At 34.2% G+C, this 72089-nt stretch overlaps 1 protein-coding gene, 1 non-coding gene and 1 pseudogene across 3 annotated transcripts; 2 read left to right on the plus strand and 1 right to left on the minus strand.

Moving 5' to 3' along the window:
- The first annotated feature begins 39927 nt into the window (after positions 1 to 39927).
- LOC112697033 (ubiquitin carboxyl-terminal hydrolase 3-like) lies at positions 39928 to 43942 on the plus strand (annotated as a pseudogene).
- Positions 43943 to 47777: 3835 nt separating this feature from the next.
- On the minus strand, positions 47778 to 53207 carry LOC112697034 (acyltransferase GLAUCE). 2 transcript variants are annotated; one of them, XM_072197357.1, is made up of 3 exons: positions 52425 to 53080; positions 49840 to 49877; positions 47778 to 48774 (listed from the first exon to the last, which is right to left on the minus strand). In XM_072197357.1, exons 1-3 carry the CDS (start codon positions 52435 to 52437, stop codon positions 47884 to 47886), a joined length of 942 nt encoding a protein of 313 aa, XP_072053458.1. In that variant the 5' UTR covers positions 52438 to 53080; the 3' UTR covers positions 47778 to 47883. The 2 variants fall into 2 exon arrangements, with proteins under 2 accessions (XP_072053458.1, XP_025605799.1); XM_025750014.3 differs by lacking the exon at positions 49840 to 49877 and having other exon boundaries at positions 52425 to 53207.
- Positions 53208 to 68182: 14975 nt separating this feature from the next.
- LOC112699902 (small nucleolar RNA R71) lies at positions 68183 to 68286 on the plus strand. The gene has a single exon (XR_003152834.1). It is a non-coding gene; the product is annotated as a small nucleolar RNA R71 (small nucleolar RNA).
- Positions 68287 to 72089: the final 3803 nt, after the last annotated feature.

Here is a 72089-nt window from a genome sequence, read left to right on the forward strand (position 1 = left end):
TTTATATTTTTTGAAAACATATTTTTGGAAAAAGGAAGTAATGAATCCAAAGTCCTCAATCAGAATTCCAGGAATCATATAATGTTAGTCTAAAGCTCCGGTCCAGGAATTAGACATGGCTTTACCGCCAACCAGGCTTCAACATGTTACATGAAACTCTAGAATTAATTAAAAACTCTGAAAATTTTCGAAAATAGGTGATAAATTTTTGAAAGATTTTTGAAAAATTTTTGAAAATAAAAAAAAAAGAAAATTACCTAATCTGAGCAACAAGATAAACCGTCAGTTGTCCAAACTCGAACAATCCCCGGCAACGGCGCCAAAAACTTGATAGGCAAAATTGTGATTTCTGATAATGGCATTCATGTTCGTTCTCTCCCTGGTAATGGTGCCAAAAACTTGGTGCATGATACCATGGTCCAAACATAACTTCACAACTTCGCACAACTAACCAGCAAGTGCACTGGGTCGTCCAAGTAATAAACCTTACGTGAGTAAGGGTCGATCCCACGGAGATTGTTGCTATGAAGCAAGCTATGGTCATCTTGTAAATCTCAGTTAGGCGGATAAAAAATGGTTATATTGGTTTTCGAAAATAAAAATAAATAAAACATAAAATAAAGATAAAGATACTTATGTAGATCATCGGAGGGAATTTCAGATAGGCGTATGAAGATATTGTGCTCCTTCTGAATCTCTGCTTTCCTACTGCCTTTATCCAATCCTTCGTACTCCTTTCCATGGCAAGCTATATGTAGGGCATCACCGTTGTCAATGGCTACATCCCATCCTCTCAGTGAAAATGGTCCAAATGCTCTGTCACAGCACGGCTAATCATTTGTCGGTTCTCGATCATGTCGGAATAGAATCCATTGATTCTTTTGCGTTTGTCATCACGCCCAACAATCGCGAGTTTGAAGCTCGTCACAGTCATTCAATCCCTGAATCCTACTCAGAATACCACAGACAAGGTTTAGACTTTCCGGATTCTCATGAATGCTGCCATCAATTCTAGCTTATACCACGAAGATTCTGATTAAGGAATCGAAGAGATATGCGCTCGGTCTAAGGTAGAACGGAGGTGGTTGTCAGTCACGCGTTCATAGGTGAGAATGATGATGAGTGTCCCAGATCATCACATTCATCATGGTGAAGTGCAACAAATATCTTAGAAAAGGAATAAACTGAATTGAATAGAGAATAGTAGTAATTGCATTGAAACTCGAGGTACAGCAGAGCTCCACACCCTTAATCTATGGTGTGTAAAAACTCCACCGTTGAAAATACATAAGTGATGAAGGTTCAGGTATGGCCAAATGGCCAGCCCCCAAAACGTGATCACAGGATCAAAAATACAATCCAGGATGTCTAATACAATAATAAAATGTCCTATTTATACTAGACTAGCAACTAGGGTTTACAGAAATAGGTAATTAATGCATAAATCCACTTCCGAGTCCCACTTGGTGTGTGCTTGGGCTGAGATTGAGCTTTACACGTGCGGAGGCTTCTTTTGGAGTTGAACGCCAAGTTGTAACGTGTTTTTGGCGTTTGACTCCAGAATGCATCATGGAACTGGCGTTGAGCGCCAGTTTACGTCGTCTAATCTCGAATAAACTATGGACTATTATATAGTTCTGGAAAGCTCTGAATGTCTACTTTTCAACACCGTTGAGAGCGCGGCATTTGGAGTTATGTAGCTCTAGAAAATCCATTTCGAGTGCAAGGATGTCAGAATCCAACAGCATCAACAGTCCTTTGTCAGCCTTTTATCAGTGTTTTGCTCAGGTCCCTCAATTTCAGCCAGAAATTACCTGAAATCACAGAAAAACACACAAACTCATAGTAAAGTCCAAAAATGTGAATTTAGCATAAAAACTAATGAAAACATCCCTAAAAGTAGCTAGATCCTACAAAAAACTACCTAAAAACAATGCCAAAAAGCGTATAAATTATCCGCTCATCAACCTTGATTCCATTAGATGCCTTGATATGTTTGTTAAGTGATTTCAGATTTAGAAGGCAAGGATTGGATCAAGGGAATGAAGGAAAAGAATGTAAAAATGGAGAACTCATGAAGAAATGAAGGAATCGCAAAAGCTGTCAAGCCGACCTCTTCGCGCTTAATCGACCATAACTTGAGCTACAAATGTCCAAATGATGCAGTTATAGTTGCGTTGGAAAGCTAACATTTGGGGCTTCGAAATGAAATAAGCTTTGCCATAGTTGCATCGCATATAAAGGCACGCACGCGCACGGTACACGGATGCGCCGATGGTGGCACATGATCCACTTAATGCAACTCATGGCTAGCAATTTTAGAAGCCTTGTGGGCCAAATCCAACTCATTTCTGATGCTATTTAAGCCAAGGATTGAAAAGGAATGAGGCACCTAGTTACCATTAGTTTAGTTTAGTTTAGTTTTGGAGGAAAAGTTAGTTTTAGAGAGAGAAGCTCTCACTTCTCTCTAGGATTAGGATTAGGTTTTAGATCTAGATCTACTTCTTCTCCTTCTCTCTTAATTTTCCTTTTCCTTCCTTAATTGTTCTCTTGTAGTTGTAGCATTCTAATTCTCTTGTAATTCCTTTGTATTGTTAGTTGTAATTTATGAACTTTCTTTTGTAGATCTACATTTCTTCTTCAATGCAATTGGTAAGTTCTTTGTTGTTTCACAATTGTTTTGCTTTTCTATTATTGATCTCTTGCCATTGTAGTTAGATCTCTCTTTAATTCTTGCAATTCATGTTGTTTACTTTTATTGCCTTTTATGTGTTTGATGAAATGTCTCTTCTAGCTATTAGTTAGATTTTGTTCCTCTTGGCTTTGGTTGAGTAATTAGTGACACTTGAGTTATCTAATTCCTTTGTTGATTGATAATTAGAAGTTGCTAATTGATTTGGATGCCACTAAAGCTAGTCTTTCCTTGGGAGTTGGCTAGGACTTGTGGAACCAAGTTAATTCATCCACTTGACTTTCCTCCATGGTTAGAGGTTAACTAAGCGGGAGCAATACACAATTCTCATCACAATTGATAAGGATAACTAGGATAGGATTTCTAGTTCTCATACTTTGCCAAGAGCTTTGTTAGTTGTTAGTTTATTTCTTTTGCAATTTACATTTCTTGTCTATTATCTCAAAATCCCCAAAATACATCTCATAACTAATAACAAGAACACTTTATTGTAATTCCTAGGGAGAACGACCCGAGGTTCAATACTTCAGTTTATAAATTTAGGGGTTTGTACTAGTGACAAACAAATTTTTGGATGAAAGTATTATTGTTGGTTTAGAAACTATACTTTACAACGAGACTTCATTTGAGGAATTCTAAACCGTCAAATTTTCACTCATCAAAATGGCGCCGTTGCCGGGGAATTGCAATGGTGTTATGTTATTGGTTATTGTACATATGTGAATAGTGTGAATATCTTGCTTTTTGCTTTATTTGCTCGTTGTAGAATTTTGTTTCTCTCTTTTTCTATTATCTTTTGATTTTTGTTTTCTCTTTCCATTATGAATTCTCACTTTGGCTATGAGTGTGATTACAACTATATTGTAGGTAATGAGAACTTCAATGAAAATGTGTATCAAGGATGGGATGACCAAAGGTGGGAGGAGCCATGTGCATATATATGATCAATCCTCATGGCAACAACCTCCACCAATGCACTATGAAGAAGAGTCATTCTATGATGAATACCAATCCAATGGCTATGGTGAATCTCCTTTTGACTTTCAAGAACCACCACCATATGCCTATGAATCATATCCTCAACATGAACCTCAACCACACTCACAAGCCTCTTTTCACCAAACACCTCCATATGACCTTGACCCATATCCACCTAACCAACCACCTTTTGAGCCATGTGAGCCATACATAGAACCACCACCATTCCAACTTCAATACTCTCAAGAACCACCACGGCCACACCCTTACCAAGAAGAACCACCTTCCTATTATGAACCCTCTCTCCAAGACAATGAACCCTCTTATCCACCCAACCCTCAATGGATGAAATCCTTAGTCTTATACTTCAAGGGCAAGGGGAAATGCAAAGGGAGACACTAGAATTTTTGGCTAACTTGACCGAGGTAGTGAGCATTTTAGCCTCCCAACGCTTGAGCACTCAAAGCACTCCCATGGTCGCATGTGGAGAATTAATTGAAAAGCATAGCATGAAGGAGAGATTGGAAACTCCGGTGGAGAAGGAGGAGTATTATTTTGTATTAGAGCAATTGGAGGAGCCTATGATCATTGAAGAAGAGGAAGAAGTGGTGGAAGACATAGGAGATGCGAAACTGCCATTGGAACCTAGAATTGAAGAGAGCCCTCCCAAGAAGATTGAATTTGATGTTGAGGAGGAATGTGCGCAACCTCTAAAACAAATTTTGAATGAATACTTAGAGGGAATGAAGCAAGAGTTGAGTTCCCTTGGTGATGAAGATCATGCATCCAACCTTCTTGGTGGTGAATCCATTGAGTTTGAAGAACCTTCTCCTAATGAGATAGGAAGCAATGTGGAGGTAGATTTCTCTCAACCTCCCATATATGATTTGAGTGATGGAGAAGAGTTAGATGAAATTATTGAACAAAGGATTGAAGGCGAAATAGTTTATGAAGAGGTGGAGATTGATAAGGAAAAACACAAGGGAGTAGAACTTGCAAGGACATTGGAGAAACCTCTCCCCAAGCCATCACCATTCATCCTTTCATTCAAGTGGGTAAATTCCTTATACTTGAGCTTTATTATTCCCCTTAAATATGGTTTGCTTGAAATGGATGGTCAACTTAGATATATTTGTGGCTTTAAGAGCAAAAAGGAGATTGTTAGTGGTTGGCAATATAAATCAAAGATCATGATGGTTGCATGCCCAAGGCTTAATGGCAAGAGTTTGTGTAGAGCTAGATTGCATAGGTCTAGAAGGATGTTTGGTCACTCTATTGAGAATTCATCTTGCTTACCACCCGGATGGACTAATAATGAGAATCAACTTCAAGACGGGTGTGAAAATAGAGTGTGGGATCCCGGATTACAAGAAGAGGATCAACTTTGGGAGCCCCAAGCTTGTGGAGAACTCCATCAAGGCTTGAAGATATTAAATTTGAAGAATGGAGCTTATTGGAGAACCAAGCCTTGGTGGATGTTCAAAGATAGCTTCAAGCACAAGCCACCTTGATGAGGAGCTCCCCATAAATCCAACTTAAGGACAATAAACAAAAGTGCTAGGTGGGAGACAACCCACCATAGTAAACTCTTTTCATTTTCTCTTTTGTAAATATTGGTAGAAATTAGCTTGATTTCATATTTTGTTTAGTTTAATTAGTAGTATAGTATGTTAAATAAGGTTTTAGAGTGTTTTGGTAGCAGTTTGGAGGTTTGGAAGGCTTGGTCTGGTGCAAGAACTTGGAAAAAATTTTGAAAAACAGAGCACCATCCACGCGTACGCGTAAAGTGCGCGTACGCGTAAAGTGCGCGTACGTGTGCCTAAACATTTTTGACCGTCCACGCACACGCGTACATGACATGTACGCATGGATGCAAAAATTTCACCCCCATCCAAAAAACCCGAGAGTTAGGCCTGCACTGTGCGAACATTGGGCCTAAGGCACAAACCAACGCACATGTGCGCGCACCTGGTGCGTATGCGTCCATAAAGCTAAATTCGCAATGCACGCGCGTGCATGCTGTGCGCGCGCGCGTCGATTGCACGATCTACACTCCTGGTACTTTTACCCGAGATTTGTGCTACTTTTGGGCCAACACTATGCCTCCGCCTGACTCAATGCACACGTGCACGCACCTGGCGCGTACGCGTCCTTCGGCCGATATGCACATCGGCGCGCACGCGTACATGACGCGTCTGCGCCAGTAAAAAAATAGTTTTTTTTCTCCGCTTCCATTTTCTTTTGTTTATCACATTCGCATACTTCTACTCTTTCCATTTTAATTTTGTTTTTATAGCTAGCTTTCATTTTTTTTTCTAAGTCTCATTTTAATAATGGTGTTGAATTCTTATACTTGATTGTTGAGAATCTCTTGCATTATCTTGGTGCTTTGAGACTTGTTTCACATTAAGTGTAATATTTGTTCTACACCCAAGATTAGTGCTTTAGTCCTTCCTAACTCATTATCCTTTGTTTTGTGTTTCATCATCATTGAGTTAAGATGGGACCAACTGCTATCATGCTTATCACTAATCTTGCTTGTGTCAATTCTTATTTGATCCTGATGCTCAATATACTCTTCATGCTTTGACTTCCCTTTTGCATCAAGTATTAGTTGATATGTCATTCAGCTTACATTGTTTTCTCACTCACATGTTGTAGCTACCATGTAGTAGAGAACCATACCCTTATTTGTCATTAGCCCCCGCCTACGTTCTATTTGCTTTGATATCTTTGTTGTAGGCTTAATTTTCTTTCTTTTTCTTTCTCTCCCTTTAGGTTGGCCACCAAAAAAGGGGAAGAAAAAGTTTCTAAATGGGGCAACAAGCAAGTCATCCGCACAACCTTTTGAAGAAGCTCATCAATTGTAGCAACCCGTCCACCTTGCTCTTCTTTGCATGCACCGAGGACGGTGCAATCGTCAAGTGTGGGGAGGTTGTCTGACCGATATCCATGGGTAACAATTTCCTTTTTCAACGCCAATTCTTAGTTTTCTTTGTTAGATTAGTTATTGCATTGCATGATAGGTTGCATGTTAGTTAGAATTTGTACATATTTTTACCACTTCTTTCTTATTAGGACTACTTGGTTATGGTGATAATTTCTTTTCCAAGAAACTGTTTTTTAGGGCACCCTACCAATTTGAAAAAAAAAATTGTTGAACTTGCTTGAAAGAATTTATTTTGGAACATGGTTTTTGAGCTAAGAACACAAGCTTGTGAGATTTGAGCCTAATGGTGTGGTTACATCTTATAACCACTTATTTTTCCTTCTTGTGTGCATTATTCTCTTTCTATGATTGTAATCTTTGATTTGTTTGATTCTTTATGTCCATTATTTTGTGTATACATGCATTTATATGATTGAGACCATCATTTCATTTATCTCACTTACCCAAATGGCCTTACCCTTTTATCTTCTATTGTTAGCAAATTTGAGCCTATGCTTAACCCACTTGTTCTTATTTTAGCACATTACAAGCCTTAAAGTGAAAAACAATAATTATCCTCTATTTGGATCTTTGATTAGCTTAGGCTAGTGTGTGTGAGTATCATTCAAGTGTGGGAACCTTGGGACATTGGGGGAGTAAAAGGGTGGTTTTATATTTTTATTGGAAATATTAGGAATTGGGTACATACTCATGTATTAATTAAAATGTACAGATCTTATGCATTGATATTCTTGTATGTAGCTTGAAAGAAAGAAAAATTAAAAAATGAGAAAAAAATAAAAGAAAAAGAAAAAATATAATAAATGTGAAAAAGAAAAGAAAAGAAAAAATAGAAAAAGAAAGAAAAAGAAGAAAAACAATAAAAAGGGGACAAAATTCCCCAAAGTGAAGCTCAATAAAATCAATGCATATGTGTTGTGATCAAGAAAAAAAATGCATGAGTATGAGAAGAAAAAGTGAAGAATGGGTAGTTAGGTTAGCACTTAATTGTATAGGTTATTATATAGGTTAGGTGGGAAAGTCTAGGTTAATCAATGATTCAAATTCTAGTCCACTTAACTATATATGATCCTTCCTTGACCCTAGCCCCATTACAACCTATGAAAAAGACTTCATGATAAATGTATGCATGCATGAAATAAATGTTGATTGTTAGAAGAAAAACAAATCTTAGAAAGCATGATTAGGAGAGAATTGAGTGAATCGACCCTATACACTTGAGCAACTAGAGTGCAAATACTTCCGGTGAGGGTTCGATGCTCAATTCCTTAATTCCCGACTTTCATGAGCTTTCATCTTGCAAGTCTACTTGAACTTCATTTTAATATTTGAATTGGTGGGATTCATGAATCGTTATATGATCTTGACCCTACGTGTGCATGTATGACTTGGAGGATTGATTTATTTTTAACCAAGTAGGTAAAACCATTTTGCATTTAGTTGCATTCATATAGATAGATGCATTTAGGTTATTTGCATTTGACTAAATGTCATACCCCTTGTTTCATTCTTGGTTTAAGCATGAGGACATGCTTGGTTTAAGTGTGGGGAGGTTGAAAAACCCCATTTGTAGGGTTTATCTTGTATTAATTTTTGGAAATTTTATCACCTTTTACCCACATTTATTCAATGAAATAGCATGGTTTTGTAAATTCTCCTTTAATTGTGCTTAAGAGTGAATACATGCTTTTAAGACTCAAAATAGCTAAATTTAATTCACCTTAATTCCATTAGATGCCTTGATATGTTTGTTAAGTGATTTCAGATTTAGGAGGCAAGGATTGGATCAAGGGAATGAAGAAAAAGCATGTAGAAATGGAGAACTCATGAAGAAATGAAGGAATCGCAAAAGCTGTCAAGCCGACCTCTTCGCGCTTAATCGACCATAACTTGAGCTACAAAAGTCCAAATGATGCGGTTTTAGTTGCGTTGGAAAGCTAACATTCGGGGCTTCAAAATGATATAAGATTTGCCATAGTTGCATTGTGTATAGGGGCACGCACGTGCATGGTACGCAGACGCGCTGATGGTGGCACATGATCCACTTAATGCAACTCGTGACCAGCAATTTTAGAAGCCTTGTGGGCCCAATCCAACTCATTTCTGATGCTATTTAAGCCAAGGATTGAAGAGGAATGAGGCACCTAGTTACCATTAGTTTAGTTTAGTTTAGTTTTGGAGGAAAAGTTAGTTTTAGAGAGAGAAGCTCTCACTTCTCTCTAGGATTAGGATTAGGTTTTAGATCTAGATCTACTTCTTCTTCTTCTCTCTTAATTTTCCTTTTCCTTCCTTAATTGTTCTCTTGTAGTTGTAGCATTCTATTTCTCTTGTAATTCCTTTGTATTGTTAGTTGTAGTTTATGAACTTTCTTTTGTAGATCTACATTTCTTCTTCAATGCAATTGGTAAGTTCTTTGTTGTTTCACAATTGTTTTGCTTTTCTATTATTGATCTCTTGCCATTGTAGTTAGATCTCTCTTTAATTCTTGTAATTCATGTTGTTTACTTTTATTGCCTTTTATGTGTTTGATGAAATGTCTCTTCTAGCTATTAGTTAGATTTTGTTCCTCTTGGCTTTGGTTGAGTAATTAGTCACACTTGAGTTATCTAATTCCTTTGTTGATTGATAATTAGAAGTTGCTAATTGATTTGGATGCCACTAAAGCTAGTCTTTCCTTGGGAGTTGGCTAGGACTTGTGGAACCAAGTTAATTCATCCACTTGACTTTCCTCCATGGTTAGAGGTTAACTAAGTGGGAGCAATACACAATTCTCATCACAATTGATAAGGATAACTAGGATAGGATTTCTAGTTCTCATACCTTGCCAAGAGCTTTGTTAGTTATTAGTTTATTTCTTTTGCAATTTACATTTCTTGTCTATTATCTCAAAAACTCCAAAATACATCTCATAACCAATAACAAGAACACTTTATTGTAATTCCTAGGGAGAACGACCCGAGGTTCAATACTTCGGTTTATAAATTTAGGGGTTTGTACTAGTGATAAACAAATTTTTGCATAAAAGGATTATTGTTGGTTTAGAAACAATACTTTACAACGAGACTTCATTTGAGAAATTCTAAACCATCAAAATTCCACTCATCAAGCTCATAGATATGGAATGAAGTTTAGAAAAGTATTATGGAGGTTCTCAAATATCTATATATCCAAAAAGCAGCAACAAAAGAAACAAGAAAAAAAGAAATTGCAAAAAGAAATCAAAAGAAAAAGAAAAACAAAGAATAAGGCCCAAGGCTCTGAGCATCAATTACCAGGATGAAAAAGAAAGAAACAAGAACTCAAAGAGTTAATGTCCTAGTTAAATAATGCTTGTGGTGGACTTGTGTCAAAGAGAGGGGCTTGAGCAAGTAAATCCTAAGGGGTGCTTCAACACCTAATACCTTAGACCAACTAGTTTGGGAGTATTGATTGAAAGCTTATCTTAAAAAGCCACATTGAGACATGACATCTAGAGTCGAGGCCAAAGTGTAAAAAGAAAGTATTAAGAAAAGAAAACAATGATGCAAGAAAATAAATGCTGCTTCAAAGTGACAATCTATAAAGAGGCTTCCATAATATAATCCGAATGAAATTTCTAAGTTCTAAGACTTCCAAATGTAGGGACTAATAAGCACTGGAATCCTTGCATAAGCATACAATTTGGAGTTCATCCACTGTCACTTAGTTACTTCACCCACTAAGGCATCATAAGAAATTCTTCAATCCATTCTAATTGAGAAAATCCTTTATGCATAGTTTTTTTTTTTTTTTTGCTTGGGGACAAGCAAGATCTTAAGTTTGGTGTTATGATGCATGTGAATCTTTGGTGATTTTTAGTTGTTATTTCTTTAAATAATGGTAGTGATTTAATGTTTTTATTCGGAACTTCATGCTTTTAATTTGTGTTATTAATATTTCTTTAAGTTCAAGATAAAAGATGTTTTCTTTGCTTTAATTAAACTTTTTGGTGCTTTGATCAATGTTCTTTGGAGTTATTTTATGCTTTGATGAGTGTAGGAAATGAAACAAAAATCAAAAGAACAAAAGAAGTTTTGAACACACTTTAAAATTTGAGCACGCTTTGAAACCTTAGGCCACGCTTTTGAAAGCGTAGCCCATGAAGCAAGGTCGTTGTTAACACTACAACTCAAAGCGCCCTTCTCAAGCGGGAGCTGGCAATGTGACCAATGAAGAGTAATGAAGCAATCCTTGCTAGGCGTTGTCAACGCCAATAAAAGAAAGGAAGGCATGCATATATTAGTATGAATTATATAATACGAATGAAAGGAATGAAAGAGCGTGCTGCCAGCATTAATTAATGAACCAAGAAATCAACGAATGCATGCATGTGGCGTTAGCAAGGAAGCAAATAATCAATGAAGCGATGAAGTAAGCGTGCATGAAGCAATTAAGATATATGAAGCATGCAATTTGTGTTATTAGCCATTGGCGTTATTAACGGCCACAGAATGAAGCAAGGCATGCATGGGAATTGTTAACGCCCAACAATGAAGCGCTTCCAAGAAATGGCGCAACCGCGCCAGTGTGAACAAAGGAAGCATGGCTCATGGGCGTTACTAACGCCCATATACAAAGGCGCCCCTTCCAAATAATGTCTGCGACCACTGGAAACTCTTGCCATAATAGACACTTCTGGAGTTGGATGGACACTTGGGCGTTGGCAATGCCCAACATTAAGGCACCCATTTTAAATAACGCCGCCCAAATAAAAAGTGGAAGCTCTTACTATACTAGACCCTCTTGAAGTTGAGCATTTGGGCATTGGTAACGTCCAAAACAAAGGGCGCCCAAGTGCAACAACGCCTATGTCACAAGAGTGGCTCCTACAGGTATGAAAGTTGGCGTTAGCAATGCCAAGAGTAGAAGGCGCCATTTCAAAACAACGCCTGCGATGCATTTTGGAGGAAGGAAACTTGTGTAATCACGCGTACGCACAACTGAGCAGAAATAGAATTCATGCGTATGAATGAGGCATGCATACGCGCGACGGTAACTTTTCATCCTCAATTTGTAAAGCGTTGTTAACGACAGAGAAGGAAGCGTTATTGTAAATAACGCCAGCAACACACTCTTTCACCCCTGGGAGAACAAATAGTGGCATTAATAACACCTAATTCAAGAAGCGTTATTTTCAACTAACGCCCAATCTCGTAATCAATCCTTGGAGCCTCAAATTGATCCACTTTTCACTCAAGGTTCATCTAAAACTCATGCGAGTAAGCCCACAATTGCCAACAAATCAAGGCCACAAGAATCATTTAGAAGTAGTTAGGAAATTTACTTTTGATTGTAATTTGAATTTCATTTGAATTTGCAATTTAGGTACCTTATAAATATAAATAGGGCCATGGAACACTCTCTTCACACACAATCAGGGGGGAGTCTTCGAACCCTCTCTTCTCACCCTCACTCTCTTCTTCTCTTTCATTTTCTTTCTTACATTGTAAATATTTAGTTATGAGCTTCTAATTCTCTACATTAGGAAAAAGAGCTCTGTTGTAATTTACTGGATTAATTTTTGTTTGATTCTTCATCTTCAATTCTTCTTTTATTGTTTTTTTAAAAAGATCTTCTATCTTCATTTAATGAATCAAATTCCATCGGAAGAGGAATTGAATCTATTTGAATTTTATGTGAGCCTTGGAAAAGGGATCATAGAATTATGCTTGAAGTTCTTTCTCACATTGGTTATAAAATTGGGTTTGGGATTGATACCTGACATGTAATCATCCCAAAACTTGATTCATGAAATTGTATGGCTCTAAATTAAAGAACACTCTTCATCTCTTCTCATGAATAATTAGATCAAAGAATTGACAATTACTCAAGTTAAGAGAAATTGAATTGCCAATGAATTGGAATTCAATCACTTATGATTTGCCAAGAGATCAATAATTATATAATTGAAGAGGAGATGAAAATTATTAATCCTGAGAATGCAACATCTCTTGATCTCAATGTCCTTTTCATTCTTAATTATAGTTATTTACTTTCTAGTTATTTACTTTCCTGCACTTTACATGCACTTTTCTTTCTTGCATTTTACTTTTCGGTACTTTACTTTTCTTGCAATTTAAATTCTCATTACTTTACATTTATGTTATTTACTTTCTTGTTCTTTATTGTTTTCATTTAATTTCAAGTCATTTACATTTTTTGTTTGCTCAGCACTCAAAATTGAACCGTCTAACTAGAATAATCAATCAATTATTACTTGCTTAATCCGTTAATTCTCGTGGGATTGACCTCACTCACCGTGAGTTTTATTACTTGATATGACCCGGTGTACTTGCTGGTAAAAGTCATCTACTACTCCTCTACATGATTATACGCCGTTATGGGAAACTTACTGGTGTTTTCCCAAGTAGCCACAAAACAAGGACCTCGTACGAAGGATCTAGGTTAGAGTCCATAAATAGATAGGGTGTATACGTTGATTGATCTTGCGGTATATACATATAAATAGAGAACGAAGTTTACCCTAGACTCAAAAAACTACCTAGAACAGAACCCTTTAGAGGAACATTCACCGGTAGCGCATGGAAGGGTGCTCCTGCCTCCTACTGAAGAGGAGAAAGGAAGGGGTAAGAACTGGGAAGTTCTTAGTATGGTCGGGGTTATTAGTTAAATTCATTAATTCTATGTTGTTTAATAGACAATAGCAGAATACAAAAAGACAATAAACAAACAAAGAATGCAGAAAAATATTATATAGAAAGAGAATACAAAGAACACACATAAACACAAAATACACAATAGAGTAATATGCGCAAACAAAGATGATGCATCTCTAGTCCTAAGCAGGCCACGAGCTCATGTGTCAGTTGACTACCCACAACCTGACATTATCTAGGAACAAGTCCCAGATATGGTTTTCTGTTGCATCAGTTGCATACTAGTCTTGTAACACTACCACACAAAGCCTTACGCTTAAGTTGTAAAACAGAGGTGGTGAGGTACTACGACCTATAAAAGGAGAAGATGTATATATATGTAGTTGAAAGAAAATCATAACTATGAGCCTTGAAGAAGAAGCTAAATAAAAATGAAATCAGAAAGAATAGCACCACACTTATATGGATAGGCGTAAAACGGATAAACAAGATTGTAGAGAAGGCTAAAAACATAAATATATAGATCAGAGTTCTAAAATACAGATATCAAGCTCTAGACTCGACCTATGAAGCTAAAGCCAGCCAAAGTATACATATATACATACATATATATATATATATATATATATATATATATATATATATATATATATATATATATATATATAACCCAAAATACAACACAAACCACAGAATAAATACATGTTTCTCTAAGACAACCTTTAGGAGGGACAAAATACAAAATACACAGAGTGGAGAATTTATATACATATCTATCCATAGGCAAAATACAAAACACCAAGTCCCAAAAGAGTTCTTCACTTCCAAGAGTCTCCAGAGTGCTCAGTGAGGTGTCTCTCGACCTACATGTGAAAAATAACAATATATGTATGGAATGAGAACCAAGAGTTTTCAGCATGGTAAAAAGTGTCTGCATAGTTAATATATAAGGTCTCAAAAAAGTCAAAGGCATTCCGAGAACTCCAACACTCAGAATCAAACTTAAAGTTAATACTAAACCAGAAAATTTGGTAGTCTAACTAAGGGATCCTAGCTTTAATCGAATTCATCACCTTTGTCTCCCTCAAACCTCGAAAACACCAGTGGAACAACCCCCTCTCACACCTCCACCAAAAGAAGGTCTCTCAGATACATACATACACAAACAAGCTAAGCAAAGAAAGCACAGATAGAATTCAGATACAGCAAGTAGACAAGTAGCAGATAAGCATGGCTAAGCAGTTAGGTAAACCAAAACAAATGCACACTCAAACAAAATATTCAAATGCATAAGATGTATGCCTATCCTATGGCTGATGATATCATCTATCGGTTATATAGCCAACCCGATATGTCCTGGTAGCTAACTGTGGACAGTCCCTCTGTGTGCGCATCCCCAAGCTCAACAATATCTATGGAAAAATTCCAAGCTCAAATTTATTCATGGGTGAGATAACTCAAGCTCAAATTCATATATATATATATATATATATATATATATATATATATATATATATATATATATATATATATATATATATATGCATGCCCATGGAAAATTCAGGAAGTTAAAGTGTCTAGTCAAATCTTGCGAAAGAGGCTTAACAATTTGTCTCAATATATACAAGCCGCATATAGATTTTTAATTGATTATTTCTCAATGTCATCATCCTTATTCATTAATTCATATCTTATTCCATCTCAAATTCATCATTATTATCATCATCATTATCAATCACATATCATATCATGTATCATTCGTCACTTCATTTCCTTAAGAATTCAATCATTCACTCTTCAATCTCCTCAATTTTCGACCTAACTTGTTCAACACGTTCACCTTTGTTCTAAAGCTTAAAACTCGTTAGCGGACACTAAACATGTGTTAAAGAGGTTTGGAGAACTTGAAGAATGGTTGAAAACTTGAAACAATATTAAAGTAAAAATATTTAAAACACGAATTAAAACGCTAATTTTAAATATTTTGCCTTAAAAGCTGGCCAACAAACCGAAACAGTTGAGTCGGACCCGTATTGAGTCTAAGGCCCAACATATATAACACAACACCCAACCTTCTTCCCTTCCCTAATTCACTTCCATGCTGAGGAAGAAGGGGAAAAATAAAACCTAACAAACCCTATCACTTAAAATCTTTATTTGATCATATCTCTCAATCCGAACTCTGTCGTCGTACCAAAAAAGTGTGCTTTTAATTTTATTTATTTAAGAAATAAAGAATTTTTTATTATTATTAAGTTAAAAATTAGAGATTTTGTTGTACTTTAAAAGAACATTGTCATTAATCCAAACTAAATATGAAAGTAAATATCTCTTTTAAATATAACAATTTGAACGTGCCTTAAAATCACAATAAATTTTTTATTATTTTAATTTTTTTTCCAACAATACATAATTAAATATCATATTAGTTTACTAAATGATATTGTTGATGTGCATTTGTCAGCTAATAAGCACAAATATACTCAAGAGGAAAAAAATTAAATATAAAGAACAAATATAAATTTTTGCTCAAAAACAACATATTCCTTTTTTTTTGTCTTTATAAGGAATTTCAAACCTTTAAACCATATAACTAATATTTTTTGTACTACTCAAATTATATAACTTGAATGAAAGAGTACATGATTACGTACTAATACTTTTTCAACCACTTGCGAGCGAACCCCAAACATTTACGAAGAACTATATTTTTCACATTACTACTTTAAGTCATAAACAACAATAAAATGTAAAGAGTTTAGGAAAGAGAGATTACAGATTTTATTCAAATTTGGTATAACTTTTTCTAACCTACATTTAGTCCTTTCTACCAACGTATCACAGATTTTTCACTATACACCAAGATTCTAGGGTGCCTGATAAACCATTCCAAACAAAAACTTTTTAATACACCTCACGAAATACCTCACCATTAATACATTAATAAGTCTCACTTCACTTAGAGACGCTAATTCTTCTAAAAACGAAATAATCCCAACTTCAAGTTTTTTTATTTTTTTTTATGAGCAATTAACATACCTCATGGTATCTTTCACCGTTTGTATATTAAGGCACACTCCGTTTATAGACACCGGCTCAAAAAACTTGAACTAATTCCAACTTCATATATTTTTCCTTAAGCACTTCATGTATAAAAAGTCTCGCTATTTAGAGAATGACACTTTAAGCAAAACTTGAAACAATTTCAACTTCAACATTCAAGAAAGAGCAACACAAATCTCTCTTTCATAATGAGATAAGAGAAGGAAATATAATATGAATGAAAACTCTCTAACAAAAGTGAATGATTACAATTTAAGCTCTGGTAAAGTTATATTTATCTCTTAAATTGTTTTCAAGAATAGAATCAATTTGATATAAAAATAAGTTTTGTGCTTCTGAAGCAAATCATAAAAATATCTATTTCTAGATATCTAAGCTCACATGAACTTTAGGAACGGGTTGGAGGAACTTGCTAGTCAAGAACACATGCTCTTGTGACATCTTTGTGTTACTAAACTACTGACGATTGTTCCTTGATGGCAGTATAGAGATTGATCCTTTCATGAGGATCAATTCTCTGCGTTAACATAAGGATCAATCATCTGACAACAAAGTACCATAAATTCAATTTTTCAAATGATTTGAATGGATTAATTCAAGCTTACCAACTCTGATCTTTGAAAAAAAATATGTTTTAAAACGTTATTTAAGAGTACAAAAAGATTTTTGTCAAACCAATTTGAGAAATATAATTTTAAAAATATTTTTAACTTACTTTATAATATTTTTAACTTAAGATAAAATTGAGTTTACTTTTTGGCATAATTCTAAAGTCCTACAACTCATATTAAATCTCGAATCTTGTTCTTGTCACTTTTTTTGTATTTTAAAATTCATGATGAGTGAAAGTCATGAATCTGTAACATAAATTTTTTCATTAAAATCAACTTTATGTTTGATGTAATTTGATGTCAAAGATATTTTTGCATTAACAAAACTTGAATTTTATTTTTGTGGCTCATCAAGTAAATTGTTATTCACCAAAAATATGTTATAACATGCATCAAATATACTTATGATATGTTAAATATGTTTATCATAAAATATTTTTTCATTCATATAAAGATAATAGAATAAATTCCAAAGAAATAAATTCAAATCAAGTAGAATTATAACATTCTGTTTGATGGATTTTCATTTTGTTGAATTTAAAATCCTAAATAAGAATGAATAACTATTTACTTCTCAATGCTATCACAATATTTGTGGATTGGAAACTTATTTGGATAATATAATAAAAAAATGAATAATTGATGTTAAATATTGAAAAAGTCTTTTAATCCCAAATATAGGATTGTAAATTCATATGCATATTTTGTAAGATTTCTGCAATTTTAATTTACCAAACATTGTATATTGAAAAAGTTTTTTAAAAGTAGCATTTACTTAAGCTACCAAAGACGGCAAATACAACGCCCCAAATGATAGATTTTTGTTGATTTATTTAAAGGGATTGTAGAGAAAAAAAGAACCGGGAGTAAGATTTTCGGCTTAGCCGTTTAAGTAGTTCTCTGAAATTGTTAAGTATGTGGTTTTATAGAAGTGTCCAACGGTCAAGTGATCCAATAAATTGGAAATATAAAATTTCGTAAGTTAAAAAATAATTAATTAATTAAATTATTATGAGACAAAAAAATTAAAAAATTAAATTTTATAATTGAAATAAGTAAAAATATTTAAAATATAAATTTTAATATTAATTTAAAAAAAATTGACTCAAAGTTAGGCCAACGGGCCAGACCGATTAAATTGGACCTGTTTTGGGCCCAATACCCAACATATAAATGAAGCACTCAGCCACTCTCCCCTCCCATTCAACCAAATTCACGCTGGAAAGGAGAAGGGCGAGAAGAACCATAACTTCCATTTCAATTCAATATTCAAATCCTTATAACTTTCAATCCGTAATTCTGATTGACAAAGCGTTTGGGGCCACATGTTTATCTCGAAATTCTCTTCAAATACATAAGAACAAAGTGATAAGAAATTTAAATTTCTCACCCAGTTCTCACCCTCTTCAATTTTGTGATTTTGAGTATTGAATGTTGACAAGTTTTGGTGTTTCTGATGATTTAGGTACGATCTATCGTGGAATTATCTTTAGTGTAACACCCTAATATTCAAATCCTTATACTCGAGTCATAAGAATGATACTACGATGGTACGACTCTCAGGTGGATTTTTAATATATAAATATAGGTAATTTCGGAAAGAGTATTAATCGAGAAGCCTAAAAAGAGTATAAATAAAATCGCGAAGACATATCACTCACATTTTGACAACAAAAAGATAAACCGTGAAGCCGAAAGCGATATACGGACAAGGCATAAAGGAGATTAAGAGATAGATAACAGATAGATATATATATAACAGAAGTAAATAGCCACTAGTCGCGACCCGCGAAGTTTAGGCCGGCTAGGGTACAGTATGAAAGTAGTTGACAACAGTATATTCTAATCTCTCCCAAAGGAAACATGAGAGCCTCTATAGGGAAGTTCAAAAGAGTTCAATACATAATATAATCTTTTCAAAACAAAGGTGGAGAGATTCTAAGCAAAACACAAAGTAGAGAAAATAAGGATCTTCGCCGTCTCTCAGACGACCCACATCTCACTTCTGAGCATCTGGACCTGTATCTGAAAAACAAGAGATATATACGGAATGAGAATCTCGGGCCCATGGATTCCCAGTACGGTAAAAGTGCCAAATAAATACAATGCACTACAATAAAAACTCACTAAGCATCCTAAACTTCTTCACCAATTATCCATCCTAGGTTCTTGCTAATCCATGAATAAGCAATTGTCATAAGGGAGTGCTAAATCTAATTCATGTTTCACATGTTTCCTAACTCGCTTACTCTTCCACGAATCAGACTCAGAATCATAAGCAAGACCATCACCCATTGTTCTACCTCAGCAATTATATATTAATACATCATACCTTCACCTGGAGCTAGTGAAACCACATCACTGCGTCTACCCAGGGAGCTTAAATTATCTCATTCAATGATCATCATCATCATCATGCAATCGCATCATCAATTTATCTCATCAAGAACAGCCCTCAACAACCACCGACACCAGCATGAGGGGCCTCTCAGTTGTACAAACACAAGCAATACAGGCAAGTAATACACAAATAAGGTACAAGTAGAATAAGTAGCACATAATCAGGTAACATAGCATATATGATGTAGAAATCCAAAACAAATAGGCAAACCCAAACAATTCAAACATATGCAAATGATGTATGCCTGCCCTATGGCTGATGATATCATCTGTCGGTTATATAGCTAACCCGACATATCCTGGTAGCTAACCATTGGACAGAAACACCCCTTGCGGAGCAAGTAGGTTTGAGCGACAACCCCCTTGCTACTACATGCTCAACCCAGAGCCAGTGAAATAACCACTACTGCGGCTACTACCCAGGCGGATGTTTAAAAGCTCAACTAACTTGGAGCGAGTAGATTCACCACTACTGCCGCTACTACCCAGGTGTCACAATCTCTGACCTGGAGCAAGTTGGACGAACCACAGCCCTTGCTACTGCCCAGGATCTCAAAACATACATTCGTTCAGTTTAAAAGCATTCATCATTGTTATCAAATCCCAAACATTAACCTGGAGCAAGCGGGATGAACTACCACCCTTACTACTACCCAGGTATCACAAATACATTCATTCAAAACTACATAATTAAACTCATTTATCATAAACATCCTTTCGCGTCTAAAACCCGGAGCAAGTGGACAACGCCACTGCCTACTACCTGGGGTCACACATCACATTTCAATATTTTCCATTATTATCCATTTAACACATTCATTCATTAATCATATATGCATTTATACTCAGCCATAATCAATAATGGCTTTGTCGTAACCCGGTAATAACTCAGCCATCCGACTCATGGTTCAATCAAGAACCAGCCATTTATCAATAAATATAGCCCTTCGGCTCATGGCATACACGGTACTTCCACCGTCATCCTCCATATCTCATATAATCATCTTTGATTATCATTGATCATAACTTTTCCCCTTGCTTCATTCGCAAGTTACCACATCCCCTAGCTCCTTTCTCATTGCTATGTATATCATAATGATTTAATACATAAGGGGTGAGATTGGAGGCATAAAAGTATGAGATTTGGCTTTTAAAACTAAAAAATCAACTTTGGCATGAAAATAGGGCCATGCGTACGCGTCCTCCATGCGCACGCATGGATGGCCACAATGTTCATCGACGCGTATGCGTCGCCCATGCGTACGTGTGGGTGGAAAAACAGCAAAGGGACGCGCCCACGTAAGCCACGCGTACGCGTGGGTGCATTTGTGGCCCACGCACAAAACTGGCACAACTCCGGCACAACTCTCGGGAGAAATGACTCGGCATTGGGTGCAGCGCATCGACGTGCACGCGCACACCACGCGCTCGCATGGATGGTGCCTTCTTGAAAAGTGACGCGTACGGGTCAAGCACGCCTACGCGTGGGGGGCATTTTGCTAAAAATATTTCTAAGTTAAAAGCTGCAAAATTCACAGATTAAACCCCCAATCTTTCAACAGACATAACTTCCTCGTTTTAAATAATCTTTCGCCTGTTCTTTGAACGGCATGGACACCCCGGATCCAATTTTATTTCTAAACGAGTTTGGCACAAAACGGGGGTCCGGAGTCCGAGTTATGTTCTATTAAAGTATGCCCAAAAATCATATTTTCATACAACACCACAAAGTGCCATTTTCAAAACAAACCATTTCAACCCTTTTCAAAATCAAGCAAAGCATGCCAATTTCGACCCTTTTTGAAATCAATCAAAATATACCAAAATCAACATCAAGCCTCATCAACTCATGCATTACACCTTACCCAAATTCACAAAACCACCATATAACCATTTTTACCCATTTCAAACAAATGGCTAAATTACAAACACATTAACATGTCATACATCCTTCCTCATCCCAATTTTCAATAATACTATTTCCAATCAATCATCATTATACATAATCAATATCATACTCAGTATCACATGGTTTCACCCACAAATCAACCTTAATCATTCCTCAAGCATATATCACAACATACATATCTCTCATACATCATCATACCATCAACGCATCAATAATCACAATCACATATATGACCACATAATATATCTCAACAAAAACCAAACATACCTCATCTATATAATTTCACCCAAAATTACCAAATTCCACACTTCAACTCCTCAAACCTTATTATTCAATAACCAATCCAATCATTCACATATTCATTATCTGAAATTCATCCAATCACTTGTGTCATCATACAATGCACACATCAACTTACCTTTCTTACCTCTTTTCGACCTCCGGCCCAAGATTCACGGCCTCCGGCCCAATTTTACAATTTAAATGCATAAACCACAAATCAATACTCATTACCCAATACATCAAATTCTCAATACACCAAGCATACAAGGCCACACAACTCTCAACCCAATCATTAATTCACATTACATACCAACTATACATATTAGCACCAACCATTTACACAATCCAAACTTAATCCTAGGGACATCTAGCCTAGGAATTCTCATCATACCACACGGTACTTAAATAAAACTTAAACCGTACCTCTTGTAGCCAAACTAATTGAGCCTCTTCTATGGAAGTCTCCACCAAATCTTAGCTCTAAGCCTCACCAAAGCTCCACAAGCAACACCAACCTCCCAATTGTGCATCAAAATCACCAAATACACTAACATAACCAATTTCACATACATACATCAACCTAGGGTTCATAAAAATGACAAATCACAAGGGTTTGAGTACTTCTTACCTCAGCCCTATGAAGTAGGGATAGAACCCGCTTAGAATCCATGTTGGAGTATCCCTAAACACCCAAAATCATAAGATTTCAACACTAACTACCCAAAAACGTGTAACAGTGGGGAATTTCGAAAACTGGGCAGAGATGAATGGAATACTCACCACAAAACTTAGATAGAATTGTGGAGGATGAGAAGAGCGACGCGTGGCCGCAAACAGCTCATCAATCGGAGCTCCGTAGCTCAAGTTATGGTGGTTTGAAGATCAAAGAGAGTTAGGTTTTCTCTCTTCTCTCCTCTCTTCTCAATTCAGCTCCCCTCTTCTTATTTTTAGGGTAAAATAAGCTGAAATGCTCATAACTAATGATTATATATATTGGGTCTTAGGCCCACTTAGACCCGGTTCACTTATTTTGTCCGTTGCCCCAATTTTTAGGCCAAAACCCTTTAAGATTAGTGCTCTAAATCGCACTTCAAATATTTCTACCTCCCCTAATTATAATTTCTCATTTCTTAATCTTATTTACTCATAATCAATTTTCTCAGCTGTAGTACCAGACAGGTCTCAGCCGGTACTGCCGGTCAAAATTCCACTACGCACTTTTACACAGAAAACTAAGTTTTCCGACTCAGAAAAATTCACTGAATCCAAATATCATATTTAAATCATCAAATTCTAATTGTCAAATCTTCTAACCATATTCACTCCTATTTAACTTATTATTTAATTAATTTCGATTAGACCGGGTATTACAATTAGGTTTTGTTCCAAACATTTGTGGGTAAGGTAAGACATCGCTAATCCTTGTGAATTAGTAAACTAGTGAGCCTTTGTGTTGACTATAGTGATATTGCATGAAATCAGATTGAATTGTGTGAATTGGAGTCATATTGGTAGATGTTGGATGCTTGAATTTGAGCCTTGGAAGCTGAAAATTCATTTGGTGAGGATTTGGAGATTTGAAAACTTGAGGAAAAAAGAGTTTTGAGGTGTTCCGAGCTTGGGAAAAATTGGCCAAGGTATGGTTTTGGTTTCTCGTAGTTAATGTATAATATTACGTGAAAACTTAGGCTAATTGTCCGTATGGTAAGTTGAATTATGTGAATTGTTAATGTTTAATGATTAGTTGTGACATATGTTGAGTTTGGTAAAAACACTATGCATGGAATTATTGCATAATTAAAGGGTTTGGATGTTGATATGTTTATGGAATGATTTAGAGATATGAAAAAGTGGTTAGAAGTCATTAGTATTGAAAATTGTGGTGGTTTGATTGAGTATGAATTGAGAACTTTGGTAAAACTAGAAGTTTTGGGTTTTGGGTAAAAACTGAATTTTTTACTAACTTTGGCGGACACTATATCCCAAGAGTGTGGCAGGCACTATATCCCAAGAGTGTGGATGCATGTCAAAGAGACGATATCCGGATTAGCTACCGGGTGTGTCAGGTTCTGGCAAAGTAACCGACACGTGATCTCATGGCTAGTAGACAGGTATGCATCATGTGCATTTGTATGTTTTGTTTGAGTTTGCATTTGTTTTGTCTTGCCTAATTGCTTATCTGTGATTAATTGTTATCTAAACGTGTAGTTTTCTTGTCTGTTTGGCCTGTGTTTGTTTTTTGAGAGATCCCTCATGCCGATGGAGGTGACGCTGAGGGTTGTTCCACCTGGAGTTGGGAGGTTTGTAAGAGACAAAAAGTGAAGAGATGGATTAGGACTAGAATCCCTTAGATAGATCATCGAAACTTCTGGTTAAGTATAATCTTTAAGTTTGATCTGGGATTGTCGAAGTTCTAGAAATGCCTCTGGCTTTCTCAGGACCTTACATATCATCTATGCGGGTACCTTACCATACTGAGAACTCTCGGTTCTCATTCCATACATGTATTGTTATTTCCAGATGCAAGATGTGAGACACCACACTAAGCTTGCTGGAGACTCTAGGGACGCAAAGATCTACCTTTGGAATATTATGTATTTAGAGCTTTGTATATGTATATAAATAGTATTTTCCACCTTGTATATATTTGTATTTTGTCCCTCCTAGAGGTTGACTTGGAGAAACAGAATTTATATTTTGTATCTTGGTAAACACTTTTAGGGTATATATATATATATATATATATATATATATATATATATATATATATATATATATATAGGAAAAGATATTATTTAGTTTTAAAAAATATATTTTTACATTAATTAGGAGTAGATATAAAAGGGAAAAGAATCAGCCCTTCGAGCTCTCTTCTCTTCTCTCTTACCTCATTCCGCACTTTACAGTTTTACAGAATCCTTGTTTTCTCTCTAAACCATGAGCAACTAAACCTCCACTATTAAGGTTAGGAGCTCTGTTTATTCTATGGATTAATACTATTACTTTTCTATTTTAATTCATATTTTGATTTCAATTTCAAGAATTATTTTTGTTCTTTATCTTATGAATCTGGGTGGAACGGAAGTATGACCCTTATTCTATTTGAGTTCTTGTAAAACTTGGAAAAGCTCTTTACCTGAACAACAGTTTGAAAACATATTCTCCTAAATCACTAATTATCTGGACTTAACGGGATACGTGATATATAATCCTCTTATATTTGGGTAATTAGAATTTCTGTGGCATATAAACTAGAATTGAATTTAACCCTCTAATTGGAATCAAGTGATCAAGGAATTGGCGTTTGGTGAAGGTTAGAGGAGACTAAAAAGGTCTAAGGAATTAGGGTTTAGTCACATATAGTTTACCATGAATTGAATCTTGTATGATTAAAATAGTTGATAAGAAAAGTTAATCCAGAAAATAAATATCTCTAAAACCTTAACTATTTTCTCCCATATTATTCATACCAATTTACTGCTTGCTTTCTGATATTCTGAATTTACTGTTAATGCTTTTGAGCTCACAAAAAAATCATTTTCTGTTTGTCTAACTAAGCAAATCACTTAACCATTGTTGTTTAATCCATCAATCCTCATGGGATCAACCCTCATTCACTTCAGGTACTACTTGGTATGACCCGGTGCACTTGCCGATTAGTTTGTGGGTTATAAATTTCGCACCAAGCTTTTGCAGATAATACCACGACATTTAAGTAAATAAGACTATCCTTTAATATAAACTCAATTTCTCATGCAATACATCACTTCTTTTCTTTTTCTTTTTACATTTAAGCTCAATGAGCGGTATATGAGACATCTCTTCAATTACAAGATAAATAACTGAAATTTCAAAATAACAGAATTAAATTAGAACCTAGGACTTAGAATTACTAAAAGATCATGCAGACATTCAAGTAAAATATCAGAAAACATGAATATAACACAATAAGAATGGAAGAAAAAATAGAATGAAAGAAACTCAACCACCTCAGTTATCTTAGTGGTCGTCTCATTCTTCAGGCTATGTTACTCCGTGAAGATGATTCGCCTTCTTTTGGTGCCATTAAAATAAACAGAAAAGGCACAAGCAAAGTAACAACACCAAACTTAAAACCTTGTTCGTTCTCGAGCCAAATAGAAAATAACAAAGAAGAATATAGAAGAAAAAGGAATCTAAAATAATAAAGGAAAATTAAATTTAAAATTTTTCTCTTTTTTTGTTTTATATATATATATATATATATATATATATATTAATGGGGGGTGGGGGTTACGTTGGTATGGGGAAGGTGGTGGATGGAAATAGAAAGATATGATAGTGGGTGGGGGCGTAGTTGAAGCATGAATGATTGATGGGGGTTAATGTATGTATAAAGAATGGGGGATGGGGCCACGAATCATGAAGGATTGGATTTGATTTTTGGTTTGATGCAGGATTTAGTTTGGAAATCACATGATTGGATTTTGGTTTAATACACATGGCGCCAAACTTGAAGGTTGAGAAGTTAGTCTTCAGACCACTCGAAGGAAAAGCCTTCTGTCCTAGGAAGCACCGATACGACACGTGATACGGACACAATACGACACGGATACGCCGACACATTTTTTTTATAAAACATTGGATACGATACATTTAAGATACATTGTAAATTAAAATTTAAATAATATATTAAATTAATAAAATATTATATTATAAATATAAGAGTAAATATAATTGCATAAAAAAGTCTTAAAATTATGCAATTATTAAAAAAATAAAAAATTTTAATCTATTCTTTCCATCTTGTTAACAAAATATTTTAAAATTAAAAAGAAAAAATTGGTTAATCATGCCATAAAATCACAAAATCAATTGAAGAATTGCAGTCCAGCAGAAAGATCCGTCTCATGAACATCTGAATCGGGTCGGACTCATTCAGATTCGTGACCGCTCCACCAAAATTCTGCACCGCAAGAAGACACGCCACCGGTATGCTCGTTTGAAGTATCCACCGCGTGTCGGCGTCGGATTTGCGTCCAACACGGATACGCCGGCACCACGAGAGAATCCATGCTTCACAGCTCCTGCCACGCCTAACTCCATGAGATGTGCGCCTAACTTCATGAAACTCAAGTTAGGCGCCACCCTCCCAGTAGCCAATGCCAAATTCAATGCATAGTGTGGCGCCTAACTTCAGAAAGTCAAGTTAGGCGCCACCCAATCTGACTCCAATTCCTCCAGGATGTCCAAAATTCTGTCTTAATGCACCTGTATCTTTTTCTAATCACTCTGCATGATCCAAATACACATAAAACACAAGAAAAATAGAAGAAACTCAAACGAAACTAATAAAATTAAAAATAAAATAAAATAATTTGAAATAAAAATTAAACTTAAGGATACGAAAACATCGGGTTGCCTCCCGACAAGCGCTTCTTTACCGTCACTAGCTTGACAGTCAGCTCCTCTAAGGAGGAAGATCATAGGGGCTCAACTCTTCACTCCTCACTGTGAACTTCTTTCCTGTGCACTCATGGATCAACTCTATATGCTCAAGAAATAGGATCATGTTCACTGTATAAGACAGGATTGGGCATGCAGTGAATACCACCTTCATTCCTTGGGAGAAGTCTTCAGCGGGAATCTTTTTATTTTTCTATCCCCTGGGTACTTTTTTTTTTTTTTGAGAACCTCCTTCTTGGTGGATGATGCATTCCCAACACCAAACTTAGGTTTGATGTCAGGGGAAATTTTGTTGATGGTCACTAAAGGAGGTTTGAGCTGTAGATTCTGTTATGCATCATCAGGGGGTTCTTGAAGGTTTGGATCAATAGGCTCTGTCTGCATGCACCTCTCTTCTTCACCTGCTGAATGTATATCTTTGAAGATATGAAAGACCAGTTGCTCATTATGCACTTTAAGCACTAATTCACCTTCTTCCACATCAATCAGAACTCTCCCAGTGGCTAGGAATGGTCTTCCTTGGATTATAGAGGCATTCTCATCCTCCCCCATGTCAAGAATCACAAAATTTGCTGGGAAAAAGAACTTAACCACTTTGACCAAGATATTCTCCAATAATCCATATGCAGGCTTTAAGAATTTGTCTTCCATTTGTAATGCTATCCTTGTGGGTTGTGCCTCTTGGATTTACAACTTCTTCATCACAGACAAGGGCATTAGATTTATGCTTGCACCTAGATCACATAGGGCTTTCTCAAAAGTGGTGCTCCCAAAGGTACATGGAATTTGAAAGCTCCTTGGATCTGGCATCTTCTTTGGCAAGTTGTTCTGAATTATGGCACTACATTCCTTAGTCAAGACCACTCTCTCATCTCCCTTTAAAGGCTTCTTCTTTGACAACAACTCCTTCATGAATTTAACATAGAGAGACATTTGCTCTAAAACCTCAACAAAAAGAATATTGATTTGTAACTTTCTGAAAACTTCCAAGAACTTTGAAAATTGCTTGTCCTTGATCTCCTTTTGAAGTCTCTAAGGATATGGCATCTTAGGCTTGTACTCAAGAGCCTTAGGCATTGTCGGATGTGTGTCAAGAGTAACTAGAAAAGGGTTGTCTTCACGCCTAGGAGGGGCGTGTACTACTGTGTCTTCAGTCTGCTCTGGAGCTTCTTTTTTAATTGGCTCCTCAGTAACTTGTGCTTTAGCTACTTGTCCACTTATCAAGGTGATAGCCTTGCACTCCTCTCTTGGATTTGGAACTGTGTTACCAGGAAGGCTATTAGTGGTCATCTGATCAATTTCATTAACTTTTGTGGCTAATTGACCCATCTAAATCTCCAAGTTCTTGATTGATGCTCTGGTTTCCTGTATAAAACTCGACATTAGTGCTTCCAAATCAGTAGTATTCTGAGACTGAGGAGTTGTTTGGTGAGATGACTGAAATTGGTGGTTATTAAAATTATTCTGTTGAAAACTGCCTTGAGAATTATTATTAAAATTTTGTGGCCTCTGAGGTTGCTCGTTCCACCCTAGATTTAGGTGATTTATCTACCCTTGATTGAAGGTCTTGGAATATGGATCATTATTGGGGTTTCTAGGAGCATTCCTCATGTAGTTGACCTGTTCAAAAGGAAATTGAGCATAGTCATAATTCTCACCTTGAATGAAGCCACCATTCATGTCATATGGAGTCTCTTGAGGGGAAATATGAGCATTAATAGTGAAACCTGCATTCCACTCAAGTGTTGAGTAAGTATATTAATTTGCTGAGACATGACTTTGTTCTGAGCAAGAATAGCATCCAAGGTCTCTACTTCCAAAACGCCTTTCTTCTGAGGAGTTCCAGAGTTCACAAGATTCCTATTCAAAGAGTAAGATATTGGTTGTTAGCAACCAACTAAATAAGCTCAGTAATCTCTTCAAGCATCTTCTTCTTGTGCAATAAACCACCTGCAGAATTATCTAAACACATTTTGGACATTTCACAAAGGCCTTGATAAAAGATCTCTAGTTGGGTCCATTTAGAAAACATGTCAGGAGGGCATTGCCTGGTCAGTAGCTTGTACCTTTCCCAGGCTTTATAGGTGGTCTTACCATCTCTCTGCCTGAATGTCTGAACTTCCACCCTTAACTTAGTCAGTTTATGTAGTGGGAAGAATTTAGACAAAAATTCAGTGACTACCTTATACCAAGTTTCTAGGCTCTCCTTGAGTTGAGAATCTAACCACAGCTTTGCTATATCCCTCACAGCAAATGAAAAGATCATGAGCTTGTAAACCTCAGGATTTACTTCATTCATTTTCATAGTATCACAAATTTGCAAGAAATTAGAAATAAATTGATTTGAATATTCCTACAGGAGTCCGAGATACTGACAATTTTGTTACACAAGAGTGATTAACTGAGACTTCAGTTCAAAATTGTTTGCAGCTATAGGAGGCACCACAATATTTTTTCCATAGAGATCTGGATTGGGAGCAGTGTATCAGCCAAGCACTCTTCTATTTTGGTCATTCTCATTCGGAATTGCCACATTGGCCTTAACAGCACGATTATGATCCATAGTAGACTCTGTAGCTTCCTTTTCAGAAGTCTCACTCAGATTTTCACTAACCTTTCAAAGTCTAGCTTGTTGCAAGCGCCGCCTCAAAGTCCTTTCAGGTTCAGGATCAAAATCTGTAAGAGGGTCCTTGTCTTTATTCCTACTCATAAACAAACAGAAAACGAGAAAAGTGTGATTCTCTACGTTAGAGTATAGAAAATTCCCAGTGAGGTAACTTGTGTAAAGAAATAAAATAAAACACTAAACAATTAACACAATGAAGTTTCGAAAATTATAGATAAACTTAAGCTAGAAATTTGAAATTTATAAAGAAAAATGAACAAGAAAATTAAAATATAATTAACTAGGTAACATCAAGCTTAATTGCAGAAATTAAGGAAAAATTAACAGCAGTAAATTTCAAAAATTAACAAGCAAAAATAAATAAAATTAAAACTAAAATGCCTAATCTAAGCAATCAAACAACTAATAGTTGTCTACTAGAGTCAATCCCCGGCAACGGCACAAAAAACTTGGTACGAAATTTATAACACGCAAACTAACCGGTAAGTGTACCGGTTCGTATCAAGTAGTACCTCAAGTGAATGAGGATCGATCCCTCGAGGATTGATAGATTAAGCAACAATAGTTAAGTGATTTGCTTAGTTAGACAAACAAAAAATGGTGTTTTGAGAGCTCAAAAGCATTAACAGTAAATTCAGAATATCAGAAAGCAAGCAGTAAATTGGTGTGAATAATATGGGAGAAAATAGTTAAGGTTTTAGAGATATTTATTTTCCAAATTAACTTTTCTTACCATCTATTTTAATCATGAAAGATTCAATCCATGGAAAACTATATGTGACTAGACCCTAATTCCTTAGACCTTTTTAGTCTCCTCTAACTTTCATCAACAGCCAATTCCTTGATCACTTGATTCTAATTAGAGGATTAAGTTCAATTCTAGTTTATATGCCACAGAAATCCTAATTACCCAAATATAAGAGGATTATATGTCACGTATCCTGTTAAGTCCAGATAACTAGTGATTTAGGCAATGTTCTAAAAACCGGACCGGACCGGCCGGTCAAACCGGTTCAACTGGGAACCGACAAAGAAAACGGTCCGATCTAGCGTGCAAAACCACAAAATTAAAAACCGCTCAAGAACCGTTGAATCGGCCGGTTACCGGCAGGTCGGACCGGACCGGAACCCGGCCGATTCACAGAAAACGACCTCGTTTCCTTCCTTGAAAGGGAAAAAGTTGCGCGTTATCCCCCATTCCCCCCTTTTCCAACTACTTCCTTTATCAAACCCTAGCCTCCACCAAAGAAAGCAAACCCTAGCCTCCACCAATAGTTGTCCCCGTCTGTCGGAGTGAGAGACTGCTGCCGCCGTCCATCGCACTCAAGAACTTCTGTCTTCGAGCTCTCGGGCCTCTCGCCGGATCCTCCACATCGGGTGCTCACATCTCGCCGTTCTCCTCTGTGCTCAGCTGCTTGCGCCTCCCTCCGCCAGTGAGTGCTCGAGCTGTGCGTGTTGGTTGCTGCTCGTCGTCCGTGGTTGTCTCTGCTCGATTCTGCCTCCCAGCCTCACTCGAGTCTCATCTCAGACACTGGCATCTCGTGGTTCGTCTGTCTCGTTACCAGCGGCAGAAGCAACTCGTGGGGTGGTCGCTGAGTCGCCGTTGATCGTTGGTGAGTCCCTGCACCATCACTTCCCTGTTCTCTCTTTTCAGATTTCCCTTCTCCCTATATTTTTGCATGTTGCTGAATTGCTAATCAAATTTGCCTTGTTGCTAATCTAAATGTTGCTGTAAATCGGGATTTTACTTGGATTTGTTGAATTTGTTGAATTTGTTGTTGTAACTTGAATTTGTTGCTTCCCAGTCACAGAATCAGAACAGAATACTCAGTCAGTGCTTTGTTGATTGGTTTTGCTTACTGCTTCTAGGCTTTAAAATCAGTTTATGATAACTGTGATGCAATTATTTAGTTGGATAACTGATGTAATTATTGAGTTCAAGAGATTGAGTTTTTGATTTGCAAGGTAATTTTTGGTTGATTTTTTATTTAATTTGGTAATGATGTTTATGATTGGGGTTATCTGATTGTAGGCAGAATTGTGTTGTGTTGAATGGCTGAATGTTGTAGGCACTAGGCAAAATTGTGTTGTGTTGAATGGCTGAATGCTGTAGGCAGATATGGTCTTGTGTTGTGGTTAAGAACATGCTGTTAATTTTCATTGTGTTTGGCTCCTGCTTTAGGTTAAGAACATGATTAATGCTATTGTTGAATGATTAACTCTACTGCTACTGGGCTGTACTCTATTTGATTGTTTTTTTATGCTGTATTGAAAAAAATTATGCTTAAACTTTGATAATTCTTTGTTAATTTATGTTAAAATGATACTAAAGCATGAGCTTTTATCTGAATGATTAAGTCTTCTATGTTGTATTGAACTGAATTTATTTATTAAATTTTTTAGTTAAATTTAGCTAAGTTGTATCTTGTTTTGAACTGATTAAAATGAATGATGGAATTTTTATTATTGAATTTTTATTGTTAAATCTTGTTTCCATTGAAAAAAAAGAAACTAAAAGGAGAAGAAAGAAACTATAGAATATTAATTTAATTCCCACAAATTATAAACTGTTAATATCTATTTTTGTACAATTGTTCTCTCTATTTTAGATGTTGAGTATTGCTGATTTCTGAAATGTTAGTGCTCAACCCCTGCATATTTGGTCTATGTTCACTTATCTTTTCAATCATTTGGTTGCCAAAGAATCAAGGAGTTTTAATTTTTATTTGTTTTTTTAATGAGCTTCAAGTCAATAAAATTATTGAATGTGACCTCTATAATGTATTGCACATAAGATGCTTTTCCATTCAAATTTAACCTTACATAAAGGACATATATATTTGGTAACAATTGTAATTAGAAGCTTTCAACTGGTACTTTCTCATGTTTTTAGAGTTTTGCATATTTCTAATAAGCTTACCTGTATAAAGCACCTTATAATTTATTTATTATTCTATTCTAAAACGATTTATTCGGTTGAACCACTGGTTGGACCGGTTAGACCAGTAAACCAGTGAATCAGTGACTAGAGTAGTTTGATGACCGGTCCGATTTTCTGAACCTTGGATTTAGGAGAATATGTTTTCAAGCTATTGTTCAGGTAAAGAGCTTTTCCAAGTTTTACAAGAACTCAAATAGAATAAGGTCATACTTCCGTTTCACCCATATTCATAAGATAAAGAACGAAAACAATTATTGAAATTGAAATCAATATATAAATTAAAATAGAAAAGTAATAGTATTAATTTATAGAAAAACAGAGCTCCTAACCTTAACAGTGGAGGTTTAGTTGCTCATGGTTCAGAGAGAACAAGAATTCTGTAAAACTGTAAAGTGCGGAATGAGGTAAGAGAGAAGAGAAGAGAGCCCGAAGGGCTGATTCTTTTTCCTTTTATATATACTCCTAATTAATGTAAAAATATATTTTTTAAAACTAAATAATATATTTTCCTATTTATAAATAAAATAAAAGTTTAAATCAGAATTAAATAAATCTTAGTGCAGCTTCAATTGATGAATAGGGGACCACTTGATTCGTTGAAGTGACGCCTAACTTGGAGAATCCCAAGTTAAGCGCCACCATTGCATCATGGTTTGGACACTTGGAGTTTTTCTTGGTGCCTAACTTGGGAAAAGCCAAGTTAGGCACCACGTATGGAGTGTGCTTTTGGCATGCGAGCTTTCCTTTGGCGCCTAACTTGGAAAATCCCAAGTTAGACGCCACCAAGGCCAAATTTCAGGAGAAGAAGTATTCATTATTATATATCGTTGAAAAGCTCTAAAAGTTATCTTTTTAATGCCACTAAAACCACGTCAATTGGATCTTTGTAGCTCAAGTTACTCATGTTAGAGTAAAGGGAGGTCAGGATTGACAACATCATTCACTTTCTTCTCTTTCTCTATAGAAACTCCATCAAATCCATCTGAATGCTACTTGAAATAAATAGAATTACACACGACTCAAAGTAGCATCCATAGTGGCTAAAAGATATTTAAATCTTGATTAAACTCAACAATTTGAATGCAAATTCACTAAGAAAATATAGGAAAGATGCTCACGCATCATAACACCAAACTTGAATTGTTGCTTCTCCTCAAGCAACCAAAACTAATATAAGCTTAGGATGTGAATTTGCATGAGAAGTGGGTGTTCAATTAAGCTTCTGTCTCCTCTTAAAGTGGGGTTTATACACTGCAATCCTGAATAGTTTTAACATCCCACTATCCTTTGAATCAGAGGAATATCACTGTCATTCGGAATTAGAATCCAGATAATATTATGAATTCTCTAATCATTTTACTTCAGATTAATCCTTGAACATAGCAAATTTCCTTTAATTCTCTTTTCTTTGGTGCTTTGCACCTTGAGCCTAGCTGTGACTTTAAATGCTTTGTCTCAAGCTTCACTTGACACAAAAACACCACAAGCACTTAACTGGGGAACTCTCTTTAAGTTCTAATTTTTCTTTCAGTTACTCCCAGACAGTGGTGCTCAATGCCTTGGGCATACTCTGCTAAATGCACTTGATCTCGACTCTTAGTACTCTGTCTCAATGATTACTTGACACATTTACACTACAAACATAGGACTAGGGAAACAACTCTTTGAGCTTTTAATCATGTTTGACCTCCCTAGTCATTGATGCTCAGAGCCTTGGACCTTGCTTTTATTTTTCTTTTACTGTTTCTTTTGCTTCAAGGATTAAGCTTTTGTTTACTTCAGATAATTCATAATAGTTCTCTAAATTCGTGTTCCTCATGCACCAACATCCTTTGGATTCAAATTCAAATATGCACTGTTTGTATCATGCATTCAAATTCAAACTACATGCCTCCTTCTGCTACGCCCTCTACAGATCCAACGATAGATTCCGCAGTGGGTGATTCTTCTAATGCGTCCTAGCAGGATGCCCCTCCATTACCAGGCGTGAGTTATTAATTACTATTTTAATGTGCTTTATACTGATAAGGTATATATACATTTTTTTATGTGTTTATTAATTTTAAGTTTTTTCATTGATAGGTTTGCACCGAACAACAATACATGTACATAAGAGATTTCTGAGGCGATTAAATTAATGTAAGGCCACCCATGGCCGAGCTACACGAAGATTCCTGCTGAGACCAGAGAGCGATGGTTTCAGAAGTGAGCTGCAGGAACCCAATGTTGTCGAATTAACTGTATTTTATTTCGACTAAATAATGTTGTTAATTCACTTTGTGGAGTTAAAATTTATATGGGATACGGAACATGATCTCATGATCAGGAAGATCTATGACCACTGAGCATCTAACGAATTTAGCAGATGATGAGCGACATCCGTCAAGGGCGGAACAACCTCACGATCTGGATTCATCCATCTATCAAGAAAGACCTAGAGGCCCATTTTAAAACTGATGAGGGGTTCAAGCATTGCCATCTGATGAACGCCACTAACAGGGCTTTGCCGAGGTCGTCGAAGTATACGGATGGGTCGGCGACCTTCATGAAGACGAAGTGCGAGCTAGTAAGTAGTTCGCTAATGTTTGTAATTATTACTTGAATTAGTTATTTCTTGATTTATTTTATTAGTTGATTTCAATATGTGTAGTCTAAGTCGTTGGATCGTGAGGCGACACTAGCGGAAACCTTCAAGTATACCCATACCTTCAAGGAGAGATTTACTTATGAGCAGTCTGTGGCTAATTATGTGAGTTTTAATTAATTCTAAGTTTGAAAGTTACTCGGTTTAAACTCAAATAACTATTATCCTAATCACGTGCATTACACAGGAAGACTACACGCAGAGATTGGAGGCTGCATCCCAACAATCTCAGCCGCCTAGTGGGAATGACGACCCTAGCTCCAATACCTCAGTGGTAGATCTTGATAGCGTCTGGCGTAAGACTGCCTTTGAGCCCCATAAAAATTGCCACTTTGGGTTAGGGTCGTTCTTCACCAGTGGCCTCTGCACCTCTGCATTGGCAGCTTCATCTGCCTCTGCTTCTGCCACCAGTCCTGCCAATCCCGAAGAAGTTGTCAACTTAAGGGAGGAGGTGCAGAAGCTCACATAGGAGCTTCACCAACAAGATTAGTAGTCTGAGTAGAGGCATAATGAGCTTCTTGCACGCATGGGAGACACAGCAACCATCAACTTGCAGATGACGAAGAAGCTGGAGTGGCTAGAGTGTTTGCAAAAGCAAATAGAGGTGTACAACGAGCAAATGCACGTTGGAGGCAACAGTGGCGCTACTGGTGGGGCACCGACATCAGTACCTACTCTACTTCCTCAACAGGGGGGAAGATGACGACAATGATTACCGAAATTTGTAGGGCCTAGGGTTTTAATTTATCTTATGTCTATTTCATTGTATTCTACTTCCGAGACATTTTATTATATTCAAACTATTGATATTTAATAAAATCATTAGTTGGTTTCTGGTAATTTTGAATTTCTTCCCTAATTATGTTAACAAGAATTTTAATTTGTCTACTAATTGTGAAAAAAAAATCTACCATAGGATTTATCGGCAAAAAAATCCGACAGTAATTAGGCGCCAAAACACATAATATGGCGCCAAAGTTACCGTCGGAATAACCCGAAGGTAATTAGCAACTTAATCTCGACAAATTCATTAAAAATCTGACGAAAAATTTGCCGGTAATTAGGATCGGACAAAATAATTCGCCAATAAACAATTTTTGGCGTTGTTCATACTGTCAAATTCAATCCGACGGTACTCAATATTTATATTGTAGTGAAAGTAGAATTCCTGTAAGATACTCCAACAATTAAATCATTATAAGTTCAAAATGTATTAGCCTTACAGTTAGATAGCATATTTGGATAAATATTATATCGATCCTCTATTTATAGTACTTGAGAAAAACATGGGAAGGAATCCTACATACGTACTTGTCATAACATATCCTTCTTGAGATGGCGTGCTCTAGAAGGGGCATTATGGAGCATAGCACGTTTTAGGCCCAACCCAAATATCAGGCCACAACAAAATGAAAACAAAAATATGTCAAGAAGAAGTGTTATTATATTATATCTAATTAATTATTCGTAGCATGCAGCTTAATAAAACTATCTAGTTCATTCCAATTCCTTCACTTTTCTCTAACTCGATATGTGAGAGTTAGGTTATTTATTAGTTAGTTAACTTAGTTCAATTTAGTTATAGATAGTTAGTTATAGTTCACCAACTCTCTCTTGAGTTCAAAATTTTTTGGACTATTGCCATGTTGAAACCTCTCTTTGAGATCATTCGACAGTTCATCAGCTGAATCAGTATAAACTAGAGATGTTGCAATCTCTTTGGATACTGAATTGAGAATTCAGATGCTAATTACATCATTCACATATTGTCATGTCTCGAATTGCTCAGCATCAAGCTCAGATCTGGACGCAGTACCGAATCATTGATGAATCCAAGGCTGTGCTTAGCGTTGAGAGCCTTTTTCATGGCTCTGATACCATATTAAGTCAGAGAAACATGATAAAATTAGAATGGACAAGATAGATTCATTACACTACATGCTATGATTTATATACAAGAGGTGTGGTTGCTGGTGTAGGGAACACTATAATGTAGAAGATTTTATTCACTATAAACTATAACTAACTATCTATAACTAACTTGAACTAACTTAACTAACTAACAAATAACCTAACTCTAACACTTTTGTATACATTTTGATTCATATTTTACTTTTGGTATTAAAAATAATTGATAAAAAGAGAAATAATATAAAGAAAATTTATTTTTTATACTAGCAGAAAATACAAAAAAAATACTACACATCCAAATTTTTTTGTTAACCAAGTTCAAATAAGTTAGTATAACATAACAAAAGTCAGTTATGACTAGTATTATTCCAAATCTTATTGTTTAACTTAGTTGGACTTTATTAATAAAAAGATTTGAATGTGTATTACTATTTAAAAAAGTCCTATTGCATTAGCAAGTCCTTTTAATAACGAAGTCCAACCAAGTTTGTTAGTACAATAATATATTAGCACAACAAAAATCACTCATACAAGTGCAAAATGTGATGGTGATTTTATAGACTTTTTACAAAATATTTGGGATGAAAATAAATGTGGAGAAGTCTAAAGCGCTTTGCTCCAAGAATGTCTCTACGATAAAGAGAGAGATTTTCATTGGGGTGTCCTCTATCAAATTTGTTCAGGACTTTGGCAAGTATCTTGGGGTTACCCTTAGCCGTTCTAGGATGATCCGTTCAGCTTTCAATGGTATCCTAGATAAGATTTAGGGTAGACTAGCAAGCTGAAAAGAGAGTTTACTCAATCGGGCAGGTAGACTCTACTTGGTTAATTCTGTTATAGCCATTATTTTCACGTACCAGATGCAGGTCTCTATTTTTTCCAAAGGGATCATTAGTAAACTAGAGTCACTACAACAAATATGCGCTTTAGTAACGCCAAAATTTGCAAGCCTTAAAACCGTTCTCTTAGATGGTTTTAGACAATGGTTTTTTACAGTGTTACTGTTAAAGTTCAATTTTTTATCATTTTATAGTAACAAAATAAAACCGTTCTCTTTGACTATTTTAAAGAACGGTTTTATAACCATTACAAGGATTTGTTTTAAGCAACGGTTTTTAAATGTTGTTTAAATAATCATACAAAAGACAAGCTTAAAAATCATTGTCTAAATTGATACACTTTTAAACCGTTCTATTAGATAGTCTTAGACAACAGTTTTTATAGTGTTGTAGTTAAAGTTCAATTTTTCATTATGTTATAACAACAAAATAAAATCGTTCTCTTTGACTATTTTAATGAATAGTTTTATAACCATTACAACAATTTTTTTATCAAATAACAATTTTTAATATTTAAATAATTATATAAATTAAAAAATACATATAAAAATGGTTCTCTATAAATATTAAATTAGTAGAACACTAAAAAATTATTGTTATAAATAAATAACAAATATTATTTATGAAAAAATAAATTTAAAATGAATTTATACCAAATATTATTTTTTGTTTCATTTCAACTCTATAATTTAACTTATTTTTAGACTTAAATAAATTTCTGATAAACTCCCTTAACTTAAGAATAAAACACATAGCTCTCCCTCTACTAGCACTAATCCACCACTCATAATTAGAGCCTGGCCATCATCGCACAAAATTAGCTTCACGCAGCCTTCATCATCTAGTCCTAATCCACCGTTGAAGGAAGTAGTTTGTAGTATACCGTCACTGCGTCTTCGTTCTCTTCACCATCTGGGTTATTGCTGTAAGACTCCAAATTTTCAAAAATTAAATAATAAATTATTTATGATTTATTATACTTATTCGAGATTATATTTTCAGAGGCTTTATATTAATTGGATATTTTTTATTTATGGAAGTTTTTGTAATTGAAAAGTAATAAGAATTTTATATGCTTGAATTTGAATAATTAAATCTTAAACTTTATTTATGATTTAAAAAAATTAATTTAATTATCTCTAATTATTGAATTAAAATATTTATTTAAAAATAATTTACAAATTGACAATTAAATAATATTTTTATAAATATTATTGTTGGATCAAAAAATTAATTTTCAATTACTAAATTATCTCTATTTTAATTAAAAATGCCTATACTAACCCTAATCCTTTTCCTCTAAAGCAAGACACACTAACCCTAACTCACATTCACCTTCCCTCACTCCTCACATTGTCGCCGCACTCCTCACACACACAACACTACACACAGCAACACACTCAGGAAAGAAAGAAAAGAAATTAAGCTAAGTTTGTTTTATTGAGCATAAAGTTAATATTAATGGTTGTTTCTTAATTGCTAGTTGGTTTATTTTGTTAGCATGTAAAGTAACTGGGAATTTCAAGTTGATTTTTTCAATGGATGTCTTAGTGTTTCACAAAATGAGTGTTTAAATTATGGTAATATTCAGGGACAAAATTTGTTTGATAACTCGACTGAGGACATTCTCGGTGGCAGCTGACTTGGAAATAAATTCCACAGCTTGTCTAAGAGCCAAGTCCTTATGAGTTTCTCAATAGGTAACGAGAGAACAAACAATGTTGCTAAGATCAAAGTTGTCGTATGTTTTGTGTTGCATGTTTCTCTTCTATGCTTCTTGTAGTTTGCATTTTGTTTGATGCTAATCATTGTTCTTCTGATTACTTTAGCAGCTACATGTTGATTGAGAATGCTACTTGCACTACTACATTTTAAAGATTTAGTAAGGTTTCTCTTTTAACATTTGTTAAAGTATTAGTAATTGTCATAAAATTAAATATTAAATAAATAAATGTTAGTAAATATATTTAATTTTTTAAAAAGTGTTACCTTTTTCTAATCACTCATTCACATTTACAGAGACAATCAAAACTCACTGCTCACAAAATCAAAATCTTTCACTTCTCAAATCCAAATCTTGCTTATTGTTCAATCTAATCACTTATTCCTTCATGCGTTTGCTTTGATCTCGATTTCATTTAATTTCAATCTCAACCTGGCTCTTGTTCGATCTGCTCTCATTTTCTTCTCGATCTTGCTCTAGCTCGATCTCGATTCTCGATATCTCTCTGGTGAGGCTGCAATCTTTGAACTCTCTCGATTCTCCTAAGTCATCACTATTTCTTTGTCCTCCTCGTTGTAAGTGTCTCTGATTGCTGCTTGCAGTGGTTGTCGCCGTCGTCCTACAAGTAGGTCATCCTTCGATCCTCAATGTGTTAATTTATGTTACGAATTCATGGCCAACTCCTAATTTAGTGCTTTTTAATTCTGGAATATGTTAATATATGCATTGATTTTGATTATAAATTATGATTACTGTAGTTGATTTTCAGAAAATTAAATTTCCTATGTTTAGCATTATGGAATTCAGACAAATTTTAGTCTAAGACTTCTGATCTCTCCGTTTTTCATTCCTCAATTCTTTCAAGGGCTTCAATTCACTTTTTTTGGGGAGATTTTCTAGGGCTTCTTCCTCTGAAACTATTGGAAGATGTGGTTTCGATTCTTCGAATAAAGTTCAAGGAATTGTTTCTTCGAATAAATTAATTTATGCATTAACATTTGGGGATCTTTGACGAGCCTTGCAGGAGGTAAAAAAAGCTGCAAAAGCTACTTCTAAAGGTGGTTGTAGTCATTGACAATTTTGTTGACAATTTTGCATTTTTTCTGAATATTTCAAAATTTATTTTATTTATGTATACTACTATAAAGTTTAAATTTTAGCTCATCTTTTATTCTAAATCTTGAAATTGTCAGTGTTCTTGTTCTGTTAATTGGTTTTTAAATGAGAGGTATGGTTTAAAATAATTGTTGCTTCACAGTTTTCACTAGTTTTTTGCCTTTGCATAGTTTTTGAATTGTAAATTAAGGTAAACTCTTGCTTTGAGCAATCCTGGGGGCTTTTTGTGCTTGCTACTTTCTTAGAAGCATAAGTTTTTAGCTCTCAATTATTTTTTCTAAATTTTTTAAAACTGAAAGACTGTTGAAATTTGATTAACTTATTTTGACTAAAAGAAAAAATTTGGAGTTTCATGTTTAAATAGGCCAAATATATCAGATAGTTAAATTTTTTTAGTTACTTATTCAGGTATTCTATGACCTTCATGTGGCCAAATATATTAGATAGTTAAATTTTGCCAATTTCATTGTGCATAGAATGATAGAAAGAAAAGTAGGGTGGAATTGGAGTTATTTCATGTTGGGGGAGGAACGGGTGAAGATTTATTTTGGGAAAGCAATTAAGCAAAGCAAGAATGATGGTTTTTTCTGTAAATATTTTATCGCCAAAGGTAATGGGGGGTGAAGAGTAGAATTTCTTTTTTTGGGGGAAGCTTTTTCTTTTAGAAAAATCAAGGCCGTTATATATGCATTGATATATGGGGAAGAAAAAACTATCCTAAGGTCTTTGTATAGTTTTATATTTAACAGATTATTATTATAAATTACTATTATTATTGTTATTGTTATTGTTGTCGCATCTATTCCTCCTGTATTTTACTAATCTCATTTGATTTATGTCTAATATATACATGCACTTACATACATGAATTGGCATGGTACAGGACTAAACTAACTAACTCATTGCATAACTAATGTGGTTAATTATCTATCTATCATAATTACACACCTAAGCTAATATCTCGCAAGTTGGAGTATACAAATTGTATATTCCTAACTTAGACATAATAAAGCAAAATTGAGGAGATATGAGAGCCTTTGTGAGGATGATTTGAGAAAGGCAGATGCTGCAGCTAAGGAACTCTTGGACAGGTCTGTTTCTGAACAAGTATCATGCATGATATAACTGTAAATTGCTTTAGTCTGATGGCATGAAATATATTTGAAAATGATTCATAATTGTTGAGCAAGTTGCAGATTCTTATAGAAGTCTATTGTTTAGAGATATAAAATTGTTTTTGTTCTTTCATGTATAGTTCTTGACATAGAATTAGAGCCGCTACAAGAGAGGAAAGCAAGAAATGGCTACCTTGGACAAAAGACCTTCTGCCAAGTGGTGGCTTCCTCTTGAAGCTAATCCTGACGTGATCAATCAGGTTACCTCAGCTAATCTATTATATATATATATATATATATATATATATATATATATATATATATATATATATATATATATATATATATCTCTGTTTTTTCTTCAAAAGAGGAAAAAGTTTGAGTTAATTGCATGAATTTCAGTTCCTATGGTCTTGGGCTTCCACCAGACGAAGCTGAATCCTGTGATGTTTATGGCTTAGATGATGACCTTCTTCAAATGGTTCCCAGCCCTGTTCTTTCCGTTCTTTTCCTTTATCCACTCACCTCTAAGGTTCACATTTTTTTTCAAAAAAAAAATTATTTGAGCTAAATTCTGTGCCATTAAGTTTAAAAAAGGGATTCTATACTATTATCTTGTTCATTTTTGCTACTTCTGATTTTATCAGACTGAAGAAGAGAGGTTGCAACAGGAAAATGAAAAAAGGGTAAGTGGACATATCTCCTGGTATGATTATTCCTTTTTCCTTCTGTTCTTTGAGAATTTCTTTTCGCAAAATTGGATAATGGAACCAAATAATCTGAATATTGGTTAGAATGTAAATGTATGATATATTTGGTCACTGATTATGTAGCTGTTGTTCTGGTGTAGGAAAATAGTAATAAAGTGTATTTTATGAAGCAAACTGTGGATAATGCTTGTGGTACAATAGGGCTTCTTCATGCTCTTGGGAACATAACTTCTGAGATCATGCTTGGTAAGCTTACTTCGTTCACAGTAGTTGCCTAGTTATAGGATTATTGGTGCATTGATCTACTGTTCTTTCTCCAATGCAAGTTATTATTTCTTCCTGCCAATGCTTCCTTTCTTTCTTTCTCAAATTGCACAAATAATAGAGATTGACACTAATGGTTATCCAAATATAATGCTCATTTGCCATTTTCATACATTTATGTGTTTCAGCGTGGTGTATTTCTCGAGAATGACAGAGAGATGTAAGTTGCTCATTCAGTGGTAGCAAGTGCTGGTGATACAAAGGTAGTTTTTCATTAAATTGATAATACATGGGTCATGGTTATGTGGAGTATGATATTGATAAATTAGTGATACATATTTAATAAGATAAGGACCACCTACGCTGTCTCATCAAAAGATTCTGCATTTTGTATTCTATGAAGAAATAGTTAATGCATATTGCAATGAAACGTTGGTTATGCAATGGAGCACAGTGGATGTAAACTACCTGATTTGGACGGCATAAGATATGGCGTATGATAAATGAAACTTTTTCACATATTGAAGTTATCTATGAGTAGGTCAAAATGTAGAATCTACTTCTCTAGAATTTCTGATAGGTGCTTTTTGTTCTCACTATAGGAAGTACTAAAGATCCTTGTTATAATGCAGCACACGCCGGATTCATGTCAGGAATGACCGTAATAGAATCTGTGATTTTATCTAATCTAGTGTGGTCACTCAAAATATTTCAGAGGATTATAGAGAGGAGTCCCAAGCAGTTGAACACGTGCGTCGACTATTGAATATCGTATCCTGCACTATAAGATTCTCCATGCTGTTTTTGGCTTAATATGTTTAATTGCATAAGAAGGCAGTGATGGATTTTTTGCAGGTTCCTGGTCTCTGCGTGCCCCAGGAAGTTAGGGAGACTGAGTTAGTGCTTCAGATTGCCAATTACTCATATTTTATGTACTATGTATCACTTTTTCTTTTCTTTTTTATATAGAATATTCATAGAGTTTAAGTGTTATAAGTATTTTTTTCTCATTTTATTTGCATCACGAAACAAACTTGTACAATGATTATTGATTAATGAAAGAGTATATAAAAATTTTATTTTCTGAATTTGTGAATTTAATGAAATATTTTATGTTGTAGTAATTAATTTTAGTATATTTATTCTTCTTTATCTCAAAATCTGAAAGGTAATATTCTTTTTTATAATCTAGATGTGCAAGCAGGTCCATAAGTGGGTTGGTATTGATCTGGGTCTGCTGCCAAAGTCTATGACTCACGCAATAGTTATTTCTGGTTGTGTAAGCAGCTGTTTGGTTGGGAGGAGCGGGAGAATTGACTTTGGCTTTGGCGCCAACTTGTTTTGGAAAAGCACAAGTGGCTGGTTAGCTTGGCTGTGTCTTAAGGAGACTCTTCCTACTGCAATTTTTCGCTTCAAAAGAGGGATGTCATCATCGGATAGGTGCCCAAGATGCCTTTCTAGCCAGGAATCAGTTTTACATCATATTCGGGATTGTCCAAAAGCCCAGCTTGTATGGCATAGGTTAGATATTTCTTGTCATCCTCTGGAATTGAAGAACTGGTTTATGTATCATAGCAGAGAGCATCCGTTCAGGTTCTTTTCGAGATTTTGGTGGATATGGCGAGTAAAGAACAATGACATCTGTAATCCTCATGAGATTTAGCCTCTGAAAAAGGTTATTTGTCTAGCATTAGCTTCAGAAAAGGAGTTTAGGAGTAATTTTGAATTACAACTTATGTCCCTCCCTCTATTCTAAGTGGTTTTTGGAATTCCCATTCATTGGTACTTTTAAGATTAATTGTGCTGCTAATTATCCTAGTTCTGGTGATAGTGTTGGTTTTGCTTGCACTATTGGAGATTGTAATGGGAGTTGGCAAAGGGATGTTTGGGAATGATTGGGAGTAACAGTATTCTTCAAGAAGAATTATTTGCTATTTGGAGAGGATATCTCTTAGTTTGATATATATGTGGGTCAACGAGATGTTATTTGCAAGACAGATTGTGTGAAAACGTTTAATAATCTTGTTACTTATCACTAAGATGATTTTGGATTTATTGATTCATTGGTGCTCAAAATAAGAAATATCATGCATTGAAATTGGCATGTTAATTTTCGTTTGATTATGAAATATACAAACACGAGACGGTGGCAAAAATCATGACAAAAATAGTGATAAAGTTATAACTTCATTAGATAGAGTTTTTTTTTCCTTAAAAGAAATTTAAAAATAGTCTTAAATAAGATTGTCTCTTTATTTAAACAGTTTCTTTATTTTTTTAACTTATTTAAATTACCAAAAAAAAAATCACTCATACAAATATGTACGTGAAATTATACACTTTAAATCTCGCACTTCTTTTTTTCCCTATTGTTGCTTATATGTGCTGTGGTTTTTATTTCTTTTTTCTTCTTTTTCTAATTTTTTTATATTTTTTATTTTCATCTTTTTTTAATTTTGTGTCTTCCTATGTTTATATTAAAAAATAGAGGATTTCATTCACATACATTGGTTTTTAAATTGAATTATACGAAAATATAATACAAAAATCATAATACCGTTGATTTTATTGTCGGAAAAAATCCGAAGAAAAATGGCCGACTATTTGATGTATCATGTATTCACAAAATTGTTACCTTCAAATTTTTTTCTAAGTTACTTCTCACAGTGCTATTTTGATGATTATTTATATTTAGATAATTAAAATATGATTACTGTAAGATTTTTTCACACAAAATTCGAAGATAATTAAGAAAAATATTTTTAAAAAATTTGAAAAATTTATATAAAACATATATTTCTAAATTTATTTTTAATTATTTTTTATTTAAACAATGAATAAATAAAAAATATAATATTTATTTATTTATTACAGATATAATAAAACCATCAACAATAGTGCTAAAAAAAAGTCAACAATAATCAATCTGTCAAATGTACAAAATGAAAAAACTATAATAAATGATGCCCTAAACAATCAAACCAATGTCCAATCGATCCAAATAAAAGCACTACAATCGTAATATTTATGCCTAATTGTGTAACACCAATTAATTTAATATTTAACAATTATATAACGATTAAACAATTTAACAATTTATTTATGTATTTAATACCTACCATTTCTGGTGTTACAAAACTTCTATAATCTCTCACTCTCATCAAAATATAAAGAGAAAATTCCACTCCCCTCCCCTGTGAGATGCTAAAATGACACTCTCCTCCCCTCTATTTTATAAATGTACATTTTTCTCCCTTCTAACTTTTAGAAAACCTCATTTTTAATCCATTTTAAACTTTTTGTGTTAACTAATGTTAACTTTATCTATTTTTTAAGAAAAAAAATTATTTTTTTAAAAAATATTCATTAGCAAAAATTTTATTTTTTATTATTAAATTTTGCTTAATAAAATATTTTTTAATAAATTATTTTTTTATTGATTAAATTGTATTTTTAAAAAATTTAATAATTATGTTATTTTTTTAAATACCCTTTAATAATTTTTAATTATTAAATTATAATTTTACCAAAATTTTTGTTAACAATTTGTTTATATTTTACTATTAATTTTTCGATATCTATATATTATTTTAACATTAAATAAAAAATTTTAGTAAGATTATTTTTCAATATCAATAAATATTAATTGTTATACATATTACCAGTGGTAAGATTTTTTATTTAATATTAAAATAATATATATTAATATAAAAAAATTAATAGTAAATATAAAAATAATTGTTAACAAAAATTTTAGTAAAATCACAATTTAATAATTAAAAAATTATTGAAAAATAGGTATCTTAGAAAAAAATAATTTAATTCTTAATTTTTTTGAAAATATTTCGTTAAAAGTATAATTTAATTAATAAAAGAATAATTTATTAAAGGATATTTTGGTAAGCAAAATTTAATGATAAAAAATAAAATTTTTGTTAATGAATATTTTTTCAAAAAATAATTTATTTTTTTCATAAAAAATGGATAAAGTTAACATTATTAACACAAAAAATTTAAAATGGATTAAGGAGGAGGTTTTTTAAAAGTTAGAAGAGAGGAAAATGTACATTTATAAAATAGAGGGGAGGGGAGTGATATTTTAGCATCTCACAGGAAAAGGAAGTGGCATTTTCTCAAATATAAAAAGAATATAATGAATTCATCAAAGCTAGAGAGCTATTACATTTACATGCATAAGCATAAATTGACATAGTAAATTACAAACTCACAATGACTAAATCAAACTATACATAACTTTTAACAATACAAGTAATAACAATAGTATTTCATAAAATAATTTTTAAAATTTAAGTAAATTATTATTGACATGAAGATAATGATCAATTTGAATATTTATTAATATATAAAATTGTATTAAATTTTTTAATTTTTGATAAGTATAAATTAATCTTAAAAAGTACAACAAAATACTCTTAACTTTTAAAAATTACAAAAATAAACATATATTTACTAAATACAAAAAGAAATTATTTTTTAAAAAATACAAACATCTTTAAAAAAAAAATAACTCCACTAAATTAATGCTTAATTATAGAAAAAAAATTATTAACATAATACATGTGAGCAAACCATAAGTACATGTATTAATATTTATTTTATTTTTATGTTTTGTAATAAGTCCTACGTCATCCCGTTGAATTTTTGTTAATATTTTTGTAAAATGCAAAGATGCAAAAAAAAATAATTTAAATATTCTTTCTCTTCTAAGAAAGCTCATCTATAAAACAGTGAGCTATCATGAACAGTAAATAAACTGGTAGTGGTAACTAACAATTTATTTATTCAAACCCTCTAGTCGTACACTGCACTTGAAAATCTATCAGTTCGTGATTAATAATTCACAAATTATACATTATATGTGACCGTTAGCTTTTTTTTTATCTCAAGCAATTGTCTATTTAATTTAGACCAAATAAAAAATAATTTATTTAAATGGACAATTATTTGAGACAAAAGAAGGTAAAACCCATCATTTGATCCTCTCTCATACATATTACCACACCGAATTTCATATCAAGAATTCATAGAAGAAATTCTTGAATTTCTCCATTTCCTTAGGAGGAAGTGCCACTATAATATTAATCCCATTATCAGTGCCATCGCTGCCAGCAACAGGAGGAAATAATAGTATAATGTCCTTTCTATGGTAAACCACGGGACAACAATACCTTGGCTTACCCCAAGGATACTCCACCTCTTCAAACCCTAATCTCCACCATGAAGACACCAAAACTTCTCCACTTGGAAATCCATTGTGCAACTCTCCCCAATCTATAATAGACCTCGCATACTCATCATTCATTCTCTTTGCACCCTCACTTACCATCTCCACCAACTTCGCAAACGACCCCTTCTCTAGTACCTCGCATTTTGCCGTTGCGTAAGCGGTTAGAACCGCGTTACCCGCGTAGGATTTTGGCAATGGAGGGCTCAGCCTTGACCGAATATCAACGGCATAGAGTATGGTGGACGACCTATTAGGATCCGGCGGCGAAAAGGATAGAGCTTTGCACCTCCAGACAAGCGCGGTAACAACGTTAAAGCCGGTGACACGGGAATTTACATTACTATCCTTGGCTTTCTCCTTGAGGCGGTTGATGTTATCAGTGGTTAAATGGAAGACTTTGAAGTGGAGTTCCTCGGAGGAGGCTTCGAAGACGCCAGCTTCGGCGCTTGTGGGGAATTCTCCAAGGTCAAGCATCTCGGGATGTGGAAAGGTGACACGTGGTGGAGATCGTGCGGCCAGGAGGTGCCTGTCGTGGGAGGGGATCACAGGCATTCGTTTGTTGGAAGCCAACGCGGCAAGGTTGTCTAAGAAAGTTTTGAAGCTGAGACCATCAAAGGTTGTGTGGCTTGTGGTGAAGCCAATTACGAATCCCCCACACTTGCATGATGTTATCTGTATACACCATTATAAAGATCAATCAATCTCTGGAGAGTACTAGTTACTATCTTTACACAGTTAGTAAAACAAAGAATTAATCATCAATTAACAATATATTTATATTTATAGTTATACTTATTGGTATATTTTATAAATAATATGCTCAAATTATATTTAAATTTGTAATTGAATTTCGCACATGATAAAAGTATAAAAATATAAGTTAATAATTTATTTTTTTTGTATTTATAAAATATTTGATTTACTACGAGTGTTTTGATTATTTTGTTGAAACATATTTGATTGTTTTGAGAAGCTAATCATTTTATTAAAAGAATATGTTAAATAATTTATATAAATAATTGAATATATTTGTAGAGTATTGTTTGTCTGTATTTTTAATAAGAATAAATGATCATTTGTATTCACAAAAGATGAAAATATTGACATATACACTGACATTAGATCGAACCTAAATTTGTATCCACGTAAGATGTCTTCTGTGTGACAAAAGTATCCTATATGGCACTCCAATTCTCTAAAGATAGGATACTTTTATCACATTGAAAACATCTTGCGTTAGTACAAGTTTAGTTTCGATTTAATATGAATACATATACCAATATTTTCATTTTTTATGGGTACAAATGGTTATTTATTCTTTTTAATAATATCACTTATAGACAAATTATGAAAAAATAATAATAATAAAATAAAATATGAATTAATACTAGTTTTGTTTAAAAAAATAAGTGTCTATAATTAAATATAGTGATTAATCTATTGTTAGTTGAAAAACGTCTCGTAAATAAAATAACTAAACCAATATTTTTTATATTTTTATACTTAAAAGACAAAATTATCGATATGATATCTAGTTAAAATAAAAAGATAAATCTCTTTCTCAGTTTCTAACTAGTTACTAAATAAAGTAGTTAATTGTTATTGTGCTGAAGCACTAACATTTATTTTCCTACTTCCACAGGGGAAGTACTAATATTAAATTAAAAACAAACGAAAGAGTAAGAAGAAGAGAGCTCAATGTCATGATTCAGGAGTTCAATATCACTTTCAACCAACCTCCTCAAACTTTATTGTCAAGCTGATTTTTCGGCTACCTAACTTTTGATAAACATAAAATAATTAGAGCTTCCCCATATAATGTTGTAATTAAAGGAGAGTTCAATATATGAGGCAATTCTTCCATTCATATTAAATGTGGTATTCCAAAACACTTATTTAACATTATTAATTATTTTATAGATTTTATTCAAAAAAATTCATTAAATTAAGGTACAAAATAGAAAGTTTTTATTAAAAAATTAAAAATATTTGATAACAAGAAATATAGTAAAAAACAGTTAAAATTTTTTATTTAATAGTTATTAATTATTACAACAATTAATAAATATTAAATAAGACAAAATTTAAACTTTTTTTTAATATTACCAAAAAAAATATAGTATACATACACTCAAATGATTATAAGACATAAAATATAAATATTATCGTTGTTTAAGACAATAATTTAAGACATACACTCAAACGATATATATTATCATTGCCGATATTGTTTGATATGGAAATCTATCCATACATGCATTATTGCACAGAAATAAAGGAAATGATTTAAAAATGAATAAATGGTGGTTGTTAGTAGCTAGATAAATTATTATTAGAGGATACATACGTTTTGTCGGTGTCATGCATGCATACATATATATAGAACGTGATACTACTAGCTATTCCGATCATATCCATTTGTATGTAAAAACTGAAAAGGGAAAAAAAATAATAATCATAATAAAATTATACTTCATTTCTTTAATGCCTGAATTGTGGACTGTAAAGCGAATTTGCTTTCTTGAAGAGACATGAAATGCATTTAATTCACACTACTTTCATAATGTAGTGATAGCTCAAATAAAGAAAACACTAACTCATGAAGACTCACAACTACATGAAAGCCTTCTAATTCTAGAGTTCTTTCTAAAATGGAAATCTTAGATAGAAAAAGGATATAGGTGGGTGATTTTTTCTTGGAAAAAGGATTTATCATTTAAAGAATAAATTAAAAAAGGAAATCTTTTAGTGTAGGAAGTAACGGTTTCAATTTTTCATACACATTAAATATATCAAGATCTTTTCGTAATCAAATTATTTTGGTAATTAAATTCAATTAAATTGGTTAATAGTTTATTAGTACAATAGAAATAAAAATCAGTTGAATAAAAAAAACATATAAGAAAAAAAATTGGTTGAACTTGATTAAAAATATAATTTGTTTATCAAATATTTCTATCATATATAAACCAACATAAAATTTGTGGTGCACGGAAATAGATACGATCTTTTCTATCTTTTATTTACTTTTACTTTATAAGTAGTTAGTTAATTTCTTTTTTATCATTCTTTTTCTTTTTACTTTAACATTTTTCGTTATTGGATTTTTTTAAATTTATTTTGGTTCTCAAAACTTTTTTTGGTAAAAGTTTTTCTTTTTTATTTTTTTTTTTACTTTTTCAGGCTCAGGAGACTCTACTCTATACCAAGGCTGTCTATTTACGTCTTTGTCCCAGTCAACAATCCGAGGCTTGGCTGGTTCTTTTAACCGAAATAAAATTTCGTTTTTGTGTTCAAGTTTTAAGAAATAATTTAACGAACAAAGGTTACAAAAGAGATAAAATAATAAAAGATACAAGACGATTTAATTGTAGTATAATTTGAAACATAATTTAAATTTTAGGAATAAAATTAAAATGAGTACAAATTTTCAACTTAAAAATAATTTCAAACAATAGTAACAAACATAATTAACACAAAGAAGTAGAATTTAAATTTATTTCAAAAGTTAAAAATAAAATTGATACTAATTTAATATTAAAAATATTTTTACAAAGATATTAAAAAAAACATATTTTAACTATATAAGTTGGTATTTCACTTTGAATGGTTCTATTTAAATATATGAATTGATCATGTTACAATAAAAAACTACCTAACATTGTTTGAATTGGGGTCACAACAAAATCTAAAATAATTGGTGTAATAATTGTGTTAGCACTTAGCACATAGTACAAATAATTTGAGGGTTATGATATCTATCTATTAAAAACTGTTACTTGTATCTATTGTTGTACATCTCGAATTGAATATAACATTTTACGATCATGTATATTAAAATCCGTTATTAAATTTAATTATTAATCTAAAATATATATTAAAATACAAAATATATATTAAAAATAATTTAAATGATATATATTTATATATAAATACATAATAATTAATTGGATAATGTTAAATAATTAATGATTTTTTTGAACAACATGAATAATTACCAATAAAATAAAATCACACTACACCTTCAAATTATTCACATAAATCTTAATATTAGAATAACTATTTGCACACCTAATAAAATAAACCTTCAATATATCTATTGTTCACATTATTCACCAATATTTTTTATTATCTATACTTTTTCTAACTGATTTTAACATGCAAATAACATTTTTATAACACTTATTATATTTTTCAGCATTAAAAGCATGTATACAGAGAGAAGATAAGAAAGAATATAAAACAGGGAGTTTATTCCAACATTTAATAATATTAAGAAAGGAAATTTATGCAACATGAATGTATTATTACTATAATTTTACCTGGGCAACACATAGTGGAGAATCACCATGTTTGAGGAAATCCTTAGACTTATGAACAAATTGTGCAAATGCTGGGTTTGGAAAAGCCAAGTCTCCAATCTCATCCAATCTATAATCACAAGAAGCCACAACAAACCCAGCACCTTCCCCATTGCAAATTATCTCTAACCTTCCGGTCTCGGAGTTCATCTTCATTCTCCCTCCCAAGAACTCGTAAGCTACAAGGGCGTCCTCCAGGGCGTCCTTGAGCTTCTGTGCAACCTTGGACGACGGATAATCCTTGTTCGCCGCGAAAAAATGAACCGTTTCCACGTCGAAGTTTAGGACTTTGTCTATGTTTGATAAGAACAAAGACTTGTTATTGTTATTGTTGTTGTTATTCTTATTGTTATGTGTTTCTTTGGAGGGAAAAATCATTGAAGCTTGGTGGATTGTTACTTTTAGGTCTTGGAGAAGTAGTGGTGGAGTTTCTTGGCAAGAGTTTCCCATGGCTTTTGAATAATTTGATTTTTCTTGGTGACTATCTGCAAAATGATTGAATTTGAAAATGAAGTGATGATGGGGTTTTGTGTTTGTTATTATTAATGTGATATGTGAAGCTTGACATGCATTTATAGTGGGAGTAGTGAAATCCTTGAAGCATGCACTACTATTCTATTTCTTTCTTAGGCCTTGACGTATATTATTATTGTTTTTTGTTTTTTGTTTAGCGGTTAGCTTAATAAGGTATTCATGCGATGAATGGTTGGGATTATGACACGAAAATTTTGAGAAGAGAAATCCGATTCATCAATCATATTTGTGGATGACATTAAAGCTGATCTTTAGGGGTGAAAGTTTTAGATGTTGCTGGACATAAGAGACTGTTAGGATTTGGTTGAATTAGTCCCACATTGCTTAGGATAGCAAATGGAGTGGGTGGCCTAGGCTATAAATATGAGACTAAGTTCTTCATTTGTTTTTGCACCAGTCAGAAACACTTTAAGCTTGTATCTGATTTTTCTTTTCCTCTGTACTCTTTGTTTAGAGAGTGTTGTGAGGTGTAGTTAGATATTTGCTTTGAGAGAGTGTGGGTGTACTGGGGTGCCGGTGAGAGAAAGAAGTCTATGTGTTGTAACAATTTTCACATAGTGATATTCTCTGGTTGTCATTTGACAACGGCCGTGGTTTTTTCTCCGGTAATTGGAGTTTCCACGTTAAATTCTTGTGTTGTGATTGTATCTATTTTATTTCTCTGTCAAAGGTGTTTTCTCAAGGGGGAATGGTGTCTTATTCCCAACAAGTGGTATCAGAGCTTCGGTTCGGTGGGATTTATTCTTAGTATGCTCTGTGGTTGCAGCCTAGTCTGACCTTCCACATCAGAAAAGAATTTTGTCCTGTAGCTTGAGGTTGATCTTTGGTTGCTGTTGTTGTTGCTGGAAGGCAGTGTGACACTGTGAGAGTGCAGTTTGGAAAAGGTTCTGGCTAAGGAAAGACTTGGTATTTAAGTGTGTCCATTGTGACCCACCTCTCTTTCCTGGGGACCCTTCCTAGTGCACGGTCTACAGTTGAGTTATACTATTCCAGTATACGGTTGCAACAATGTCAGGATATTCAAGTGCTGTGAAGCTTGAAATAGAAAAATTTGATGGAAGAATCAATTTTGGCTTGTGGCAAATACAAGTCAAGGATGTGTTGATACAATCAGGTTTGCACAAGGCGTTGAAGGAGAAGATCTCTGGTTGCTCTCTCTATGAGAGAAGATGATGTTCTCTAGAAGACAAGAAGTATCCTCATGGTATTACCGCACTGCCATGGATAAGGATGAGTTGTGGCAATCAGGTCCACAATTGCACACGGGCATTGGTTGGCGTTGAGATGCAAGGTGTGTGGCGGAGTTAGGTCGATGGCTGAAGAACTTCCAGGAAAAGCCAATTTGGAAGTTGCACCATGAATTTTCAGCAAGGTTTCGATCTGTACCAAGGCGAAATGCTTGGAGTGGTCTAATTCCAAGTGAGTATACTTTCATGGTGGAGTATGATAGTTCTCTGAACTATGATTGTCGGTATAGACAATGGCAGCAAAGAATTGTCGGTGTTGACAATGGAAGCTGAAGATGTGTGACTATTTCAATCAAGGTGGAGATTGTTAGGATTTGGTTGAATTAGTCCCACATTGCTTAGGATAGCAAATGGAGTGGGTGGCCTAGGCTATAAATATGAGACTAAGTTCTTCATTTGTTTTTGCACCAGTCAGAAACACTTTAAGCTTGTATCTGATTTTTCTTTTCCTCTGTACTCTTTGTTTAGAGAGTGTTGTGAGGTGTAGTTAGATATTTGCTTTGAGAGAGTGTGGGTGTACTGGGGTGCCGGTGAGAGAAAGAAGTCTATGTGTTGTAACAATTTTCACATAGTGATATTCTCTGGTTGTCATTTGACAACGGCCGTGGTTTTTTCTCCGGTAATTGGAGTTTCCACGTTAAATTCTTGTGTTGTGATTGTATCTATTTTATTTCTCTGTCAAAGGTGTTTTCTCAAGGGGGAATGGTGTCTTATTCCCAACAGAGACGACCTTTTATACAATATTACACAAAAGGTATATATTATATAATAAGAATTTAATTAATTTTGATGTATGTCAGTATAAATGTGTTTTATACGTATATCTAATTACGTAATATTATATTAATAAAAATAATTATTTTTTATATTAATTACGTAAATAATCATAAAAAAATAAAAATAATATACAATTGAGTAAAATGCTTTGTATTATCGTTACATTAAAATTAAACTCTATATAATAATTCGATAATTGTATATATAAAACTTTTAACTCATGGCATCTCTCTCTATGTGATACATAAGTGAAAAAACAAAATAATTGAATAATTAATTGCATAGAAAATTGTATTTATAGTACTAGCTAATACATATAAATTAAATTTAGTATTTCATATTATTTAGTTAATATATTTATTGGTTTATAAATTATATGAGTTCTGCTCATTATTGTCTAAAGATACTAATTAAAATTTTATTAAACTGAGAACATTTTATTAAAAATTAATATTTTAAGTTATTTTTTAAGAATATTTTATTAAAATATTTAGAATATTATCCATATAATTACTCCCTAATAGAAACCTAACATGCAAAAATGATAACAATTAGAAGTGGCAAAATTCTTCGAGACGTAAAGATTTTTACGGATATTTTTTTAGTAACAACTAATGGAACACTAAATATCCAAAAAAAAAAAGAATAATATTCGTCTTAATAAGAAATAATTTATACAGCTGGCATGCCCATTCCTAAGACAAACTGTGCAGTCTTGGATAAGTTTGTTCAGCATTATTAAAAGGTAGAATGGGTGGTTGATATAAGTAAGTAGAGAGAAGAGTGCCTTGTGGATACAGATTATCTTCTAGGATTTAAATTTTCTAAAGTTTAAATTTTATTTTAAAAAATAAAATAAAATTTTTTATTATTTATTTTATAAATAAAATCAAAAATAAATATAAATAAATAAATAAATAAATAAATAAAATTACATTTTACTTTTTAAAATATAATTTTAAAATTTAAAAGATCTAAATCCTATCTTATATGCATAATGAAGGCTAAACTTGTTGGTTGGAAACTTATTTTATTAAATTAAATTAAGCGTATATACTTATTGGAATGTGTATGTATTATAAACCTACCATTTCCGATTTCTACGGTCACCGTCATCTCTTAAATCTTTCAATTTCTTAAGTCTTATTAATAAAGAGTCCGAAGCTCATAATTAACTATATATACTAAGTCACCCTTTCTTTTATAGAAGGGGCCTACCATATTCTACCAACCCCTAATCCATTATTAATTGTTAATATTATGTTACTGTGAAAGTCGTTATCCCTAATAATTGAAGCGCTAGTACTTGACTTTTACCACCCGTTCCTCTTGTAATTTCTTTTCCAGCGATATTTTTTAATTTGATAGATTAAAAATTGATTTGTGTGATTAAAACTGATAGTTTATTAGTAACTAAGAGAAGGAAGTTGAATTTTAGTCATTTTTTGTTTAGTAATTCTTGTTATTCTTTAGAACACTTGAGGAGATATTTTTTGTTTTTGTCTCGTGCCTAATCACAAAATTTTTTCGTTTTGTCTCGTGATCAGTCAAGAGATATTTTTCAGTTTTGTCTTCTGTGCAGCAGAATCAGATATAAAGTAGAAGAGAGAGAGAATTATACCAAGATATATCCTGATTCAACTGCAAAGTGCAATACAGCCTACATGCATCTCGTCTCCATCACAATAATGATGGAATTTCACTATAATTATCATTGATTACAAATATCAATTCTTCCTAGGAACTACCCTTCCTATTCGAGACAAGTCCAGAATCTAAACCCCAATCCTAAACTTGACTTGGTCATTGACAAGCTTTCAACTGCTAAGTGCTAACCCAACTTGAAAGGGAATTCCCACAGGATCATGAAACACAACACAGATGTACAAAGGACCTCTAAGGACATCTATGGCTTTTTCTTTTAATTTTGTACTCTCTGCATTTTTCCGCTCTATGACTATTTCTTACAAATCTCACTGTTTACCTTTTTCCATGAGACTCAAGACAGACAAAATTAAACAGAAAAATAAAAAATGAAGAACATTGAAGGAGAAGAACTTCTGTTAACTTAGGTAGCTATGTGAACAATGTGCCTTGCACTCTCACTCCTTTTTTCAAGCCCTGACTGTTCTCCCTTACATAGAGGGGAAGCCTCCACGGTTGAAACCAAATAAACCAAGCTAAACTTCTTCTTCTTCAAGCAAAACCGATTCGGCCAGAGAGAGAGGAGAGAAAACCGAATGCATTAACCAACATGCAATTATCTCTGGTTCTTCTTTGGTCATCAATAATCATCAATCCGAGCCATCCATCTTGCCTTGCACTCCAAGAAGGACTCCTAGCTCTTGATGCTTCATGATGCATGACAGCTTCTCTTGCTCCAACTTCTGCCTTCTCCATCACGTAGCCACTGTAGCTACCTCCTGTGGTGGTTGAACAAAATCAGAATCAAGCCATCCTTCCAAGAATTTTCTTTCTCTGACCGAGATCTTCTCTTTTATTTTTGGTATGAAGAGGCTGAGCTTATTTCACCAAATCTTACCTTTTTTGGTTGAAGATCTCAGTCACAACATACTTTTTGTTTTCTTTTTCTTACTATCATTACAATGGTCTTGTAACTTGCTTCTCCTTCTTTTCGGTGGCTAGGCTTAGCTTTCATTCTTTCTCTGTGAGGTGACCGAAAAAAGAGAAAAGAGATGAGAGTGAGGAAAGAGAAACTTGAATAATTAATGAATGTGATAAAGTAAATTAAGATTCCCACTTCCCTTGCTATAGGTAGCGTGTAGTATTGATAATGTCCATCAAATCAAGTGTTAAACCTCTCTCATATTTCCAATGCAAGTTAATTCAAGTTAATTGAATTTGAAATCCATCACATCTTGAAAAGTGGGATCTATTGGAAGTAATAAAACTTTGCTTTCTTTGCTTAATGGTTTCGGACCAAGCATTGATCAATTTAGTAAAGATTGTAATTGGGCTTGTAGCAATAATAATCCAATCTGGCCCAAATACATAACCATAATTTCAACCAACATATTTTCAATAGTTTAATAATAAGGTTGAGAAAAATTGTTCCAACGGACTTGTTATATTCGGCCCAAATCAAAAGTCTGTACAAACAAAATTATTAATTAAGCAAGTATGAATTAAAATTAAATTAATAATTTTATAATTAATTAAATTAATAATATTTAGTCATCACTAATATTAGTTTAGAATTTTTTAAATTCATCAAAAATTTTATTTAAAAATTTATTATTAGTGAATAAATTACTGCACATATAAAATAAAATAATACTAAATTTCAATATTTATTTAAAAGAATTAATAAATTAATCATTAAATCAATCCAAAATTAATTTATTCTTTTTAATTAACTTTTTAAAATGAATACCTTCACTTATTGTGAAAGGAATAAGATAAAAATTGAGAAAAGATTTAGTTTAGAGATAGCTCCCTCTTAAGTAAGCACTTTGACGATAGAGGGTATAAGCTAAGTTAAATACTTCTTTAAAAATAAAAAGTTACAAAAAAATCATCAAAGATACACACAACGTTAAAAATTATGAGTTTTAATTATTGGTTTAATTTTTAACAAGCTCATTAAATAACATAACATTCTATGGTTTTTCTTTTCATAAATCATTGGTGTTAAATTTTATTTTTTATTTAGATAGTTCGATATTAAATATTATTTAAAACCTGTATCTTTATATGATTCTTGTTATAAATACTTGCAAATAATATTTGATAGAATTTTGAAAATGATAAAATAATGAATAGATTAAGGAGTGCATATATTCAAAAAGAGGACCGGGGAAATAATATAATGATATACAAAATAAAAAAAATGATGACATAAAGCAAATAAATTTATTATATAAAACAAGAGTACTTGTGAATAAAAGAATAGTTATACTCAATTAAAATTTAATTTTGTTAAAATAAAATTATTTAAGATATGGCAATTCAGAAAATAAAAGATTACTTAATGTTATAAAAAAAAGTGTGAATAGACCAAAAATAGAGGTGCCAGTTACTTACTTCAATTGATATATAACAATAATTATTAATGATGTAGGGCCTTGCCAATTTAACAAGATGTGTGTAGCGAATATAAAATTATCGGAGTTAGATATTGAGGTGAAAGCATTCAAGGTCGTGTTGTAATATTCAGATGAGAAATTCGTTGTACTTGATATTCTATTACACTTCCCTTTGGTGGCACTCCACATTATTACACTTAATCCATTTGCCGGTTTAGAATCCACTCTACTCATCTTCGGTTAGCCATCTAGGGCTCGTTACGGATTATCTGTGGAAATAATGTGTGTGCCTAATGAGTAATGACTACCAGAGCCTTTAAAATGGACGTAATCCGTCATATCAACTCATTTATTAGTTTTTTTTTTTGGGTGACTGACTCATTTATCAGTTTAGATTAATAAATTTTTGTCTTTAAAAATTAAATCTATTTAAATTTTGAGTTAAACTGGCTAAATCTGCTTAACTAAAAAAAAATAACGAGTTAGACAAATTAATATACAAACTAATCAAACGACCCATTTAAATTTTTTTTATTTTTTTTTAAAAAAATGTTTTAATATTTTTCCTAATGCATCCCAAAGATCCAAATAACCCACTAAAAAAATTCTGTTTGTTTAAAATTTTAGTCTAAAAGTATTTTTTTTGTCAAAAGTTTTTGGTTTTTACTTTTTAGTCTAAACTAAATTTTTTATTGAAAATATTTTTAAAAATTAAAAGTAAAAGTTAGATTGATTGGCTAATATAATCTATCTAACTGATCATAAATTACGATCTTAAAAATTGATACCCATGAATAAACAAAAATTAAACAAGTCAATTTGTATAACCAACAAATTTAGACCGACTAAACCTAGCTAAATGAACTGGATTAGCTCGTTTAACCGCTCTAATCACTATAACAAATATAACAAAATAGAAAATAAAAACAAATACTTGCTATAGAGCTAACTACACTAGTCAATCTTTTACATCATATCAATCATCAAAATAACAAATCAGACCATTGTTATCTATCAAGATTCAACTATTTTATGTGAAAATATCAAAGTTATTTTTTGTTATAAAATAAATTAAAAAAAAGAAGGTTGTGTAACTAAAATTGAGTTTTTCGAATTAAATTCAATCCAAATGGTTTCATAAAAATACATCAAGCCAAACTAGTGGTGAAAGACTGTTGACGTACACTTTCAACCTTATAGTCAAGATGACCACTTTATGGGTTAGTCAACTACTTTATTTGACTAGAACAAGACCTCTCCTATGCCATGGGATGATTAAATCAACTTTTAGGTTGTCCAAACTTTTCATCTTCAAATAGCATTCAGAGTTCTTCGCTACTTAAAAGAAAATCAGCTGAAGGCCACTTCTTTGACTCCAACTTTGATCTATATACACTCAACATGGTATGATGATGCCAATCGGGTTACTAGTACACATACTTGAAGATCCATATTTGGTTATTATTTTAAGGGAACTAATTACCATTTTCTGTGATAACTAGTTTGCAAATTTGTCATTCACATCCAGTGTTTCACTCACAAGACAACAAAACCAAGTTGAGATTGATGATTGATGTGCAGGAATTTGTCGACGTTTGGATTTTAATTCTCAAATTTGATTTGTGTTTGCTGTAGTATCTCCAAACGCCAAACGTCCTATAACCAAATTTAGAAGGATTGAAGATTCTTTAAACCTTTAAAAATGTATAACGGAGGGTTTTGAGGTATCGGTCATCTCTCGTAGAAGGTATAATTAAACTGATCAATGAGTAAAGAAGAAATTTTAAAAGCAAGAAATTAAATATGCAAATCGAAAGAAAACTTAATGAAATTTAAAGATGAAAATTAAAGCAATTAAAGCAACAAAGTGAAGGTAATTAACTAGGCTTTGCTTAGGAATACTTTCTAGGGTCATCTGACATTGCTACTTTATTTATCTATGTTGATGAATTAAAGTAAATTGTCCCAACAAATTAATCACCAAGAAGAAATAGTAACTATTGGTGTTTATTGATTAATCAACTAAGTTCCAATTAGTTAATCACAATGATGTAAAAATTCAATTGGAGTCAAGTGAATCTAACCCATTCAAGTCACTCAATCTAATCAAACATACATATAATTAAAGTGATGTTCTAGTAGGTTAACCTATATTAACTAAAAAAGTTTGCTAAATTTTTCAACTTAATTCATAAAATCTTAACTATTCGCTTGCTCGATTCTTGAACGGATAGGGTTCCTCAATTGCCTGGAAATGTGAGATACGGGTCACCTTCGCACGTCTGGATCTTCTTAGTCAAAAGGGAGAGGGTGGCCTTCAGGAAATGTGGTCCCACCGAACTGACGGTTTGACGAGAAGGGGGTCACTGCAAAAAGACTTCGACACCTAAGTCAGTGTCCGTACGAAGGCGGCAGACAATATAAGGGGTAGGTGACGTACCTCTTGGGAGGGGTAAGGTCCTTGGGGGACGAAATTGTGATTCATATGTTATTGCATTTTGTAAAATTCATTGCTTTTTCTTTCCCTAGCAATGGCACCAAAAACATGATGCCAATACCATGGTTTACAACTATGTGTGGTCACAACTCCGTTCAACTTAACCAGCAAGTGTACTGGGTCATCCAAGTAATACCTTACGTGAGTAAGGGTCGATCCCACAGAGATTGTTGGTATGAAGCAAGCTATGGTTACCTTGTAAATCTCAGTTAGGCAGATTATATGGTTTATGATAAGTTCGAAAATAAATAATAAACAGAAAATAAAATAGGATCGAAATACTTATGTAAATCAATAGCGGGAATTTCAGATAGGCGTAGGGAGATGCTGTGCTCCTCTTGAATCTCTACTTTCTTATTACATCCCATCCTCTCAGTGAAAATGGTCCTATGCTCTGTCACAGCACGGCTAATCATCTGTCGGTTCTCAATCAGGTTGGAATAGAATTCCTTGATTCTTTTGCGTATGTCACTAACGCCCAGCCTTCAGGAGTTTGAAGCTCGTCACAGTCATTTAATACCAGAATCCTACTCGGAATACCACAGACAAGGTTAGACTTTCCAGATTCCCAGAATCCTACTCGGAATACCACAGACAAGGTTAGACTTTCTGGATTCCCATGAATGCCGCCATCTATCTAGCTTATACCACGAAGATTCTGTTGGGGAATCTAAGAGATATGTGCCCGGCCTAAGGTAGAACGGAAGTGGTTGTCAGTCACGCGCGTTCATAGGTGAGAATGATTATGAGTGTCACGGATCATCACATTCATCAAGTTGAAGTGCAACGAATATCTTAGAATAGGAATAAAGAGAATTGAGTAGAAAGTAATAGTAATTGTATTGAAACTTGAGGTACAGCAGAGCTCCACACCCTTAATCTATGGTGTGTAGAAACTCCACCGTTGAAAATACATAAGTGAGAGGTCCAGGCATGGCCGAATGGCCAGCCCCCATGATCTGAGAACTAATCGTCCCAAGATGATCCTAAGATCTAAAATGATCAAAAGATGTCCAATACAATAGTAAATTATCCTATTTATACTAGACTAGCTACTAGGGTTTACATGAGTAAGTAATTGATGCATAAATCCACTTCCGGAGCCCACTTGGCGTGTGTTTGGGCTGAGCTTGATCTATCTACGAGCTGAGGCTTCTTTTGGAGTTGAACGCCGAGTTATAGCGTGTTTCTGGCGTTCAACTCCAGGTCGTGACATGTTTCTGGCGTTTGACTCCAGACAGCAGCATGTACTTGGCGTTGAGCGCCACTTTACGTCGTCAATTCCCAAATAAAGTATGGACTATTATATATTGCTGGAAAGCTCTGGATGTCTACTTTCCAACGCCATTAAAAGCGCGCTATTTGGAGTTCTGTAGCTCCAGAAAATTCATTTTGAGTGCAGGGAGGTCAGATTCCAACAGCATCAGCAGTCCTTTTGTCAGCCTTTTTCAGAGTTTTGCTCAAGTCCCTCAGTTTCAGCCAGAAATTACCTGAATTACAGAAAAACACAAAACTCATAGTAAAGTCCAGAAATGTGAATTTAACATAAAAACTAATGAAAACATCCCTAAAAGTAGCTTGAACTTACTAAAAACTACCTAAAAATAATGCCAAAAAGCGTATAAATTATCCACTCATCACAACACCAAACTTAAATTGTTGCTTGTCCCCAAGCAACTGAAAATCAAATAGGATAACAAGAAGAGAATATACTATAAATTCCAAAATATCAATGAATATTAATTCTAATTAGATGAGCGGGACTTGTAGCTTTTTGCTTCTGAACAGTTTTGGCATCTCACTTTTTCCTTTGAAGTTTAGAATGATTGGCATCTCTAGGAACTTAGAATTTTAGATAGTGTTATTGATTCTCCTAGTTAAGTATGTTGATTCTTGAACACAGCTACTTTTATGAGTCTTGGCTGTGGCCCTAAGCACTTTGTTTTCCAGTATTACCACCGGATACATAAATGCCACAGACACATGACTGGGTGAACCTTTTCAGATTGTGACTCAGCTTTGCTAGAGTCCCCAGTTAGAGGTGTCCAGAGCTCTTAAGCACACTCTTTTGCTTTGGATCACGACTTTAACCACTCAGTCTCAAGCTTTTCACTTGGACCTGCATGACACAAGCACATGGTTAGGGACAGCTTGATTTAGCCGCTTAGGCCTGGATTTTATTTCCTTGGGCCCTCCTATCCATTGATGCTCAAAGCCTTGGATCCTTTTTACCCTTGCCTTTTGGTTTTAAGGGCTATTGGCTTTTTCTGCTTGCTTTTTCTTTTTCTTTCTATTTTTTTTTCCATTTCTTTTTTTTTCGCAAGCTTTTTACTTTTCACTGCTTTTTCTTGCTTCAAGAATCAATTTTCATGATTTTTCAGATTGTCAATAACATTTCTCTTTGTTCATCATTCTTTCAAGAGCCAACAGTTTTAACATTCATAAACAACAAGATCAAAAATATGCACTGTTCAAGCATTCATTCAGAAAACAAAAAGTATTGTCACCACATCAATATAATTGAACTAAATTCAAGGATAAATTCGAAATTCATGTACTTCTTGTTCTTTTGATTAAAAACATTTTTCATTTAAGAGAGGTGAAGGATTAATGGAATTATTCATAACTTTAAGACATAGTTACTAAACACTAATGATCATGAAGTAGAGACACAAAACATAAATGAACACAACATAAAAAACGAAAAGCAGAAAGAAATAAGAACAAGGAATGAATCCACCTTAGTGGCGTCTTCTTCTTGTAGGACCAACAATGTCCTTAAGCTCTTCTATGTCCCTTCCTTGCCTTTGTTGCTCCTCCCTCATTGCTCTTTGATCTTCTCTTATTTCATGGAGAATGATGGAGTGCTCATGATGTTCCACCCTTAATTATTCCACATTGTAGCTCAAATCTTCTAAGGAAGTGTTGAGTTGTTTCCAATAGTTGTTGGGAGAAAAGTGCATCCCTTGAGGCATCTCAGGGATTTCTTGATGATGAGCTTCCTCATGCATCTCTTGAGATCCGTGGAGGGTTTCTCTTGCTTGCTCCATCCTCTTCTTGGTGATGGGCTTATCCTCCTCAATGGAGATGTCTCCTTCTATGATAACTCCAGCTGAGTAACATAGATGGCAAATAAGGTGAGGAAAAGCTAGCCTTGCCATGGTGGAGGGCTTTTTGGCTATTTTGTAGATTTCATTGGAGATGACTTCATGAACTTCTACTTCCTCTCCAATCATGATGCTATGAATCATGATGGCCCGATCCACAGTAACTTCAGATCGGTTGCTAGTGGGAATGATGGAGCATTGAATGAACTCCAACCATCCTCTAGCCACAGGCTTGAGGTCCAGTCTTCTTAGTTGAACTGGCTTGCCTTTGGAGTCTCTTTTCCATTGAGCTCCTTCCACACATATGTCCATTAGGACTTGGTCCAACCTTTGATTAAAATTGACCCTTCTAGTGTAGGGGCGTACATCTCCTTGCATCATGGGCAAGTGGAACGCCAACCTCACATTCTCCAGACTAAAATCTAAGTATTTCCCCTGAACCATTGTGAGATAATTCTTTGGGCTTGGGTTCATACTTTGATCATGGTTCCTAGTGATCCATGCATTGGCATAGAACTCTTGAACCATTAAGATTCCGACTTGTTGCATGGGGTTGGTTAGGACTTCCCAACCTCTCCTTCGGATCTCATGTCGGATCTCCGGATACTCATTTTTCTTGAGCTTGAAAGGGACCTCAGGGATCACCTTCTTCTTTGCCACAACATCATAAAAGTGGTCTTGATGGCTTTTGGAGATGAATCTTTCCATCTCCCATGAATCGGAGGTGGAAGCTTTTGTCTTCCCTTTTCCTTTTCTAGAGGATTCTCCGGCCTTAGGTGCCATTGATGGTAATGGAAAAACAAAAAGCTTATGCTTTTACCACACCAAACTTAAAATATTGCTCGCCCTCGAGCAAGAGAAGAAAGAAGAGAAGAAGAAGAAGAAGAAAATATGGATGAGAGTGAGGGATGGTGTGTCGGCCAAGGTGTAGAAGAGGGGGTTTGTGTTGTGGGAAAATGAAGTAGAATGGAAGGGTATATGTATAGAGAAAGGGGAGAGGGTAGGTTCGGCCATGTAGGGTGGGTTTGGGTGGGAAAGTGTTATTGAATTTTGAAGGTAGGTGGGGTTTATGGGGAAGAGTGGATGGATGTGAGTGGTGAAGGGGGTAATTGGGAAGAGAGATTGAAGTTGTTGGGAAGTGTGACATGGGGAAGAGTGTTATAGGATTAGGAGGTAAGGTGGGAATATGTTAGGTGGGGATCCTGTGGGGTCCACAGATCCTGAGATGATCCTGTGGGGTCCACAGATCCTGAGGTGATCCTGTGGGGTCCACAGATCCTGAGGTGTCAAGGAATTACATCCCTGCACCAAATAGGCATGCAAAATGCCTTTGCATACCATTCTGGCATTTAAACGCCGAGGTGATGCACGTTCTGGGCGTTCAACGCCCATGTGTAGCATGTTCTGGGCGTTCAACGCCCATGTGTAGCATGTTTCTGGCGTTGAACGCCAGTTCCATGCTTGTTACTGGTGTTTAGCGCCAGCTTTCCTCAAGGCACATTCCTGGCGTTCAAACGCCAGAATGTTGCTTGTTTCTGGCGTTCAGCGCCAGATTCATGCTCTGTTCTGGCGTTGAACGCCAGCCAGATGCTCCTTACTGGCATTGAACGCCAGTATGTCCTCCCTCCAGGGTGTGATTTTTCTTCTGCTGTTTTTGATTCTATTTTTAATTTTTATATTTTTTTTTCATGACTCCACATGATCATGCACCTAATAAAACACAAAATAAAAATAAAATAAAAATTAGATAAATAAAAATTGGGTTGCCTCCCAATAAGCGCTCTTTTAATGTCATTAGCTTGACAGTGGGCTCTCATGGAGCCTCACAGGTGATCACGTCAATGTTGTATAGTCCCAACACCAAACTTAGATTTTGGATATGGGGTATTAACACCAAACTTAGTGTTTGGTTGTGGCCTCCCAACACCAAACTTAGAGTTTGACTGTGGAGGCTCTTCTTGACTCTGAACTGAGAGAAGCTCTTTGTGCTCACTCTCTTTTGTCACAGAGGGATGGCCATGTGCCTTAAACACAAGGTAGTCCCCATTCAATTGAAGGACTAATTCACCTCTGTTGACATCTATCACAGCTCCTGCTGTGGCTAGGAAAGGTCTTCCAAGGATGATGCACTCATCCTCTTCCTTCCTAGTATCTAAGATTATGAAATCAGCAGGGATGTAAAGGCCTTCAACCTTTACTAACACGTCCTTTACTACTCCATAAGCTTGTCTTAATAACTTGTCTGCCAATTGTATTGAGAACAAGGCAGGTTGTACCTCAATGATCCCCAGCATCTCCATTACAGAGAGTGGCATAAGATTTATCCCTGACCCCAGATCACATAGAGCTTTTTCAAAGGTCATGGTGCCTATGGTACAAGGTATTAAGAACTTGCCAGGATATTGTCTCTTTTGAGGTAAAATTTTCTGAATCCAGGTGTCTAGTTCACCAATGAGCAAGGGATGTTCATTTTCCCAAGTCTCATTACCAAACAACTTGGCATTCAGCTTCATGATAGCTCTTAAATATTGAGCAACTTGCTCTCTAGTCACATCTTCATCCTCTTTAGATGAAGAATAGTCTTCAGAGCTCATGAATGGCAGAAGGAGATTTAATAGAATCTCTATGGTCTCTATATGAGCCTTAGATTCCTTTGGATCCTTAATAGGAAATTCCTTCTTGCTTGAGAGACGTCCCAGGAGGTCTTCCTCACTAGGATTTTCGTCCTTCTCCTCCCTTGTGCATTTGGCCATATTGATTACATCAATGGCTTTGCACTCTCCTTTTGGATTCTCTTCTGTATTGCTTGGGAGAATACTGGGAGGAGTTTCAATGACTTTCTTACTCAGCTGGCCCACTTGTGCCTCCAGATTTCTGATGGAGGATCTTGTTTCACTTATGAAACTAAAAGTGGCTTTTGACATATCAGAGACTAGATTGGCTAAATTAGAATTGTTCAGAATTCTCTGTCTGTTGCTGAGAAGATGATGGAAAAGGCTTGCTATTGCTCAGCCTATTGCGTCCACCATTGTTAAAGCCTTGTTGAGGCTTTTGTTGATCCTTCCATGAGAAATTTGGATGATTTCTCCATGATGAATTATAGGTGTTTCCATAAGGTTCACCCATGTAATTTACCTCTGCCATTGCAGGGTTCTCAGGATCATAAGCTTCTTCAGAAGCTACCTCTTTAGTACTGTTGGATGTATTTTGCCATCCATTCAGACTTTGAGAGATCATGTTGACTTGCTGAGTCAACACTTTGTTCTGAGCCAATATGGTATTCAGAGCATCAATTCCAAGAACTCCCTTCCTTTGAGGCATCCCATTATTCACAGAATTCCTCTCAGAAGTGTACATGAATTGGTTATTTGCAACCATGTCAATGAGTTCTTGAGCTTCTGCAGTTGTTTTCTTTAGGTGGATGGATCCACCTGCAGAATGGTCCAATGACATTTTTGAAAACTCAGATAGACCATAATAGAATATATCTAATATGGTCCATTCTGAAAACATGTTAGATGGACACCTTTTGGTCAACTGCTTGTATCTTTCCCAAGCTTCATAGAGGGATTCACCATCTTTTTGTTTGAAGGTCTGAACATCCACTCTAAGCTTGCTCAGCTTTTGAGGAGGAAAGAATTTATCCAAGAAGGCCGTGACCAGCTTCTCCCAGGAGTCCAGGCTATCCTTAGGTTGTGAATCCAACCATATTCTAGCTCTGTCTCTTACAGCAAAATGGAAAAGCATGAGCCTGTAGACTTCAGGATCTACTCCATTCGTCTTAACAGTTTCACAGATCTGCAAGAACTCAGTTAAAAACTGATAAGGATCTTCAGATGGAAGTCCATAGAACTTGCAGTTTTGTTGCATTAAGGCAACTAGCTGAGGTTTCAGCTCAAAATTGTTTGCTCCAATGGCAGGAATGGAGATGCTTCTTCCATCAAATTTGGACGTTGGTTTTGTGAAGTCACCAAGCATTCTCCTTGCATTATTGTTGTTGGGTTCGGCTGCCATCTCCTTCTCTTGTTCTAATATTTCTGAAAGGTTACCTTTAGATTGTTGTAATTTAGCTTCTCTTAGTTTTCTCTTCAGATTCCTTTCAGGTTCAGGATCAATTTCAACAAGAGTGCCTTTTTCCTTGTTCCTGCTCATATGAAAGAGAAGAAAACAAGAAAAGAAGAGGAATCCTCTATGTCACAGTATAGAGATTCCTTTATGTTAGTAGAAGAAGAAAGGGGAGAAGAGTGAAGAAGAATAGGTTCGGATTTTTAGATGAAGAGAGGTGAAGAGAAGTGTTAGTAAATAAATAATTAAATAGAATAAGAAAAGAGAGGGAGAATTTCGAAGATAATTTTGAAAAAGAGGTTAGTATTTTTGAAAATTAAAGACAAGATAAGATTAAAATTAAAATTTAAAACAAAAAGATTTTTTTGAAAAAGAGATGAGATATTTTCGAAAATTAGAGGGGGAAAAGTAGTTAGGTGGTTTTGAAAAAGATAAGAAACAAACACAAAGTCAAAGAGTTAGTTGAAAAAGATATTAAAATCAAATTTGAAAAGATAAGAAGATAAGTTAGATAAGATATTTTGAAATCAAATTTCGAAAAAGATAAGATAAAAAGATAAGATTTTTAAGAAAAATATATTTTGAAAAAGATTTAATTTTTAAAATTAAAATTAATTACTTAACTAACAAGAAACTAAAAGATAAGATTCTAGAATTTAAAGATTGAACCTTTCTTAACAAGAAAGTAACAAACTTCAAATTTTTGAATCAATCACATTAATTGTTAGCATAATTTCGAAAATATGATATAAAGATAAAAAAAAGATTTTGAAAACAAATTGGAAAAGAATTTTTTGAATTTTTCGAAAAAGAGGAAAAATTGGAAAAGATATGATTTTTGAAAAAGATTTTGAAAAGATAAAATTTTTAAATTTTTGAAAATTTGACTTAACTTGTAAGAAACAACTAATGTTGAAAATTTTTGACTAAGTCAACTCAAATTTTCGAAAATTATGAGAAAAACAAGGAAAAGATATTTTTTTATTTTTGAAATTTTAATTATGAGAGAGAAAAATAATTAAAATTAAAACGTCATAATTGTATTTTTCTCTTTTCTTTTTGGATCAAAACAAGGAATGCATGCAAGAACACTATGAATGTCAAGATGAACACCAAGAACACTTTGAAGATCATGATGAACATCAAGAACATATTTTTGAAAAATTTTTTATGCAAAGAAGACATGCAAGACACCAAACTTAGAAATCTTTAATGCATGGACTCTAACAAACGAAAAATGCATATGAAAAACAACAAACAACACAAAACAAGAAAACATCAAGATGAAACAAGAAGACTTGTCAGGAACAACTTGAAGATCATGAAGAACACTATGAATGCATGGAATTTTCAAAAATAATGCATAAATTTCAAAAACATGCAATTGACACTAAACTTAAAAATTGACTCAAGACTCAAGCAATAAACACAAAATATTTTTTATTTTTATGATTTTATTAATTTTTTTGGATTTTTATTAATTTTTTTCGAAAATAAAGTTTGGAAAAACGAAAAAGAAAAGAAAAATTTTGAAAAAGATTTTTGAAAAATTTTTGAAAAGAAAATTACCTAATCTGAGCAACAAGATGAACCGTCAGTTGTCCATACTCGAACAATCCCCGGCAACGGCGCCAAAAACTTGGTGAACGAAATTGTGATTCATATGTTATTGCATTTTGTAAAATTCATTGCTTTTTCTTTCCCTGGCAATGGCGCCAAAAACATGATGCAAATACCATGGTTTACAACTATGTGTGGTCACAACTCCGTTCAACTTAACCAGCAAGTGTACTGGGTCATCCAAGTAATACCTTACGTGAGTAAGGGTCGATCCCACAGAGATTGTTGGTATGAAGCAAGCTATGGTTACCTTGTAAATCTCAGTTAGGCAGATTAAATGATTTATGATAAGTTCGAAAATAAATAATAAACAGAAAACAAAATAGGATCGAAATACTTATGTAAATCAATAGTGGGAATTTCAGATAGGCGTATAGAGATGATGTGCTCCTCTTGAATCTCTACTTTCTTATTACATTCATCCAATCCTTCTTACTCCTTTCCATGGCAAGCTGTATGTACGGCATCACCGTTGTCAATGGCTACATCCCATCCTCTTAGTGAAAATGGTCCTATGCTCTGTCACAGCACGGCTAATCATCTGTCGGTTCTCAATCAGGTTGGAATAGAATCCCTTGATTCTTTTGTGTATGTCACTAACGCCCAGCCTTCAGGAGTTTGAAGCTCGTCACAGTCATTCAATACCGGAATCTTACTCGGAATACCACAGACAAGGTTAGACTTTCCAGATTCCCGGAATCCTACTCGGAATACCACAGACAAGGTTAGACTTTTCGGATTCCCATGAATGCCGCCATCTATCTAGCTTATACCACGAAGATTCTGTTGGGGAATCTAAGAGATATGTGCCCGGCCTAAGGTAGAACGGAAGTGGTTGTCAGTCACGCGCGTTCATAGGTGAGAATGATGATGAGTGTCACGGATCATCACATTCATCAAGTTGAAGTGCAACGAATATCTTAGAATAGGAATAAAGAGAATTGAGTAGAAAGTAATAGTAATTGTATTGAAACTTGAGGTACAGCAGAGCTCCACACCCTTAATCTATGGTGTGTAGAAACTCCACCGTTGAAAATACATAAGTGAGAGGTCCAGGCATGGCCGAATGGCCAGCCCCCATGATCTGAGAACTAATCATCCCAAGATGACCCTAAGATCTAAAATGATCAAAAGATGTCCAATACAATAGTAAATTATCCTATTTATACCAGACTAGCTACTAGGGTTTACATGAGTAAGTAATTGATGCATAAATCCACTTCCGGAGCCCACTTGGCGTGTGTTTGGGCTGAGCTTGATCTATCTACGAGCTGAGGCTTCTTTTGGAGTTGAACGCCGAGTTATAGCGTGTTTCTGGCGTTCAACTCCAGGTCGTGACATGTTTCTGGCGTTTGACTCCAGACAGCAGCATGTACTTGGCGTTGAGCGCCACTTTACGTCGTCAATTCCCAAATAAAGTATGGACTATTATATATTGCTGGAAAGCTCTGGATGTCTACTTTCCAACGCCATTAAAAGCGCGCTATTTGGAGTTCTGTAGCTCCAGAAAATTCATTTTGAGTGCAGGGAGGTCAGATTCCAACAGCATCAGCAGTCCTTTTGTCAGCCTTTTTCAGAGTTTTGCTCAAGTCCCTCAGTTTCAGCCAGAAATTACCTGAATTACAGAAAAACACAAAACTCATAGTAAAGTCCAGAAATGTGAATTTAACATAAAAACTAATGAAAACATCCCTAAAAGTAGCTTGAACTTACTAAAAACTACCTAAAAATAA

The sequence above is a fragment of the Arachis hypogaea genome, chromosome 6 (assembly GCF_003086295.3).
Source record: "Arachis hypogaea cultivar Tifrunner chromosome 6, arahy.Tifrunner.gnm2.J5K5, whole genome shotgun sequence".
NCBI classification, from domain to species: Eukaryota; Viridiplantae; Streptophyta; class Magnoliopsida; order Fabales; family Fabaceae; genus Arachis; species Arachis hypogaea.

What these genes read in the sequence shown, in the direction of transcription:
- LOC112697034 (XM_025750014.3), bottom strand. Translation starts at nt 52,913, where the DNA reads ATGGGAAACTCTTGCCAAGAAACTCCACCACTACTTCTCCAAGACCTA. An exon ending in CTCCACTATGTGTTGCCCAG is followed by an intron (nt 48,775 to 52,424) that starts GTAAAATTATAG and finishes TGGTGTATACAG; the next exon opens with ATAACATCATGCAAGTGTGG.